Source organism: Suncus etruscus, chromosome 18 (assembly GCF_024139225.1).
Source record: "Suncus etruscus isolate mSunEtr1 chromosome 18, mSunEtr1.pri.cur, whole genome shotgun sequence".
Taxonomy (NCBI): domain Eukaryota; kingdom Metazoa; phylum Chordata; class Mammalia; order Eulipotyphla; family Soricidae; genus Suncus; species Suncus etruscus.
In genome coordinates this window covers 33,918,388-33,988,993 of record NC_064865.1, presented here as the reverse complement: position 1 = coordinate 33,988,993, position 70,606 = coordinate 33,918,388, and the positions used below count along the sequence as shown (strand labels likewise).

The window sequence follows — 70,606 nt, the reverse complement described above, 5'->3', positions numbered from 1 at the left end:
TAGAAAGTATAAAACCCCCAAACACCCTCTGTATGTGACCTAAAGCACAGACATTCAAACAATTAAAGAAAATTACCTAGGAATTACCTGTTTACCTAGGAAATGAGGGAGCATTTGGATTTTCATTTCTTTCTCATTCTTCCTAGTATTTATAATGAACGCATTTTATTTCTATTTAGAAAGTCAAACAAGTATCATTTATGGTAGGAAAATTACTTTTATGGATTTCATTTTAGAATTCCAGCCTCTTTTGGTTTCCCCCAGAATCCTGAACATGGATTCTGCACCTGTGGTTCTGTGTCACCTTGTGAAGATTTGGAGTTCTAGAATCTACTTATCGAGATATATGGAAAATTGACAGTATTCCCCCAAGATTAGGAGCTAATGATCTTCATTCCTCCCAACCCCTCTTTTCTCCCTCCCTGGTTTCACACTGCTGAAACTGGTCATGTGTCCCACCTTATTCCCTGATCACACACTATCCCATCCATTTCAAACATTCCCAGCCATCACTCACCCCCCATTCTTCTCTGCATGCTCTGAACCTCCCAGACCTCTGACTCTCCCTGCCAGCCAACTCAGATCTCCTGCATCTGTTCTGTGTTCCAGAACTTATCTCCATTCAAACAGTGTGTAGTCATCCAGGACCGCCCCTCCCCTCACTTGCCATTCCAACAATTCATCCTCCTGGGGCACAGCTGGTGGGACTGGGCAGCTGAGGTACTAATGCCTCAGACCCTCAGGGGTATAATGAAGTTAGGCAAGGATGACTGAGAGCTGGCAACTTGCAGACCCCTCAGCCCCTGTCCTCTGACTCCAGGGAAGAAAAGTTTTCTAATACTGTCCCCCGTGCAAATGCTGCTGGCAGAAGTCACACCCTACTAGTTCACAGAAGCTCTCTATCTTCATTGTGAGGACTCATCTGAACCTAAGCCCTTCCAAATTGTCCCTGTATTTGGCATCTCCATGCCCTGGATTTAATTACAGAACTATTTCTTTTGATTGGGGGGAAAGGGATGGAATTGGGTCAGCTGTACTCAGGGACTACTCCTAGTTTTGTGTTCAGAGGTCACTCCCAGTGGTGTCCAGAATATGATAAACTGCTGGGAATCAAATCAGGGTCAACTACCTACAAAACTGTACCCACTATACTATTTCTCCAGACCCCAAAACTGTTTCTTAACGAAGTGGAATAATTGGGCAATTTTATTTTATCTTGTAGGATCTGTTTCACTTGTCCAAATTTTCCACCTTCATTTTCTCAGAGTCCTGAGCTGTTTCCAGCTCTCATGCCTCAAGGGGATTGCTGTGAGCATTAAACAAGTCAACATGCAGACAGTGGCCAGCTCAGCACTAATGCTCAATTTGCAGGCTTTGGTGGGGTGGTTTCCTTGCATTACAGAGATCTGTGGAGGTCCATGCTAAGTCCAGGGATTAGTCAATTGGAATGGGAACCCTGACCAGCAGAGACCAGGGCTCACAGAAGAGTCCAGTCTCTCAATCTAAGAGCCCAGTCTGTTTCAGAAGCCCAGTCTCCCTAAAAGCAGTGGCCCCATGGAGCGGCCAAGTGAAGTCACTGAATCCCTTTAGATCACTAAAGAGACCCTTTACCATGCTGGTCTGACATTAATGCCTATGGTCATCTCATGGGGCAGAAGGAGGTAAAAGAAGGCTAATTACCACAGGCACTTTGACTCAGGTATCTGCCATTGCTCCCTCACCCTAGGACAGCCAGCCTATCCAGTGTCTTTATGCCAAAGAGAAGTTGGGTGAAAGCAGACTCAAGAATTATAACTCGGAGTCAGAGAAATAGCATGGAGGTAAGGCTTTTGCCTTGCATGCAAAAGGACAGTGGTTCAAATCCCTGCATCCCAGATGGTCTCCCGAGCCTGCCAGAATGATTTCTGAGCATAGATCCAGGAGTATCTCCTGAGCACTGCCGGATGTGACCCAAAAAAATGAATCATAACTCAGGGGCCAGAGCAGTGGTGCAAGCGGTAGGGCATTTGCCTTGCACTCACTAGCCTAGGGCGAACTGAATCTCGATCCCCCAGCGTTCCATATAGTCCCCCAAGCCAGAAGTGATTTCTGAGCACATAGCCAGGAGTAACCCCTGAGCATCACTGAGTGTGGCTTAAAAACAAACAAACAAAAAAAAAACTATAACTCAACATGCAAAACCTGATTTGGATTTCATCTCCAACATACCCCCTGGGCAGCAAAGTTGTGCAAGATAGCATCAAGATAACCTTCACAGCTCCCTGGACCTGCTTCCTGTCACCTGTTCTTCATTTCTCTCCATCCCAATAAATGCTCACAAAGACCCTCTCTGTCTTATATCCCAGTGTAATGGTGGACCCTTTGCCTCTGAGGACATCTTACCTGCATCCCACAAAGCAAGAAGGAAGAACAAGTAGAACTGGAGCCAGGATGTGGAGGTGCCTCTGTGGACTGTCTGAGCCATGTTAGACTGGAGGCCACTTGTGGCCACAGACTGGGGTCCTCATACTTTATATGGAACCAGGTATGACGTCATGAGGGCTGTGGCCTTCAGGACTAAATTTATACAAATGGAGCAGCCCCACCCCTCAAGGGTGCCTGATAAGGGGAGACTGCAGCTTCTGTGTCAGGAGCTGTGTCAGAAGCCCAGTCTCCCTAAAAGCAGTGGCCCCATGGAGTGGCCAAGTAAAGTCACCGAGCCAGAATCTGAGTGCTTGGGCATGAGGGTGGGATCTGGGGGCAGGAAAATGTGGTAGAGGGTGAATGGGGGGAGAGGAGAGCAGAAGGATGAGGTATTTCCAAAGGAAGGGGAGAATATTCAATGAGGTCCGTCTCCCAGATTTTGTGAGGTGGAGACAGGATGGCCAAATTCTAGAACTGAGTTGAAAGTTGGGCTTTGGGCAGGAAGGCAGTAGGATGATTGGAGGTTCTGGTTCTAGGGGAAAGATTCAAATTCTAGCTCTTCTTCAGCCTCCCTTGTATACTCCCCCCAACCTTTTCTGTAGACTCCCCACACCCCTTACTCACACAGTCACTTTGACCCTGGGCAGATCTGGCTAAGGAGCAGGTGAAAGGGCAGAGGACCCAGCCTTCATATGGTCCGAGTGCTTCTAGCCGTGCAAATATGACACAGGATGTGGAGACTGTGGGAGCAGTGACAGAGGCAAGAGTCAAGCCCTAGAAACTGAGTCATATCCTTCACCAGGGCTCAGGTGCAGCCCCCAAGGGACTGAAGGACTGAGGCTGAGACCTTTGGCAGACATTCAAATCCCCTCCCTCCACCTTGCTTTCCCACCTCCAACTCCACTTTCACTGCCTCTGAGTCCCACCTCCCAGACAGAAAGGTGGCTTTCTCCCAGGAGTCCCTCTCTTCCCTTTCCCCGGATTCCTAGCTAGAAACAAACATTAGCACAGAGGTTGTCAGAACTCATACTCTAGAATCCCAAGTTACAATACCTGGAGTGGGAGCAGGTGAAACACGCACACTTAGCCCTATATAGAGAGACAACCAGAGGACACATCCTGGTCACCACCCCTTTTGCTCACTTCATCTGTTTGGCAAGTCCCATCTCATGAAAAGTGAGTCTTATTTTCTTTTTATCCTTTACTTCAGCTCCATGACATACAAAGTTATTAATAATAGAATTAAGGGATACAATATTGCAACCCCAATTCCACCACGAGTGTCTGCATACAATTTCCTCCTAAACAGACAAGTTTTAAAATTTAATAATTCTAGTTTGGGTCCCATGCTTCCAGTAAGTAGTGTTGGCTCTGGTTTAAATATATACAGCTATTTTGCCTCTAAAATGTAGGCTAAAAGGCCCCAACTCTTGCCTCTGTCTTCCCTTACTTCCCATTTTTCTCCTGGCATTTTTGTCTCTGTAGTCTAGGACTAAGAGTTTTTCCACCTTTAATACCTTTCATTCCCTTTTCATACTATTATATATACCACAAATGTGTGAGAGCAATGCCTTGTTTCTGTCCTGCTTCTTTTTTTTTTTTTTTTGTAAGGCTAGTCAAGTGAAGCAGTGGTAGTGGAGAAGGAACAAAGAAATCGGTAACTGGCTGTGATCAATTAATTGTAAACACCACTGCACTTGAACCAGCCTCTGTCCTGCTTCTGACGTAGAAAGTGGGTCTTTAATTACCACTATGTCCCCAATCCCTGGAACTTCTTCTGGCATCATCAGACTGGCATCATCAGTGTTTACATGGTTAAAACGTAGAAACCAGGAGAAAAACTGCCTGAGGGAGGGTGAGCATGGAGAAGATAGGTAGAGAGCACAATTTAGCGCCTTGGGCTGTGATTCCTAGGGAGGACTGGATAGCCTGTCACGTGAATTTTTCTCTCTTGGTGTGACTTGTCCCTGTGCATTAGGCATGGCTGGAATGTAGGAATTGGACAACAGGCCAACTGCTCAGAAGGACGATTAATGAGAGATTAATGAGGCTCCGTGGAGTCAGGCCAAAGGGTGACAACCCAGAACTAGGCAGCGTCCCTCCAAGGCAGTGTGTTCTGGGAAAACTAAGGTAGAGGTTGTTGCTCTCGTCATTCTGAAACTACCTGGAGTGAAGTCAGGAGGGATTGAAACCTCATCACCTTCTTCTGGTTATCCCTCCCCTACCCCATAGGGAAATAAATTCTCTAGGAAAAATGATCCTCAACAGGAAGGGGCAGTTTTACAATAAAGGGGACATTTTTGATTCCAGGCTCTCACAAGGCTTGTATGTGCTCTACCACTGAACTACACCCCAGGTCCTAGAGATAATCTAAGTACAAATTGGAAGAAGCTGCTACTAGCATCTGGGACCAGTGAGGTTGCTAAGCATTCTGCAACACAGGACTGCCCACCTCAAAGGCTTGTGTAAAGTCTGAAATTTTTGTCTTGTATATATACATCTCCTATTTCAGCCTCATCCTCTCCAGACAACCAGACATTGGGGGGAAGTAGCCAAATGCAATAAGGTGAGGTTTGAACTGATCATTTAGTATAAGAAGAGGGTGCTGTGTCCAAGTAAGAGGCTAAGAGGGCTTGGCTATAAAATTAGCATTGATGGGGCCAGCGAGGTGGCGCTAGACGTGAGGTGTCTGCCTTGCAAGCGCTAGCCAAGGAAGGACCGAGGTTCGATCCCCTGGCGTCCCATATGGTCCCCCCAAGCCAGGGGCGATTTCTGAGCGCTTAGCCAGGAGTAACCCCTGAGCATCAAATGGGTGTGGCCCCAAAAACCAAAAAAAAAAAAAATTAGCATTGATGGGCCAGAGAGATAGCACAGCAGTAGGGCCTTTGCCTTGCACACAGATGGATAGTGGTTCGAATCCCGGCAACCCATATGACCCCCCCCCAAGCCCACCAGGAGCAATTTCTGAGCACAGAGCCAGGAGTAACCCCTGAGCACCACTGGGTGTGACCCCCACAAAAAATAACAAACAACTTTTAAAATTTAAAAAAAAATTAGCATTGATGTTTGAGCATCTTCGTTCATCCAGGAACAAGAAACAACATCAGCTTCGTTTTACAGCTGAGATTAAATCACCTTACATCAGGGAAGTGACTCACTTAACACTACACATCTAGTTAGCTGTGGATACTAGACTTGGCCAGTGCCTGCTTGGAACGAAACCCAGGCAGCTAGGTAAATACAGAGCTTGGCAGACAAGGAGAGGGCAATGTTTTATTTAGCAAGGATTGTATCCACCAAGCACCCAGAGTTGATACAGTGGATATCACAGAGCAGGTTCCTCCCTTCTCTAGAGGTGAAATAATCATAGGGCTTAGGAGAGCCAAGAAAGGGTCTTGGTACCATATGGAGGAGATATAAAGGGGAAAACCTCAGAATCCTAGATTGGAGGATTAAACAGCGTCTTTAGCTAAGAAGCTGATTTGGGGGCGAGCAGATGGAAATGGAGAGAGTGCCAGGGCTTAGCACCCTGACATCAACCTGTGAAGGCTGGGGGACACCTGGACACCATCTACCCAATCCTTTTTCTGTGGGTGAGAAAGTGGCGTCTGACAAGCTAGGGCACAAATGGAGTTTGATATCACCACTTCATTCCACATGACCAAGGTGGATATTCACTACACTAGTGGAAGAGCTTTGGGCATGGTGGCGGAAGTGGTCATGTTGAGTGTGAAGAGCCTAGAAGGAGGGTACACAGGAGAGGGCAGGGTATGTGGCTACCCGGTCCCGCCCTTTCACTTGACAGAGTAGCACTGGCCAGTGGCTTCCTGGTGACAGCAGTACTTGGTCACAGAATCGCAGCTACACCCGACACTCATCTCCTTCCGAAACTGGCAGGCCTATGAAAGAAGAGAGATAGGATGGGTCACTGAGCACATAAAGAGCCTAAGCCCCTGGGAGGGCTGCCTGCCCAGAAAATGCAGGTTCTCAGAGCCCACTCCCTTCTAACCAGAGTTGCAATAACAGTGAATCTAATGGACTCACTGAGCACTTACGATGTGCAAATATTTAGTTCTTTATATGCATGATCCTATTTCACACCCAAGCAGCCCCTGAGATGGAAACTCCATTTTTTATACCCAGGACTTGGGCACTTTGTAGACTGAGAGATAATAGTAGAATTAGGGGTAAGATACTCCCTGACTTCAAGGGGACTTCCAAGTAAAATATATATAGACACACATGAATGTAGTTTAAGGATGGTTACTAGAGATTCTGGACACAGAGGGGTCATGTACCTTGTCCAAAGTCACACAGCTATCATGGCAGAGCCAGGATTTAAATCCCCATTTAATATGCTCCAAAGAACTGATTCTTCATTGTCCAGTGTGGAACTGCTCAGCCTACAGACTCTCTGCCAGTGGCTTCAATTTCCCATTTCTCCCTGGTCAGTATCTCCTCTCAGCCCTTTCTCTTCACCACTCCTGAAGAGGCTGGCAGCCTTCTTCCAAAACCCGCATGCCTTTCAGTCACAGCCCAGGGGACCTTGAGACTGATGGCTTCACTCACCTTCCTGATACCATAAAGTAGGCCAACGATCGCTGCTACCACCGTGAGAGTGATCAACACGATAGCCCAGTCAGGAACAGAGACCTTTTCTGGAGGTTTTGGGCCTGAAGAGCAGAGTGGACAGTGACAAGGCAGCTGAGCCCTCAGTATGTATACATACACACACACACACACACACACACACACACACACACACACACACACTGTCCCGCCACCATTCATAACTTTCCATGTTTATTTCCATGATTGTGTGGCTCTAAGACCCTAGATTTCCCATTAGAGTCTCCTCCAGTGAGTGGGGAACAAAATCTCAATAAAAGGAATTTTAAAGGTCTTCAAAAGCCTTTACAGGAGGGCTAAAGTGATAGAACAGTGGGTAAAGCATTTAACATCTATCTTGTATTGTGACCTTGATACTGCCCTACAAATCTCATTTCTAATATTTTACTGCCTCAGTCCCAACCCTTATTTCCCCCCATCTTCCCATGTAGGTGCAGCTCATGACATGAAGCTGCACATAGAGTGATAAGTGCAGTTAGAGAAATAACTACACTGAAAACTATCATAACAATGTGAATGAATGAGGGAAAAAGAAAGCCTGTCTCGAGTACAGGTGTTTGCCTTACACATGGCCAACCCAGGTTTGAACTCTGGAATCTCTTATGGTCCTCCAAGCACCACCAGGAGTGATTCCTGAACATAGAACCAGGACTAACCACTGGGTATGACCACCCCAAAAATGTGTAGGCACCACAGCCAGATGTGTATACAACCCCGGGTTATTGCAACAACATCAACTATAATATCAAAAGGATGAGGAAGGAAGAGAATTGAAAGAAAAAAAATTTTTGGATTTTTGGGCCACACCCCATGGCACTCAGGGGTTACTCCTGGCTATGCGCTCAGAAATCACTCCTGGCTTGGAAATCCACATGGGATGCCAGGGATATAACCCAAGTCAGTCCTGGGTTAGCCAAGTGCAAGGTAAATGCCCTACCATTGCGCCATTGCTCTGCTCCCCACCCCAATATTTTCAATACAAGCCCCAATAACCTCTTCCTCAATACCTGGGGACACAGATGTCTATTGTCCTAACCTCACTGACCTCTATGTCTTTGAACCTTTCTGACCACTCCTCATACCTCTGGCCCTTTCACCTGTGTCTCTCCTCCTGACCCACCCTACAACCCCCAATCACTAAGGAGAACCTAAGACTGTTGCCTTGACTCTTACGCTACCTTGGCTTCTCTGATAGGAGGGAAGGGAAGGGATTGAGGTGGGAAAGGTCAATTTCCCTGGAGCCAATGATTACTGCCTTTAAAGGACATGTTGCCTGCATGATACCTGAGCACATATGACCTCTTGAGGGGTGACTTTCCTACTTTCATACTGGGATGTGTACCAGTGTTCTTTTTGCTTTTGAAGAAGCCCCCGTTCTTCTACTTCTTTTCTTCTTCTTCTTCTTCTTCTTCTTCTTCTTCTTCTTCTTCTTCTTCTTCTTCTTCTTCTTCTTCTCTTCTTCTTCTTCTTCTTCTTTCTTTTCTTCTTCTTCTTCTCCTTTTTTCTTCTTTTCTCCTTTTCTTCTTCTGCTTCTTCTGCTTTTGCTTCTTCTTATTCCTCTTCATCTTCCTCTTCTTCCTCTACCTCTTCCTCCTCCCTCCTCATCCTTCTTCTTCCTCTTCTTCCTCTTCCTCCTCCTCCTTCTTCTTTCTCCTCTTCCTCCTCCTCCTTCTTCTTTTTCTTCCTCTTCTTCCTCTTCCTCCTCCTCCTGTTCTCTCTATCTCTCTCCTCTCTTTCATCCTCTACCTCACCTTCCTTGATACCTTAAAATAAAATCTTTTTTAGTTTAAAAAAAAAGACAAATCAGGCCTTTAGGGTGGAAGTGGAAAGTCTTTCCCAGAAGCAATCAGAACTTCAAGAGGAAGCACAGCTATGGCAGAAAGCAGTGTTCCACCAGAGGAGGAGATGGGGCTGAAAGGTGGTAAACTGTTATGTATGAAAACTTATCGGCAACAGTACCATAAATCACAGTGCAAAAACTTATTGTCAAAAAAAAATAGTGGAGGAGCCCGAGTGGTGGCACAAGCGGTAAGGCATTTGCCTTGTACACAGCTAACCTAGGAAGGACCACGGTTTGATCCCCTGGTATCCCATATGATCCCCCAATCCAGGAGTGCATAGCCAGGAGTAACCCCTGAGCATCACTGGGTGTGCCCCCCCCAAAAAAAGAATAGTGGGGCAAGAATAATAGTACAGCCACCCAAGCCTACCAGAAGTAATTTCTGAACACAGAGCTGGAAGTAACCCCTAAGTACTACAGAGTGTGGCCCAAAAAGAAAAAGAAAAAAGAAACTTTCTTGTAGGTGAGAAGCAAATAGTATGTTGAGAGGGATATTGGTGCAGGGAAGTGGACACTGGTAAAAAGATTAGTGTTGGGGGCCGGTGAGGTGGCGCTAGAGGTAAGGTGTCTGCCTTGCAAGCGCTAGCCAAGGAAGGACCGCTGTTCGATCCCCTGGAGTCCCATATGGTTCCCCCAAGCCAGGGGCAATTTCTGAGCACTTAGCCAGGAGTAACCCCTGAGCATCAAACAGGTGTGGCCCGAAAAACCAAAAAAAAAAAAAAAGAAAGAAAAGATTAGTGTTGAAACATTATATGCCTGAAACCCACTCATGAGTAACTTTATAATTCCACTATGTCTAAATAAAAATATTTTTAATTGAGGGTTTCTCAGATATATATTCAAAACACAGTTGGAAACTGACACTATGCCCATCCCTGACCAGGGCAGCAGAGAGAAGGGGCCCAAACAGAGCCTTACTGTAAACTGTGCATGTGGAAGCAAATAAGAGAACCTTACTGGAGGGGACACTGAGCTCAGGCGCTGTAGTGACTGTTTCAACCATTGTGGGGATGGAACATTCAGAGACAGCCGCACTGGATGTGGCCACCACAGGCACAGTTACAGTAGCTCCGGGTGTTGTGGTAGACACTGACCCTAGATGGCAGAAGGAGAAAAATGGCTGAGGAGACCAAGTGAGAGCAGAAGCAGAAATTCTATCCATGTGCCTCATGCAAGATCCTAGCCAGAAATTGAGAAACTGATTCTATAAAAATAAAAGAACTAGGGCCGGAGAAATAGCTTGGAGGTAAGGCATTTGTCTTGCATGCAGAAAGGTGGTAGTTCAAATCCCGACATCCCATATGATACCCTGAACCTGCCAGGAGCGATTTCTGAGTGTAGAGCCAGGAGTAACCCCTGAGCATTGCCAGGTGTGACCCAAAAACCAAAAAGAAAGGGAAGGAAGGAAGGAAGGAAGGAAGGAAGGAAGGAAGGAAGGAAGGAAGGAAGGAAGGAAGGAAGGAAGGAAGGAAGGAAAAGGAAGAAAGAAAGAAAGAAAGAAAGAAAGAAAGAAAGAAAGAAAGAAAGAAAGAAAGAAAGAAAGAAAGAAAGAAAGAAAGAAAGAAAGAAAGAAAGAAAGAAAGAAAGAAAGAAAGAAAGAAAGAAAGAAAAAAGAAAGAAAAGAGAGAGAGAAAGAAAGAAAGAAAGAAAGAAAGAAAGAAAGAAAGAAAGAAAGAAAGAAAGAAAGAAAGAAAGAAAGAAAGAAAGAAAGAAAGAAAGAAAGAAAGAAAGAAAGAAAGAAAGAAAGAAAGGAAAGAAAGAAAGAAAGAAAGAAAGAAAGAAAGAAAGAAAGAAAGAAAGAAAGAAAGAAAGAAAGAAAGAAAGAAAGAAAGAAAGAAAGAAAGAAAGAAAGAAAGAAAGAAAGAAAGAAAGAAAGAAAGAAAGAAAGAAAGAAAGAAAGAAAGAAAGAAAGAAAGAAAGAAGGGCCCGGAGAGATAGCACAGCGACGTTTGCCTTGCAAGCAGCCGATCCAGGACCAAAGGTGGTTGGTTCGAATCCTAGTGTCCCATATGGTCCCCCGTGCCTGCCAGGAGCTATTTCTGAGCAGACAGCCAGGAGTGACCCCTGAGCACTGCCAGGTGTGGCCCAAAAACCAAAAACCAAAAAAAAAAAAGAAAGAAAAAAGGAAAGAAGAAAGGAAGAAAGCAAGGAAGGAAAGAAGGAAGAAATGAAGGAAGGAAGGAAGGGAAAGAAGAAAGAAAGAAAGAAAGAAAGAAAGAAAGAAAGAAAGAAAGAAAGAAAGAAAGAAAGAAAGAAAGAAAGAAAGAAAGAAAGAAAGAAAGAAAGAAAGAAAGAAAGAAAGAAAGAAAGAAAGAAAGAAAGAAAGAAAGAAAGAAAGAAAGAAAGAAAGAAAGAAAGAAAGAAAGAAAGAAAGAGGAGAGAAAGAAAGAAAGAGAAAAGAAAGAAGAAAGAACTAAAGAAGAAAAAAGAAAGAAAGAAAACTAAAGAAAAAAGAAAGAACTAAAGAAAAAAGAAGAAAGAAAGAAAGAAAGAAAGAGGAGAGAAAGAAAGAAAAAGAGAAAAGAAAGAAGAAAGAACTAAAGAAGAAAAAAGAAAGAAAGAAAACTAAAGAAAAAAGAAAGAACTAAAGAAAAAAGAAGAAAGAAAGAAAGAAAGAAAGAAAGAAAGAAAGAAAGAAAGAAAGAAAGAAAGAAAGAAAGAAAGAAAGAAAGAAAGAAAGAAAGAAAGAAAGAAAGAAAGAAAGAAAGAAAGAAAGAAAGAAAGAAAAAGAAAGGAAGAAAGATAGAAAGAACAGAGTAGTCAAGCACTACTACACTAACGAAAGTCTGAAAACAATTCATGTCCATGAACAGATGCCCAGATATAGAAACTATGGTACCTACACAATGGGCTGTAAGAAAAGATGAAATCATACGATTTTCTGCTACATGTATGATTCTGAGACACATCATGCTGAAGTTAGTCAGAAGAAGAACAGACACAAAATGACCACTGTCATATACTGGATATTTAAAAACATAGTAGGAGGATAACAAATGCCCAAAGACAACAGAAACTGGCAACTGATCTTTTGAAGGAAGTATATCACTACAGGAGTGATGGTGGGAGAGACTGGGGAAGGAGATACTGGGACAATGGTGGAAGGAAGCACAAACCCTGGTGGAACATGAGGTGCTAGAATATTTTATGGACAAAACACAATCATTTTCAGCATGCAACCCACAATGCCTAAAACAAAATAAAAATTAATTATACAAAAGGAACTGATTATTATAAAAATATTAATAAAATAAGGGTATTGTTTCTGAAAAAGAGAAAAGGAACAAACAAAGGCCAGAAACTAAGGTTTCCATGTAGGAGACCCAGATTTGATCCACAACACTACTCAAGGCACCACCAGAAGCTATTCCCAAGCACAAAACTGAGAGTAGCTCTGAGCACAACTGTGTACAGTTTAAAAGAAGAAAAAGAAAAAAAGTAAAAAGTACACATTTTAAAAAGCACAGAAGTGGGCCAGAGCAATGGCACAGCAGTAGGGCATTTGACTTGCATGCAGCTGACCCAGAATGAACCTCAGTTCGATCCCCAGATTCCCATATGGTCAACCAAGCCACGAGCGATTTCTGAGCGCATAGCCAGGAGTAACCCCTGAGCCTAACCAGGTGTTGTCCAAAATAATAATAAAAAAAAAGCATAGAAGTGAGATTTATCCGTGGGATCTAATTCCAAAACTGAGTCAATAAGTACTATGAATTATCTAGAGACACAGAACAAAATAGTCCAGAAAGAAAACAATGCTCTGTGCCCACTCAATCTTGAATGAACTCACACAATTCAGTGGTGAGCAAGAAAAAGAAGCATTAAAATAAATGGTTTGGGCATAATTGGTTATCTGTAGAGGGGAGGAGATGACCTCAGGCCATGTACAGATATTAACCTGATAAATAATTTCATAAAAGTGAAGACTAAAATAATGAACTTTTCAAAGAACGTGTAAGTTCCATATTTTCATGCTTTTGAAACAGGAGAAAATGTGTATGTTAGATGTATACAAAAGACACTAGGCATGGAGAGGAAGCTGACAAATTGAAGAATAGAAAGAGGGTCCCTATAGCAGCACTGAGACTAGGGTTCTGCTCCCAGCAAAGTCCTGGGAGTTGCCACTGACAGGAGAGAGGCCATGCAGCCACTCCAGCTGCTGAAAAGCTCTTCAGAGGTGAACTGGGAACCATTGGCACCTGCTGGTGGGGAGGCCATTCCTGAAGTGATACCTGATGTAGTCAGCACTGAAGTCTGAGCACTACTCGGAAAGCTCCCAGAGGCTGAAGAAACTGTTGAAAAGCTTGAAGAAACTGTGGGGAAGGTGGCAGAGACCAGGGGAATGCTGGCTGAGACTGTGGGAGTGGATGAGATTGAGGGTAAAGTGGCAGATACGATAGGAGTGGTGACTGAGACAGTGGGGACAACCCCAGGGATAACCCCAGAAAGAGTAGGAAGACCAATGCTACCCCCAGAAATATTGGGGAGACCAATAGAGCTACCCCCAGAAACAACAGGGAGATCAATAGAGCTACCCCCAGAAACACTGGGGAGACCAATAGAGCTACCCCCAGAAACAACAGGAAGATCAATAGAGCTACCCCCAGAAACATTGGGGAGACCAATAGAGCTACCCACAGAATCTACAGGGAGACCAACAGAGCTACCCCCAGAAACATTGGGGAGACCAATAGAGCTACCCACAGAATCTACGGGGAGACCAACAGAGGTACCCCCAGAAACATTGGGGAGACCAATAGAGCTACCCACAGAATCTATGGGGAGACCAACAGAGCTACCCCCAGAAACATTGGGGAGACCAATAGAGCTACCCACAGAATCTACGGGGAGACCACCAGAGCTACCCCCAGAAACATTGGGGAGACCAACAGAGCTACCCCCAGAAATATTGGGGAGACCAACAGAGCTACCCCCAGAAACATTGGGGAGACCAATAGAGCTACCCACAGAATCTATGGGGAGACCAACAGAGCTACCCCCAGAAATATTGGGGAGACCAACAGAGCTACCCCCAGAAACATTGGGGAGACCAATAGAGCTACCCACAGAATCTATGGGGAGACCAACAGAGCTACCCCCAGAAACATTGGGGAGACCAATAGAGCTACTCACAGAATCTACGGGGAGACCAACAGAGCTACCCCCAGAAACATTGGGGAGACCAACAGAGCTACCCCCAGAAATATTGGGGAGACCAACAGAGCTACCCCCAGAAACATTGGGGAGACCAATAGAGCTACCCACAGAATCTATGGGGAGACCAACAGAGCTACCCCCAGAAACATTGGGGAGACCAACAGAGCTACCCCCAGAAATATTGGGGAGACCAACAGAGCTACCCCCAGAAACACTGGGGAGACCAATAGAGCTACCCACAGAATCTACGGGGAAACCAACAGAGCTACCCCCAGAAACATTGGGGAGACCAACAGAGTTACCCCCAGAAATATTGGGGAGTCCAACAGAGCTACCCCCAGAAACATTGGGGAGACCAATAGAGCTACCCACAGAATCTATGGGGAGACCAACAGAGCTACCCCCAGAAACATTGGGGAGACCAACAGAGCTACCCCCAGAAATATTGGGGAGACCAACAGAGCTACCCCCAGAAACATTGGGGAGACCAACAGAGCTACCCACAGAATCTACGGGGAGACCAACAGAGCTACCCCCAGAAACATTGGGGAGACCAATAGAGCTACCCACAGAATCTACGGGGAGACCAACAGAGCTACCCCCAGAAACATTGGGGAGACCAATAGAGCTACCCACAGAATCTATGGGGAGACCAACAGAGCTACCCCCAGAAACATTGGGGAGACCAACAGAGCTACCCCCAGAAATATTGGGGAGACCAACAGAGCTACCCCCAGAAACATTGGGGAGACCAATAGAGCTACCCACAGAATCTATGGGGAGACCAACAGAGCTACCCCCAGAAATATTGGGGAGACCAACAGAGCTACCCCCAGAAACATTGGGGAGACCAATAGAGCTACTCACAGAATCTACGGGGAGACCAACAGAGCTACCCCCAGAAACATTGGGGAGACCAACAGAGCTACCCCCAGAAATATTGGGGAGACCAACAGAGCTACCCCCAGAAACATTGGGGAGACCAATAGAGCTACCCACAGAATCTATGGGGAGACCAACAGAGCTACCCCCAGAAACATTGGGGAGACCAATAGAGCTACCCACAGAATCTACGGGGAGACCAACAGAGCTACCCCCAGAAACATTGGGGAGACCAGCAGAGCTACCCACAGAATCTATGGGGAGACCAACAGAGCTACCCCCAGAAACATTAGGGAGACCAGCAGAGCTACCCACAGAATCTATGGGGAGACCAACAGAGCTACCCCCAGAAACATTGGGGAGACCAACAGAGCTACTCACAGAATCTACGGGGAGACCAACAGAGCTACCCCCAGAAACACTGGGGAGACCAATAGAGCTATCCACAGAATCTATGGGGAGACCAGCAGAGCTACCCCCAGAAACATTGGGGAGACCAGCAGAGCTATCCCCAGAAACAACGGGGAGACCAGCGGAGATAGTTGGTTGATCATTATCAATAGCCCCAGAGACATCGGAGAGAACACCACTAATAACCCCAGAAGCAGTGGAGAGGGTTGCAGACACAGTGGGAATGTCTCCAGGGACTGTATTAGATATCCCTGATGGGATCAGCTGAGCTGTAGAGACAAAAGAGAAAAATGACATAAAAGGATTAGAATTGGCTGTCTCTTTGGACCCTAGTCCATACTTCACCCCCATGTTCCATGCTGGAGTCCCAGTGCTCACCGTATCCAGCCAAGGCCTGCAGACCTAGCAGCAGCACCAGCATTGTGTCCATGGCACTGCAGAAATGTCCTACCAGGCCCTGTTCTCTGGCTCTTTAAAGGCTCCAAGGCCCATTGACTGCCTCAGGAGAGCCAGGTGTGCCTGGCCTCCATCAACACCAGGATCTCCATTCCTAGGGAGAGGCCACCAAGCTGTCCCAGAGGATTAACCTGTCTCATTCTGAACCTTCTGGGCGAGGGGGAGAGTGAGTAAGAAGCTGAAGACTCCCCTACTTGACTCTCAGGCTCTTCTGGACCAGGAATCTAACCCCAAACTCAAGGAGTCTTGGGCCCAGATCCTCTGCAAAGAAAGACCTGGAGCCCTCCTATTCCAGGGTCCTCTTCCTGCTTCTAGAAGTGCAACCATTTTGGGTGAGAAAGTAGGAGTGAGTGACTGGGTAGGGTGGAAACATCATGGCCTGGGGCCCACAGGACCCCTGGGGCAGGGTAGAAAGTGGGCCCATGTAGGTAGTGACGCAGCACCAGCCCAAAACCAGGTTGTGCAGCACTGGGAGTGGCCCATAAGCCCCTGCAAAAAACCTCCACCCCAACCAATAAAATAGGCTCAAACTTAATTTCTAAATCTCTCCATGTTTAGAAAGCAAGCATTTGAATGTATGTTAAAAACAACAGAAAGCCTGAATATCTAAGAGGCCAAGATTAAGGTGAAAAAATGACAGAAAGATGGTCAGAAGGAGGAAAGAAGTTCCCAGGATGTTTGGAATGAGGCTCTGAACTGCATCTCACTGGAGACTGGAAGGGGTGGGGGGGACCAGTCAATGGTAAAGCTGGTAGACCCACAACAAATGGGTAGAGTAGAACCATTCTATCTAGCCACTGACCATGACCAAAGAGAAACTGAAGTTCAAATCATCAAGACCAAGGACACAGACTGCTTATCAAGAAGACTGAGTGTAAGAGTTTAATAGAAGACCTATGGCTCCCCTCTTTTCACCCCTTCTTCTGCTGCTTCCAGAGTCCATGATCCATCCTGTGTTTCTTGTTTGTTTGTTTTTCATTTTAATTATTTTAAACATTGTGGTTTTAATTACTTTAAACATGTAGTTACAAGATTTTTCATATTTCTTCACAAATACAAAGTTGTTTGTGATTGAGTTTTAGTCAAAACCAGCATGATGAACTGGCATGGTGAAGCAAGAAAAAAAAAAAAAGTAATGTATAAAAAAAAAAAAGGCAAGCAACAAGAAAAATATGGAAAAGATAAAACCAGAAGAGGGTGAAAATTAGTCATTGAAAAACAGGCAGAAATCCTGCGGGAGTCTCTCATGCTTATCCCAGACAAAGAGAACAGGTTGAAAGCTGTACATAATGACCATCTGCAGATACCAAAGAGTGAAAAGCATTTAGAAGAAGCTAGGAATATGGTGAAGCATGAAAAGCACTAGATTTAGTGAAAGTAGAAGCATGAAGACTTTCTGAACAGGGTATCTTTATATGTTTAATTCTAGTATCCAATCCATAATTAATTATGTTGACCACTGCTATGTATTCAAGCCCATATAAGAATGTGATCTTTTTACACAGTTTCACATTTTTTGCCTAATTTAATGTCAAATAAGTTAATTTATCTCAAATGTTTATTTTCTTTATTGGCCTTTGACCATCAAATATTAGATATTTTTGGCAGAATAAAGTATATTTGAAGTTTAGATACTTTGTCTCATAACTCAATTGAATTTAAAAACAAGATATTTTGGGGGCCAGAGAGGTGGTGCAGCGGAAGGGCGTTTGCCTTGCACATGGCTGATCTAGGATGGACCTGAGTTCTAACCCCAGCATCCCAGGTGGTACCCTAAGCCAGGAGCAATTTCTGAGCACATAGCCAGGAATAACTTCTGAGCATCACTTAGTGTGGCACCCCCCAAAAAAAAACAAATTTTAAGTAAAACAGATTTTAAGTAAAATCTAAAGTTTGAACAGGTTCTCAATAAAATACAACTTCCTATACAATAAAAGAAAAAAAAATGGCAGAAAGGCCAGGAGGTGGATCAAAGGGCAGGCATATATGTTTTAATTGTGGGAGGCTAGAATTCAGTCTCGCACACACAACCTCAGAGCAATGAGCCAGGAAGTAGTCCAAGGTCCACTGGGTATGGTCAAGACCAAAAAAGAAGAAGAAGAAGAAGAAGAAGAAGAAGAAGAAGAAGAAGAAGAAGAAGAAGAAGAAGAAGAAGAAGAAGAAGAAGAAGAAGAAGAAAGGGGAAGGGAAGGGAAGGGAAGGGAAAGGGAAAGGGAAAGGGAAAGGGAAAGGGAAAGGGAAAGGGAAAGGAAAGGAAAGCATACCACTCTTAGGGATATACCCTAGGAACCCAAAAACAGCACAGAAAAGCATTCTATGTTCATCTCAGCACTATTCACAATAGTCAGAATCTAGAAAAATCCCAGGTGCCCGAGAAGTGGATAAAGAAACTGTGTTGGGGCCAAGATGATAGCACAATAGGTAGGGCATTTGCCTTGCACATAGCTGACCCAGGTTCAATCTCTGACATCCCATATGGTCCCCCAAGTCTGCTAGGAGTGATTTCTGAGAGAGAAATAACCCCTGAACACTGCCAGGTGTAGCCCAAAAGCAGAAAAAGAAAAGGAAGGAAGGAAGGAAGGAAGGAAGGAAGGAAGGAAGGAAGGAAGGAAGGAAGGAAGGAAGGAAGGAAGGAAGGAAGGAAGGAAGGAAGGAAGGAAGGAAGGAAGGAAGGAAGGAGAAGAAAAAGAAGAAGAAGAAGAAGAAGAAGAAGAAGGAGAGAGAGAAAGAAAAAAGAAAGAAAGAAGAGAGAGAGAGAAAGAAAAAAGAAAGAAAGAAGAGAGAAAACGAAAAAAGAAAGAAAGAAGAAAGAAAGAAGAGAGAGAAAGAAAAGAAAGAAAGGAGAGAAAGAAAAAAGAAAAGAAAGAAAGAAAGAAAGAAGAAAGAAAGAAAGAAAGAAAGAAAGAAAGAAAGAAAGAAAGAAAGAAAGAAAGAAAGAAAGAAAGAAAGAAAGAAAGAAAGAAAGAAAGAAAGAAAGAAAGAAAGAAAGAAAAGAATATAGAGACATCTACACCATGGACTATTACGCAGCTGTTAGGAAAAATAAAGTCATGAAATTTATTTATACATGCGTGGATATGAAAAGTATAATGCTGAGTGAAATGAAGGAGAGGGATAGACATAGAATATTCTCACTCATTTGTGGGATATAAGAACAAAAATACAGATGGTAGAGAAGAGCGCCAAGGGGACCAATCCATGGTAGAAGACTTGCCACTAAGTGTGGAGCAGTGCATTTAGGGTAGAGAAGCATCCACTATGACAATGATACTTGGAAATTATCGCTCTGGACAAGAACTATGTGGTGAGAGGAGATAAAAATGATATACATGATACCACTTCATTAACTATAATGCAAATCACATTATCTTAAAGGAAAAAAAAAGAAAGAGGACAGAAGTTAAATGTCTGCTCCAGAGACAGGTGGCATGGGGGTGAATGTTAGAAGAGAATCTGGGGATATTGGTGATGGGAAATGTGTGTACGGGTGAAGGGTGGTGTACATTGTAAGCTGAAACTCAATCATGAACATCTTTGTAATCATGGTGTTTGAATAAAGTAATTATAAAAAAATTCTATGTAGGAATTTCCTGTGGCTTGAGTTGAAGGTGGATTCCAGAAATGACTTGTTAAAAAAAAAAATGACAGGTGGGGTTAAGCTCTATGAATAAAAATGAATGAGGGCAAAAGACTCGAGAGAGAGAAAAAAGAAATGATCTGTTCTTTCTCTCCGTTATGAACAGACATCCTGTCAGCTTGAAATCGCTAGACTCAGAGCAGTGTAGTTTTACAGACCAAAGAAGGGAGGATGACTTTGCCATGAAATGGAACTGAAGGCCAGAATAAAGTTAGGAACTTGGTATTTCTCCTGTTCCCACTCAGAGCCAAGAAGGAAGCCAATGAGTTCTAGCTTCTCTTTCAAAGTGCCTTTGTGCCTTTTCTGGGCACAGTTTTGCAGAAGTTGCTGATTAGAGCTTCCCCTTTGATAGGCCCTGAGTCTTCAAAATCAACTTTAAGTTCACTTCGTTGGCAGATATTCACAAGATGAAAGTCATTTCAGTGTTTTTCTCTTTCCTTTCCTTTGTTTCTTCCTCTCTGGAGGTAAAATAGCTTTATTTCAAGAAATGCGAGGATAGAATAGAAGAGAGAAAGATTATGTTGTGTTCAGAGAGAACATGGATTTCTCCAGAGGAGATACTATCTTGGGGCTTTGGGGTTTTTTTGGTTTTTTGTTTGTTTGTTTGTTTGTTTGTTTGGGGGTTGTGGGTTTTTTTGTTGTTTTGTTTTGTTTTGTTTTTGAGATCTCTTCTGGAGCACAGAAGCTTCTCTTAGCTCAGTGCACAACTCCTGACAGTGCTTTAAGGACCATTCAAAGTTTCTTGATCTACCCCATCAGCCCATTTCCTTTATTTTTGGCTTGGGTGTTGTTTCTTTTCTTGCTAGCTTATTATGTATTATAAGTTATTTATTTGTTCGTTTTATGGGCCACACCTGACTGCACTCAGGGCCTACTCCTGACTCTGTGCTTAGGGGATTATTCCTGTTGGTGTTCAAAGGACCATATCTGGTACTGGGATCAAAACTGGATCAGGTACATGTAAAGCAAATGCCTTACCCACTGTGCTAGCCTTATGAATTGGTTCTTTAGCTGAAATTTTGCTCTGGAAAACCCAGTCTATCATCCTGAAGGAATCTAGATCTCTCCTTTCTATCAAACCAAGCATTTTGTTTTTCTACCAAACCAAGCACCCAGTGGTGCTTGTGGGACATGTGATTTAGGGATCAAATCAAGGCCTTCCCCATACAGGCTTTTTCTATGAAGGGAGTTTATTAGATGGGACTCCTTACCCTCATTACTGAGAGCAATCTTATTTAATCAGTCTACTGCAATGGTTTTTATGTTTGTTGTAGTTTTGTGACATTGGGGACAAAATCCAGATTTCATGAATGCAAGATATGTGCTTTGCCTCTGAGCCACACCTCTGGCCCACTTCAGCATTAATGTGGACAGAAGCATCTAGAATAATACTTGACTGGCGAAGTACCATAGCCTACTCAAGCTGACAAAATTAACCATCACAGGAACTAATATATCACCTATTACATTTGACATTTTGAACCTTATTATTACTCTGTAGAAATAGGAAAAAGTTATGTAAATTCATAGAAAAATCAGCAACCAGCAAAAATTGTAAAGCAAGTGAGAGAACCAGAGGGATAGATAATTCAAGGGGCTAGAGCACATGCTTAGCATGTCCAGAATCCATTCCCAGACTGTGTGATTCCTCAAGCACTGCCAGGAGCAATCCCTAAACTCTAAGCCAGAGTAGCCCTTGACCACTGCTGGTTTTGGTACACTCACACACACACACACACAATATATATATATATATACACACATACATATGTATATATATAGATAATATATATACACATACATATGTATATATAGATAATATATACACATACATATATAATATATAATATGTAAGTGAAATGTAATCATAGGGGTTCCCAAATATATTTGCTCTACAGCAGCACTTCTTCAAAAAAATTAGCACTTCTCTGGAAATCTATGTTCTTTAAACAAACAGAAAGAACTTTAGGAGTCGGAGTGATGGCACAAGCGGTAGGGCATTTGCCTTGCTACGCACTAACCTAGGACAGACGATGGTTCGATCCCCCAGCATTCCATATGGTTCTCCAAGTCAGGAGAGATTTCTGAGCGCATATCCAGGAGTAACCCCTGAGCGTCACCGGGTGTGGCCCAAAATCAAACAAACAAACAAAAAATCTGGTGTATCCTGTGGGAGTCATCTATGAGGAATATATGATTCTAGATACCCACCTCCCTCCCCCCCAGATGTCCACACTTGAATCCTTTTTGTTTTGTTTTGTTTTGTTTTGTTTTGTTTGTTTGTTTTGTTTTTGGGCCACACCCGGCGTTGCTCAGGGTTACTCCTGGCTGTCTGCTCAGAAATAGCTCCTGGCAGGCACGGGGGACCATATGGGACACTGGGATCCGAACCAACCACCTTTGGTCCTGGATCGGCTGCTTGCAAGGCAAACACCGCTGTGCTATCTCTCCGGGCCCCACACTTGAATCCTCTTAACCTGTGAATGTGTTGACTAACTTGGCCAAGGTACTTGAGATATAAGAAGCTCTTGAGAGGGGACCCATTGCCTCAATATAATCTCAAGGAGTTTTTGAGAAAGAGAACCAAGGGGGCTGGTGCCACCTTGGGCACTATGCAACCTTAGAAGAAACCTGGAATCTACCTGCTGGCTTAAAAAATAAGGGTGGAGTCATGTGGCAAGAGAGCTGCTTTCTCTCAGAGCTGGACATCACAAGGACACAAATTCTACCTTACAATTCATTTATGAATTCCTTTAGGTAGCACTGGAGAGATAGTAGTGGGGAGGGCTTGACTTGCAAGTGGTCAATCCAGGTTACATCTCTGACACCCACATGGTACCTCCAAGCCCCTAAAATACTGCTAACAAGTTAAGAAAACAACTCAAGGGCCTGAGCAATAGCACAGCCTGTAGGGCATTTATTTGCCTTGTAGGAAACCTAGATTTGAACGCCAGCATTCCATATGGTCCCCTGTTACCCATCCCCCAACTTTTTGTTTATTTCACCTGTATGGTCAGACCCACCCACACTTGGAAGGGGTCTGAGGGGGAGGGCAAACACTGTAAGGATGGATGGAGGGCAGCTGAAGGAGGCAGCTTTAAAAAAGCTTAGCATATGAGTGAAATAAGTCAGAGAAAGAGAGGCGCAAATAGTCTCACTCATCTATGGGTTTTAAGAAAAATAAAAGACATTTTTGCAATAATTCTCATATAAAAGATAGGAGGGCTGGAAGGTCCACCTCACGACATAAAGCTCACCACAAAGAGTGATGAGTGCAGTTAGAGAAATAATTACATTGAGAACTATCATAACAATGTGAATGAATGAGGGAAGTGGAAAGCCTGTCTAGAGTAAAGGCGGGGTGGGGTGGAGAGGAGGGAGATTTGGGACATTGGTGGTGGGAATGTTGCACGGGTGAAGGGGGGTGTTCTTTACATAACTGAAACACAACTACAATCATATTTGTAACCAAGATGTTTAAATAAAGATATTAATTTTAAAAAATGGGAAAAAAAGAAAAAGCTTAGCATAGAAGCCATGTGGAGAAATGTACATGGCAGTTAGGGCCATGAAATAAAACTGGCTGACTCTTAAAACTTCAACTGAATGTTTGTGAATCTCTCTGCTATTATCATGCACCTACAGACCCGATGGCCAAAGGGGCTACAGGTACCGTGCTATGCAGAGAAAGGCTCACTCCAACACTAAGACTATATTTTATATTATACTATAGTCCTCCAAGCCTGCCAGGAGTGATTTCTGAGTGCAGAGCCAAGAGTAACCCCTGAGCACCAATGGGTGTGACCCCAAAACAAACAAAACTCAAATGAGAAGAGTAGGGTGCAAGGGATAGTTCTTCATTATATGGGTAGTCACAATATGACATAGTCATAATTAACAAAAGTTAAGTAGAGGCCGATAGCACAGCAGTAGGGCATTAGCCTTGCATGCTGCCTACCCGGGACAGACCCAAATTCAATCCCTGGCATCTTATATGGTTCCCCCTCTAGGTGTGGCCCAAAACAACAACAAAAAAAAAGTGTTATTAAACTTTTCAATGTCTGAAGAGAAAATACAGAGGGCAGGGCACTTGCCTTGTATGTGTTGAAGCCAGGCTCAATCCTTAGCATCCATAAGGTCCCTCAAGTACTGGCAGGAATAATTTAGTAGTAATCCCTAAGCACAGAACCCAGAGTAAATCCTGAGCATTGCCAGGTGTGGCCCAACCTCAGCCCAATCATTTATCACTACCTTGACTTTGGTAGAATTCAGGGCATATTCACAAATAACTGTTAAATAGTCCAAATCAGTCACATCATTTCTTTTTTGTGTGTGTATTTTGTTTGTTGGTTTGTTTTTGGGTTAAACCTGATGATGCCCAGGGGTTACTCCTGGCTTGTGCTCAGAAATTGCTGCTGGCAGGCTCAGGGGACCATATGGGATGCAAGGAATCAAACCCAGGTCCGTCCGGCCCAATCACATCATTTCTTTCACCGTTTTGCAAACACGTTTTTGGCCTAAAAGAAATTTAAATTAATATTAGTTGTCACATTTTCTTGAATTATACTCAAAATATTATGCATGGAAAACATCACTACATATTAAAAATTTAATCTGTATCTTAAGATTCTGCACCACTAACGTCGATTTCACTTTCTTTTTTTCTTCTTTTTTTTTTTTTTTTTTTTTGGTTTTTGAGAGCCGCACCCGGTGACACTCAGAGGTTACTCCTGGCTATATGCTCAGAAATCGCTCCTGGCTTAAAGCTTCTGACATGACAACTATTTTATGTGATATGACTGCCATATTTAAAAGGATGTGACAATTACACAGTGAAGTAAGTATTAAAAAGATTCCTCCTCCAAAATAAAAGAGGTTGCAATGTCATATTCTGGGAGAACATTAGTGATACACTCAAAGTACAAACAAATCAGGAGAGTGGTATAAGAGGCAATGCAAGCAAAAGGACTAAAGAAGCCTGAATAACTTGAGCTGTAGAAAGTGTTCAGGACAGATATCAGTCTCTGATGTGATCTCAGCCTAGACAATAGTGAAGGGAGGAGGAGCCAGAAAGTCTGTTAGGTTATTCCTGGACACCTGTTCAGGGTCCCAGCAAGTGGGATCCAGTGAGGTGCAATTTAAAAGAGACCCCAGGCTTCCTTGTTCCTGCATGGGGCTGGGAGGAGTCTGCTGAACTTTCAACTTCCAGCAATTAGGAAGCAAAAGCCTCTCAGGGAGTCGGAAGCTTCAGCAGGCAACAAGGGGAGGACATGGCTCCATGCTCTCTTCGCTTGTCCAATCACAGACCAAAGTGGTATCTCGGAAACACCTCCTCCCTCTTGACTATTTCTAAAACATAAAAGGGTCACGTGTATCTCCTTTGTATATCTCAGATGTATTCCCTTAACATCTATAACTCTTGTCGAATATCCTCATATAGTGACAATTTTGCCCACTGGATTTGTTATTTGATTGTTTGATTTTCCCCCTGTAAAGGAAAAATTTCCCCTGAGTTCCCTGACTGCCCTGATCACCTACTCACCTTCACAATTGTGGGAACTTGTAGACCCAGTTACAGTTCAACTTTCTTTCTGTTCTGACATGGTTCTAACCTGGTCATGTTAACCCTGTAAGCTTGCACCTGCACCTTGCAAAAATGTGATTGAGCAAATGCCAGATATCATGTACTTCCTAAAGCAAATCAATCTACTGTAACTTTCTATTGTTTGAAATGCTATATACAGCTTATAAGCTCATGGCTCGGGGCTGGCAGTTTCTGGCTTATGCTGGATTCTAGCACAGCCCCTGCATATGCTTGTAAGAAAATAAACCCCCTGCTTTTGCATGAGACTGTGGTCTTGGTGTCTTTGAACGGCGCATCATTCTCCTGAACTTAACATTGGAGGTTCCACCGTGATATTCACGCCTGTTCAGGGACATCAATGCCTCACCTCGGGGTTCTGAGAACACCGGCGCCTAGGAGGTAAAATTTGCACTTGGTGTGGGCAGTGTGACTGCCGTAAGGGCCCGTGAGGGTTCTCAGTGGCGGCTGACAGACGTGTCTAGAGGGACGCAGGTCACTGATCTGAGGGACGCCTCAGTGAGGTTTGGGGATTCCAAGGACGCTCGGAAGCCTCTTCTGTAAGTATACCCTTCTGTAAGTAAGTGTGGTATACATCTGTAAACTGCCCAAGAATTAGGACCTAGGTCAGACTTTGTCTGTCTGTCTGTTACTGTTTTGTGTGAGTTGTTTCTCCTTGTCTTGTGTGACTTGCTTTTATTGAGGAGCCCTAGGAAGAAGTGGCCAGAGGGGCCCTTCTCATCAGGGAGGAGGTCGGGCAAGGCCTCCTCAGCAGGGAACAGGAATCTTGACTCCAAAGAAGGAGACTCCACTGAGCTCCAAGGATCAATGCAAGTCCCGGCTGGGCTTTCCAAATTGGGCATGAGCCCTTCGCAGAGCCTTTCAGGTTGGTTTGATTTCATTTTGATCTCATTTTTTAGTTTTGGTTTTATTTTTTGGCTTTCCACTTCTCTGGTTCATTTTCTCCTGTCTCTTTCTCTTCAAACTGGAAATTACTCAGTGAGGGAAAAATCCCTCCCAGTCCTGGAGAGGTGTGGAGTTCATTGGGCATGGCCCAAAGAGCAAAAGAAATTTGTAAAAGTTTAAAGTGAGAGTGAAGACCGGTCAGTGTGAGTGGTAAAGTGCTTGGCAGAATGTGTGGGGAATTTGTGTGATAACTGATTTCTTGACTGTTATTATCTATTGCCTTTTCTCAGTCAACCATGGAGCAGGCTCAGACTGCTCAGTCCAAGGTCTCTTGCTGGCGAACTTCCCAGAGGTGCAAAAATTGGTGTTGAGTGGCAATTTCTATACTTCCTTGTTATTTTCTGTTTCATTGTGTTTTTGTATTTCAAGGCAGGCTCCTTTAGGGACAGGGAAAGGTGGTGGTCGCAAACTCCGCCTCTTTGCTGGCCAGCGGGACTTAAATTTGTCCTGGAGGGGCTGGACTTTGTGACTAAACACCTCAGCCAAAAGGTAAAAAAAATCAGAAAAATCTTGAGAGCTGCCGTCTTTTTGCTTCTGGTTGGGAAGCTAAGAAATTAGTCAGTTAAAAAATTCTTTTTTTTTTTTTTTTTTTTTTTTAGATTCAAAACCATATTTTATTTAAAGTTCCACCTTTGCATTTTACCTGTGTAATTCCACCTGTGTATGTTATCTCCATCTCAGTGTTGATTCATCCAAGCAACCAATCATGTCTCACTTGTCAGGCACAGCTGAAAAGTCCTACCCTTTCAATGCAGGTAGGCAACTATAATACAGCATCTGTCTTTGAAATGGAACAAATATCCTATACCAATGCAAATGATTCAAAATGAAAAATAATATATTATAGCAAACTGTGGCGGTTGTCAGTGCAGATGTTTATGTAGAAACCACTCATTCAAATCACAAAGAACAGCTGCAGTCTTCTATCATGTAAATTACAAATGCCTTTTCCAATAAATTAGTCTTTACAAACTAAGGAAACTTTCAGACTTTGAATTATTTTTTTTTTAATCTTTTTTTTTTTAATTTTTTTTTTATTTAAACACCTTGATTACATACATGATTGTGTTTGGGTTTCAGTCATAAAAGGAACACCACCCATCACCAGTGCAACATTCCCATCACCCAAGTCCCAAATCTCCCTCCTCCCCCCCAACCCCCGCCTGTACCCTAAACAGGCTCTACATTTCCCTCATACATTCTCAATATTAGGACAGTTCAAAATGTAGTTATTTCTCTAACTAAACTCATCACTCTTTGTGGTGAGCTTCCTGAGGTGAGCTGGAACTTCCAGCTCTTTTCTCTTTTGTGTCTGAAAATTATTATTACAAGGGTGTCTTTCATTTTTCTTAAAACCCATAGATGAGTGAGACCATTCTGCGTTTTTCTCTCTCTCTCTGACTTATTTCACTCAGCATAATAGATTCCATGTACATCCATGTATAGGAAAATTTCATGACTTCATCTCTCCTGACAGCTGCATAATATTCCATTGTGTATATGTACCACAGTTTCTTTAGCCATTCGTCTGTTGAAGGGCATCTTGGTTGTTTCCAGAGTCTTGCTATGGTAAATAGAGCTGCAATGAATATAGGTGTAAGGAAGGGGTTTTTGTATTGTATTTTTGTGTTCCTAGGGTATATTCCTAGGAGTGGTATAGCTGGATCGTATGGGAGCTCGATTTCCAGTTTTTGGAGGAATCTCCATATCGCTTTCCATAAAGGTTGAACTAGACAGCATTCCCACCAGCAGTGGATAAGAGTTCCTTTCTCTCCACATCCCCGCCAACACTGTTTATTCTCATTCTTTGTGATGTGTGCCATTCTCTGGGGTGTGAGGTGGTATCTCATCGTTGTTTTGATTTGCATCTCCCTGATGATTAGTGATGTGGAACATTTTTTCATGTGTCTTTTGGCCATGCGTATTTCTTCTTTGTCAAAGTGTCTGTTCATTTCTTCTCCCCATTTTTTGATGGGGTTAGATGTTTTTTTCTTGTAAAGTTCTGTCAGTGCCTTGTATATTTTGGAGATTAGCCCCTTATCTGATGGGTATTGGGTGAATAGTTTCTCCCACTCAGTGGGTGGCTCTTGTATCCTGGGCACTATTTCCTTTGAGGTGCAGAAGCTTCTCAGCTTAATATATTCCCATCTGTTAATCTCTGCTTTCACTTGCTTGGAGAGTGCAGTTTCCTCCTTGAAGATGCCTGTAATGTCCTGGAGTGTTTTGCCTATGTGCTGTTCTATATATCTTATGGTTTTGGGGCTGATATCGAGGTCTTTAATCCATTTGGATTTTACCTTTGTACATGATGTTAGCTGGGGGTCTAAGTTTAATTTTTTGCAAGTGGCTATCCAATTGTGCCAACACCACTTGTTGAAGAGGCTTTCCCTGCTCCATTTAGGATTTCCTGCTCCTTTATCAAAAATTAGATGGTTGTATCTCTGGGGAACATTTTCTGAGTATTCAAGCCTATTCCACTGATCTGAGGACCTATCCTTATTCCAATACCATGCTGTTTTGATAATTGTTGCTTTGTAGTACAGTTTAAAGTTGGGGAAAGTAATTCCTCCCATATTCTTTTTCCCAATGATTGCTTTAGCTATTCGAGGGTGTTTATTGTTCCAAATGAATTTCAAAAGTGTCTGATCCACTTCTTTGAAGAATGTCATGGGTATCTTTAGAGGGATGGCATTAAATCTGTATAATGCCTTGGGGAGTATTGACATTTTGATGATGTTAATCCTGCCAATCCATGAGCAGGGTATGTGTTTCCATTTCCGTGTGTCCTCTCTTATTTCTTGGAGCAGAGTTTTATAGTTTTCTTTGTATAGGTCCTTCACATATTTAGTCAAGTTGATTCCAAGATATTTGAGTTTGTGTGGTACTATTGTGAATGGGGTTGTTTTCTTAATGTCCATTTCATCCTTATTACTATTGGTATATAGAAAGGCCATTGATTTTTGTGTGTTAATTTTGTAGCCTGCCACCTTGCTATATGAGTCTATTGTTTCTAGAAGCTTTTTGATAGAGTCTTTAGGGTTTTCTAAGTAGAGTATCATGTCATCTGCAAACAGTGAGAGCTTGACTTCTTCCTTTCCTATCTGGATTCCCTTGATATCCTTTTCTTGCCTAATCGCTATAGCAAGTACTTCCAGTGCTATGTTGAATAGGAGTGGTGAGAGAGGACAGCCTTGTCTTGTGCCAGAATTTAGAGGGAAGGCTTTCAGTTTTTCTCCATTGAGGATAATATTTGCCACTGGCTTGTGGTAGATGGCCTTCACTATATTGAGAAAGGTTCCCTCCATTCCCATCTTGCTGAGAGTTTTGATCAAGAATGGGTGTTGGACCTTATCAAATGCTTTCTCTGCATCTATTGATATGATCATGTGGTTTTTATTTTTCTTGTTATTGATGTTGTGTATTATGTTGATAGATTTACGGATGTTAAACCAGCCTTGCATTCCTGGGATGAAACCTACTTGATCGTAGTGGATGATCTTCTTAACGAGGCATTGAATCCTATTTGCCAGGATTTTGTTGAGGATCTTTGCATCTGCATTCATCAGTGATATTGGTCTGTAATTTTCTTTTTTGGTAGTGTCTCTGTCTGGTTTAGGTATCAAGGTGATGTTGGCTTCATAAAAGCTATTTGGAAGTGTTTCTGTTTGTTCAATTTCATGAAAGAGTCTTGCCAAGATTGGCAGTAGTTCCTCTTGGAAAGTTTGATAGAATTCATTAGTAAATCCATCTGGACCTGGGCTTTTGTTTTTTGGCAGACATTTGATTACTGTTTTAATTTCATCAATGGTGATGGGGGTGTTTAGATATGCTACATCCTCTTCCTTCAACCGTGGAAGATTATAAGAGTCCAAGAATTTATCCATTTCTTCCAGGTTCTCATTTTTAGTGGCGTAGAGTTTTTCAAAGTAGTTTCTGATTACCCTTTGAATCTCTGTCATATCAGTAGTGATCTCTCCTTTTTCATTCCTGATACGAGTTATCAAGTTTCTCTCTCTCTCTTTCTTTGTTAGGTTTGCCAGTGGTCTATCAATCTTGTTTATTTTTTCAAAGAACCAACTTCTGCTTTCGTTGATCTTTCGGATTGTTTTTTGAGTTTCCACTTCGTTGATTTCTGCTCTCAGCTTTGTTATTTCCTTCTGTCTTCCTATTCTTGGGTCCTTTTGTTGAGCATTTTCTAGTTCTATTAGCTGTGTCATTAAGCTACTCAGGTAAGCTCCTTCTTCCTTCCTGATGTGTGCTTGCAAAGCTATAAATTTTCCTCTCAGTACTGCTTTTGCTGTGTCCCATAAGTTCTGAGAGTTTGTGTCTTTATTGTCATTTGTTTCCAGGAACCTTTTTATTTCCTCCTTGATTTCATCTCGGACCCACTGGTTATTGAGCATGAGGCTGTTTAACTTCCAGGTGTTAAAGTGTTTCTTCTGAGTCCCTTTGGAGTTCACAAATAATTTCAGAGCCTTGTGGTCAGCGAAGGTAGTCTGCAAAATTTCTATCCTCTTGATCTTATGGAGGTATGTTTTATGTGCCAGCATGTAGTCTATCCTGGAGAATGTCCCATGTACATTGGAGAAGAATGTGTATCCAGGTTTCTGGGGATGGAGTGTCCTATATATATCCACTAGGCCTCTTTCTTCCATTTCTCTCCTCAGGTCTAGTATATTCTTGTTGGGTTTCAGTCTGGTTGACCTGTCCAGTGTTGACAAAGCCGTGTTAAGGTCCCCCACAATTATTGTGTTGTTGTTGATATTATTTTTCAGATTTGTCAACAGTTGTATTAAATATTTTGCTGGCCCCTCATTCGGTGCATATATGTTTAGGAGAGTGAATTCTTCCTGCTCTACGTACCCCTTGATTAATATAAAATGTCCGTCTTTGTCCCTTACAACCTTCCTGAGTATAAAGTTTGCATTATCTGATATTAGTATGGCCACTCCAGCTTTTTTATGGGTGTTGTTTGCTTGGATAACTTTTCTCCAGCCTTTTATTTTGAGTCTATGTTTGTTCTGACTATTCAGGTGCGTTTCTTGTAGGCAGCAGAAGGTTGGATTGAGTTTTTTGATCCATTTAGCCACTCTGTGTCTCTTAACTGGTGCATTTAGTCCATTGACGTTGAGAGAAAGAATTGTCCTGGGATTTAACGCCATCTTTATTTCAAAATTTGGTGTGTCTTTTGGGTAGTCTTGTCTTAGATTAGGTCTTTCAGTTTTTCTCTTAAGACTGGTTTTGTGTCTGTGAAGTTTCTGAGCTGTTTTTTGTCTGTGAAACCATGTATTCTTCCATCAAACCGGAAAGTGAGTTTTGCTGGGTATAGTATTCTGGGTGAAGCATTCATTTCATTCAGTCTTGTCACAATATCCCACCACTGCTTTCTGGCATTGAGCGTTTCTGGTGACAGGTCTGCTGTAAATCTCAGGGAAGCTTGCTTGAACATGATTTCCCCTTTTGATCTTGCTGTTTTCAGAATTCTGTCTCTATCTGTGGGATTTGTCATTGTGACTAGGATGTGTCTTGGGGTGGTTTTTCTGGGGTCTCTTTTGGTTGGTACTCTTCGGGCATGCAGGATTTGATCACATATATTCTTTAGCTCTGGAAGTTTCTCTTTAATGATGTTCTTGACCATTGATTCTTCCTGGAAATTTTCTTCCTGGGTCTCTGGGACTCCAATGATTCTTAAGTTGTTTCTGTTGATCTTATCATAGACTTCTATTTTCGTCTGTTCCCATTCTTTGACTAATTTTTCCATTGTCTGCTCATTTGCTTTAAGTTTTTTGTCCAATCTCTCCTGCTGTATGGAATTGTTATGTATCTCATCTTCCACAGCACCAAGTCTATTCTCAGCTTCTGATACCCTGTCCCAGAGCTTATCCATTTTGTCATTCACTTCTTTTACTGACTTTTTCAGTCCTGTTAGTTGACATGTTATTTCAGTTTGGAGTTTTGTCATTTCTGCCTTCATATTTTCTTGGTTCTTATTAGTGTTCTGTTCAACTCGATCCATGGTTTCTTGGAGTCTGTTGAGCACCTTCCATATTGCTAGTCTAAAGTCCTTATCTGAGAGGTTGATTAGTTGTTCAGTCATTATCTGGTCCTCAGAATTGTCATCTTCATTCTCTATGTCTGATGCTGGCCTGCGTTGTTTCCCCATTGTCACACTTGTATTGTGGGTTTTTCTACGTGTTGTAGTGGTATTCATTGTCTATATGATGTAGGCAGCACACTCCTCTGGCTCCTCCCTTTCTGGATGGGCTGACTTGCCTCTAAGGGAGGGGAGTCCTCCGTGGATGAAGCCTCACACTGGGACAAATCTTAGGCCCGAGCATGCAACAGAGAAGACAGTCCAGAGAGAAATGTTTGCTTCTGTGATATAGCACCGTTCTTAGTGTGATTTTTCCTTCTTGTTGCAATGGAGTTCTTTCCTTAGAAAGAGTGCACGGCTGCGTAGCGAAGCGGAGCGGCCGTGCTCCTCTGAGCCTCTTTTTGCCCCACTCGCAAGAGTTTCACGCAAGAGGACAGTAGACAGACATAGACAGGTCACACTCACAGTCTTTCACAGCTGAGCCCCACTGGGCCGGTGTACTTTTGCGGATTTTCCCCGCCTGGTGTCACACACAGGGAGCCAGCTTTTGCCAGTTAAAAAATTCTTCACTGGAGCTTATCCAAGAAAGGGAACCTTACCAAACTCCCTCCCCCCCCCCCCTGGTTTACATATCAAAGAAGAAATTGAAAGTGGCTGGGAGTCCAGAAGGAAAAATTGGGTCTTTAAATCTCTTTGAGAAATTCCTCTGATTTAAAGGTTTCTTAGAATGAATAATTTGGTGGGAAATGTTGCAAATTATTGTAATTAACTTTTCTGATGAAACTGAGTTCTAAAACAGACTGAAAAATGCCACCTGCCATAAGGAATTTCACCAACTCTAAGAAATTATCAATCAGTTCAGAGACAGGTTCCAACAGCATTGTAATGTGGGAATAATACAAATTTTTATATTTCTATTTCTGTTAAAAATAATATTAATTTTAAGAGGCCAAAACTGTGTGAAAAATGTTGTGGTTAGCATTTTGATAATATTGTTAATCTTGTGAACGCTTAAATATTGTTGAGATAACTAAATCTAGATAACAGTATGAAATTTAATGTGATTTTAAGGTCTTAATGTAAAAATGCCTAGATTGTCTTTACTAAGTGTAATAGAGAAAAACTTGGTCCTGTCAGATAAAAGTAATTCTAGCAATTTGTTTTCTAATTGGGAAAAATAAAAGAAATAAAAGTTTTAGGTATTTGTATAAAGTGCAGACCTTTTAAAATTGAAGTAAAATTATTCATATTTAATATCTCTAAGGTTTTTACAACTTAAGTTATACTGTAGTGCTTGGATGGTTACAATACCTACCTCTCATTTGCTGAAGTTGCATCTTGTAAAGCTTAAGTAACTTGGTAACTGGAATTTAAGATATAACATGTCTGGACACTCATAAATTTGGCATTTTGATCAATAAACAGGGTATATTTGTAGTAATATACTACAATGAGTAATGAGTAAACTCATTTGGACCTATAAAGCAGTTATAAAGCAGAAAAAGAAAGATCAGACTTTAAGAACTATAACTCCTCTAGATTGTAAATTTAAAATATTTTTAAGAAAATTTATGTTTTGCTTTGGTCTAAAAATTTTGTCAAATCTGGCATATAGGAATTTTAACATGAAATACATATGAAAGCATAGCTTTTAAAAATTTGTTTAATGTTTTAATTAAAAGTCTTATCAAATATTATTTATGTAGGAGAATATGTGGTTATGCAAAATAAAAAGTTATGAATTTAATACTGAAAAAAAAAAAAACCTCTGAAAAAGAGCAGCCAGTTAGAAAACTGAAGAAAACTTGTAGAGTGAATTTAGAAAGGAAAAATTTAAGAATGTGTAAAAGGAACTAAGGAGATGTACTAAGAAAGAAGCTATCCGATTAAGTTGGATTATTATTATTATTATTATTAAAATGCCTCTAACTCAGAAATTAGCCAATGTTTCATGTAAAAGAAGTTTGAATGTTTTAAACCATGTTATAGTGTTCATATGTTGTTGGGTGAAAATGAAATAATGAGGTATTATAAACACCTAAAAAATATATAAAGGTTTTAAAAGAAAATAATCAAGAATTTAAAATATTGAGGTTCAGTTTAAAGGTGTTTAAAAATATAGTAATTGTTAATTGTAAATTTTTTTAAAAGTCTAACATCTGCCAGAAAATTTTGTAAAATATAAATTGCTGGTGTCTAATATGTTTTCTGCTTTAAACGGGGTCCAGAAGAATAAGCAAACTTCTACTCTGTATGTAAAATTATTTGTTGCCAGGCCCGGAGAGATAGCACAGCGGCATTTGCCTTGCAAGCAGCCGATCCAGGACCAGAGGTAGTTGGTCCTTCGTGCCTGCCATGAGCTATTTCTGAGCAGACAGCCAGGAGTAACCCCTGAGCAACGCCGGGTGTGTCCCAAAAACCAAAAAAAAAAAAATATATTTGTTGCCAAGAATATTAATACATGTATCACAAGGAGCTTTGTGAATATAGCCATGGTTTAAAGAATTAATAATATGAAAAATCTTATTGTAAAAGCCTCCAGATAATAATCAGGTTTAGAATTTTCTGTGCAAAATTAAGTAACATTTGCTTTTTCTCTCTTCCTAGCACCTTTTAATATCATTTTTATGTCATGGCATCAGTTTGCTTTGCATGAAATACAAACAGGTAAATTTCCTCTCTGCATGAGGAGTAATCCCCGTGCAAACAGGGAATCTTAAAATTAGTAAGGGTACCCCAAAGCCCTCTTTTGGGGAAATAATCAGGCTTGAGGTGGTGTGACGAGCAGGCACCTTTAGGCATCTGGCTAACAAAACCAGGAAGACATCAAGATGAATGGCCTGAAAAAGGAAATGGGAGATTTCCTAGGAGTTTTTGGACCTGCACTAACTGGCCATGGCCACTCTCACCCTCCACCCTCAGTCTCAAGAAAAGAGGACTTGAGGTCAGAGTCTCTTCCAACCCTGAAGAGGAGTGGAACAGGCTACCTCTAGGAAAATCCTGCAGTGGCTGAGAAGACAACAGCAATCCGCGAACCAACTCGTTCTTACATCAGCCTCGCCTAAGTGACTGTGACATGACAAACCTGCTGTGGCCCCACCCTACCCTCAAAAATTCTCTGTGAGTATTGGGGGTGCCCCCAAATGGAGATTTCTCCAGTAGTATTGTGTTTATGCAAAGGAAGGAGCCAAAATTTTTTCAAATATCTGGTAAGGTACAGGGTGGAGGTGGAGAGAAAAATAATTTGTATAATTAAAGTAAAGTAACCTATGTGTGAAAGCATTCTCATTAATTGTACTGGAACAGATTATAAATTATAAATGCAAGCATTAGTCTAACTAAAAATAATTCAGAGCTACTTGCTAATAATGCTATGATGCTTTGATTTCTGTTGTTTAACTTGTGTTATCATTAATTGTTACACACCAGGTGTAAGAGACGGTTCTCTTAGATACAGAACAAGTAAGAACCCCCCCCCCCCCCCCGGAACCTCTTTATAAGTCTTTTTCAGATACTTTTCAGAAGCCCACAGCCCGGGTGGTCAGTGGCCTGGATGGACTATCTGGGACCTCAAAGGACCCCCCCCTGCATATCCATCTGACTCAACTTCCTGGACCGGGCAAAATGAAGATCACCTAATGTACCAGATGACAGCATGGGACTGTGAAACCACTGGTCAGGCATACTGGAAGCTCCCTTCCAGTTGGGACTGGATCGTGATAACCAGATCTGTAGTGAATCACACTTTTTGAAGAGCAGCTGGGGAAGGGGGCATAAAAAGAAACACCTTGCACTGCCCTTGAAGTTTTAATCTGGCCTCCCATTATTGTGTGCTAATTCAGAAGCTGCCCAGAGTGCTATATTATAATTCTGATTCCTTTAAGGCAAAGTTTAGTAGCTGCTCCACCCAGTACCCTCGAGAACTGGTTTCCCTCACCCTGGCAGTCATCCTAGGGATGGGGTTAGCTGCTGAAATTAAAACAGGAACAACTGCGCTCTTAAGGGGGCCGATCAAATCAGTCAGCTTGAAACAGCCGTCAGGCAAGACCTAAGAGAAATAAAAACCTCAGTTCAAGCTCTCAAAGACTCGCTAACTTCCCTGTCAGAAGTTGTGCTCCGGGGTTAAATCTCCTCTTTGAACAGGAAAGTGGGCTATGCGTGGCCCTCAAAGACACTGGGGTCATACAGGCATCCATGGACATACTTAAAGAAAGGCTAGACAAAAGGGAACAGAAATCCCGGGTTCAAGACAATTGGTTTCAGTCCTGGTTCAAGCAGTCCCCCTGGCTAACAACTCTAATGTCTGCCATTACAGGCCCGCTTGTGCTCCTGCTGCTATTACTGACTATAGGACCTTGCATCATTAATCGTTTAGTTGCTTTCATTCAAGAACAAGTGGAAGCAGTAAAATTAATGATTATTAGGCAGCAATATGAGGCACTTAATCAAATAACCCAAGATCAAACAGAAGGAAAGGGGGGGATGTAAAGGGAAAATTTCCCCTGAGTTCCCTGACTGCCCTGATCACCTACCCACCTTCACAATTGTGGGAACTTGTAGACCCAGTTACAGTTCAACTTTCTTTCTGTTCTGACATGGTTCTAACCTAGTCATGTTAACCCTGTAAGCTTGCACCTGCACCTTGCAAAAATGTGATTGAGCAAATGCCAGATATAATGTACTTCCTAAAGCAAATCAATCTACTGTAACTTTCTATTGTTTGAAATGCTATGTACAGCTTGTAAGCTCATGGTTCGAGGCTGGCAGTTTCTGGCATTCTAGCATATGCTTGTAAGAAAATAAACCCCCTGCTTTTGCATGAGACTGTGGTCTTGGTGTCTTTGAATGGCACATCATTCTCCTGGACTTAACACCCCTTTGAGATCTGTTTTATAAGCAATACCGGTAGAAGAGTATCTCTGTATAGATTTCATGTTTGTACCAAGTTATGGGGAATGTTGGATTTTATTCGTCGGCCCCCAGATGCACCAACAATATCTTGTGGCATTGCTTCTCTTTTGCATAGGCACATTAAAATGGGAAAATAATACATATGCAAACAAGTTCTTATCTAATAGAGATGGGAACACAAATTTGGTAATGTAATTAGGCCTTTTACCCTGAACATTGGCATAATGATTTGGCTCAGGCCTCAGAAGAATGGGCATCACCCACACACACCTGAACAATGGATACCATCTATGGAAACAACCACAATTGTCTTTAACATTACCAGGATCCAAGCCTCTACCAGGGAAGACTGACCACTGCTTTGGCATTGACTTACTCCAAAGAGTGCTCCCAACACCCAGACGACTCAGCAACAGTCTGCATGCAGGGCAGATCGCTCCGCATTAAATGGTATGCTGAAACTAGAGGATGCTCCACATCAGCCTGACATCGATGAAAGAAATGCACAGAATCCAGAGTCTTTAAATATAAGAATCTGATACCAACAATAGCTAAAGTATGAAAAAGTTTCACCAGGACCTTGGAATGACTGGAGTTGGACAAACTGGTATGCCTGGAGCCGAGTCTATCTTTTGCCAATAAACTTCTAGGATGAGGCCTTTTTGTAATCAGGTCAAGTTTTTCTCCATTTTCCCATTTTTCTGGACCTATGCAAACAACAGCGATTGCCACTATCACACCTTTACTATATTTTTTTACTCTTATCCTTTAAGGAAAAAAAATACAACTTACTGAACTTAAAAACAAATAACTGTAGTAGAATGCCTGTCTCGAATACAGGCAGGGATGGGAAGGGGGAGGGGGTAATGTTACACTGGTGAAGGGGGGTGTTCTGACTGTAACCCAAATATGATCATGTTACTTAAATTAAAAATATATTAAAAAATAAAAAGATTCTTGGGGTGGGAGTGAGTTCTGGGTACTAATGGTTAAATGAAAATTAAGGGGCAATAGAACACTGTCCCGTGAAGAACACCCCCATCTTGGAAACAGGAGCTGCCAGCCTCAGCTGCAGACAGAAAGTTATCTCAACAAATGGGGGCCTGCAAGGTAAGGCATTTGCCTTGCATACATAAGGACGGTGGTTCGAATCCCAGCATCCCATGTGGTCCCCTGAGCCTGCCAGGAGTCATTTCTGAGCATAGAGCCAGGAATAACCCCTGAGCGCTGCTGGATGTGACCCAAAACCCAAAAAAATAAATGAATAAATAAATAAACAAATGACTGTCATGCTATCCATGGGAGTGATCTGTTTCTGTGGAGCAGTCTGTTGCCTTGGGCAATTGCAGTACAGAAATAACACCCAGCTCTGGGGCCAGACTGCCCTGCACCATTTAAAGTTAGACAAGCCACATTAGCCATCTAATTCAGAGGGCCCTTTAGTCATTAAAGTAACGTTTCAGGGGGAGTGATATACAGTGGTTAGGATGCTTACCTTAATTATGACCAACCCAGGTTCGATTCCCAGCATCGCATTAAGAGCCCCATGCCTGCTAGGAATAATTCCTGAGTGCAGAGCCAAGAGTAACCCCTGAGCACAATTGGGTGTGATCCAAAAGCCAAAAAAATAAAGCAACATTTCAAATGTACCCAGCACACAGCCACAGTCAGAAGATGGAAACAACCAACGTGCTCCCCATTCTCTGCATATCACTCACATGTCTGACTCCGTGTTCCGCCTTGCTGTTTGGACCTTCTGTTTCTGCTTCTGTTCATTTACTCTCCCATTACCTTCGCCTTATTCCATTTGTGATGTAAATACTCTCTTCTTCCCTGGCTTAGCATTTGACTTCTCACCCTGACTGCCCAGAGCTCTCTACTGTCAGAGCCTAATGCACTTATATTGGAGGTGAAGAAAGAGAAGCAGTTAGAAGATGGACACTGTTTTTGTATGTACCCTGGTAGTGGCATGACTGTGCACTGCTTTGCTGAACCCAACAGATCCTGTGTCTAGCATATATTTAGGCCTAGATGCCAAACTCTTTGCTACCAACTTGCTGTGTAGCCTTAGTTCTCTGAGCTCTTGTTTGCTAATCTTGTTTTGTTTTCGCTTCATCATCTTCCCCTTCCTTCACTGCTGTTAAGGCAATGACCCAAGGCCGCACCTTATGGCGGAGGTGCTCAGTAAGGTGTGCTCTACTTCATTGAGGCACATAAGTTATGGTTATGTTTACCATGGGTCATACAGTGCTCACCAGCAGTCATGACCCTGCCACAATCCTTGCTCACGTGTCATTTTTCAGCTGTAGTGTCCACCAAGGGTCACAGCCTTTGTGGTAATTTGCTTTGATAGGGACAAGGGTGATAGCATAGCAGATAGGGTGTTTGCCATACACACAGTCCACCCAGATTTGATCCCTGGCATCCCATATGATCCCCCAAGCCCTGCCAGGAATAATTTCTGAACACAGAGTCAGAGGTAACTCCTGAGCACTGCCAAGTGTGGTTCCCTTTTAAAAAAATTTTTGCTGATAGAGCCAGAGTGAAAACACAATAGATAGGGCATTTGCTTTACATGTAGCCAACTCAGGTTCAATCCCCAAAAATCCCATATGGTCCCTGACCCCACCCAAAATTCCTTAGCACCACTCAGTGTGGCCCAAGAACCAAGAAGGGGAAGGATTGCTGTGATGCCAGGGATCACATTCAGCAGAGTTGCCAGGCTCTTGCTTAGTGCATTGGTGACACCAGGAATTTGAACTTGGGACCAAACCCTTAGACAGCAGGCAATGTAAGCCTCTGCACTATGCTCCAGTCTTTAGAGACCATTACCATCTTGACAAGTAAGTCTGCCAACATTTGCACATTGGTTGGAATATGAGGGGATCTTTTGATACATATGTGCCAGGCAGAGGGTGGGAGGAACAGTGATAAGACTTTTGTGCCCACCTGAGTGTCTAGGATGTTTGTATGCAACTAAAACAAAACATTCAGGGGGCTTGAGCGATAGCACAGCAGTAGGGCATTTGTCTTGCATGAGGCCAACCCAAGATGAACCCATGTTCCATTCGCAACATCCCATAGGGTCCCGAGCCTACCAGGAGCAACTTCTGAGTGCGAGCCAGGAGTAACCTCTGACTGCTACCAGGTGTGACCCCAAACAAAAACAAACAAAAAATAAATAAAACAAAACACTCAAAGGGAGACATTTCCATGACCAGTTTTCTCACCTAGAAAGCCATTGTAGGTGGAGCAAAACATCTAAGTTTGAGAAGAAACTTAGCTTAATCCACCACTCCTCCCTTTTGGACCCACATTCCTGAGCACTTGGGTGGCATGAATGATGGCCATTAACTGTAGTTAATAATTAATCCCTAAAGAGCAAATGAGAAGTTCAGGAATGGGTGGAACCTAGACATCTTGGGAGGAATGCCTCCCTGGTCCCTACTTCCTTCTTAACCTCCCTCTCAGTAGGCCCAGGCATCCACCTCCTGAAAACAAGGGGGTGAGGCCCAGGACTGAGAAAAGGGGACAACCCAGTAAATGGCCCTCTCCTGGGTCCTAGGAGCCTATGAAGAGAACCAGAAAATCCAGTTACCCTTTTCCCTCCCCACCCACTCTCCCCCCCCCCAAAACACACCCTCATCTGTGTTGAGCTGAGTGGGGAAAGGAAACTAGCCCTGGAAACCAGGGCCAGTAGAGGTTCAAACACCTTTTCTGTCCCTCAGAGAAGTAGCCAGGATGAGAGACCAGCTGTGCTTCTTCCTTCTCTTGATCCTCCTTGGAATTTCTAAGGGAACAGGTGAGGATACAGGGGTCTCATGGCAAGAGGTAAGAGGGGAGCCAGTGATAAGAGGAACTTCGGGGGACAAAGTGATTCCCCCCACCCCCAGATCTCAGGAAGTCAGGCCTTGATGGCCAGGTTCTAAGCTCTACTTTTGAATCCTCAGGACCAGGAATAATTTTGCAACTGAAAATGAAAAACTCCCTTCTGGAAAATGTTTCCAACTCTCTGCAGTTACTTGAGAAGGTAAGCTTAAGAAGTGGGGAGGGAAAGCAGGGCTGTGTGCTTCTGGAGACCATGTGAGAGCCTTCTTACACTGTCCCCTAAATTTTCTCCCCTAGCTCTGCCACCTCCTTCACCTTCCATCCAGGGCCAACATCACCCTCCATCACTCGGGATCCCTGAAGGTAGTCTGTGGAATCTGAGAGCAATAAAAGACTGAACCCTGAAACCATATTGGTGGGGCAAAGTACAGAGGGGTGCCTGAGGCACAAGGCAGGTCTCACTATGAGTGACAATAAACTTGCTGAATCCAATAACATGAAATTGTGCTTTCATGAGCATATCACCAGAAGAAAAAGGAATTAGAGACCCTAACTCCCTGTTGTTAAGGCAAAGTCAGTCACAAACCAGAACAGTAGTGCAGAGGGTAGGGTATTTGCCTTGCATATCACAAATATACACTCAAATTGAGATCATCAGAACTAAAAAATGTGTTATCGCTTTCTTTGTTCCAGGCACTATGCTGACTCTGCCTGGAATATTTGAGATATTGCATCTCAAATATAAGATAATAAAAATCTAATGTGACAGATGAGGAAATGAAGCTGAAAACTAGGTCATTAACAGTAGAAGCAGACACCAGGTCAATGGTCTGATTTACAGGAAAGATTTTTTTTTTTACCACACCCAGTGATACTCAGGGATTACCCCTAGCTATGTGTTTAGAAATCACTCCTGGCTTGGGGGACTATATGTGACACCGGGGATAAAACCCAGATCAGTCCTGGGTCAACCACATGCAAGGTAAATGCTCTACCACTGCGCTATTGCGCTGGCCCCAAGATTGTAACTCCATCTCTCTGCTTCAGTTTTGAGACTGGGCTTCAGGCACTCCAGATAGGGATGCACCCGAAGATGGGCCCTAACAGATCAGGGGAAGTGATAGGTTGAGAGGCAGCTCAAGTGAGTAGAGGTTCTCATAGTGCCTAAAAGGAAAAAAAAAAAGACAGACAGAGTGAGACAAAGAGAAGAAAAATATCTGCCATAAAGGCAGAGAATGGGAGATAGGAGATGGGGGACATTAGTGGCTGGAAATGTGCAGTGAAGGGATGGTGTTGGAACATTGTATGACTGAAATTCAATCATTTTGGACACCTGGTAACTGTAGTAGCTCTGGCGCTGCTCCTTGAATGGTACTCAAGATACCATATGATGCCAAGAATTGAATCCATGGCTCCTATAAAGAATGTACTCTGGCACTTTCTGCTATATCCCCAACCCAGGAATGATTACAAGACTAGATTCTATCCAGAGGAAAACAAATAGAAAGAGGGTATACAACCCCCTGGTAAAAACCTTGAGGAGCTTCCTATCTGAAAGCCAACAAGGAACTTCTACAAAGTTCCACACTAGCACTTTTTAATACTACCCTCCATGACAACACTCATATTTGATTATCAGCCCTGACCAACCTGGTGGCCACATTTGAAATTCAAGGAACATATTACTTGAGGCAATTTGGCTCACAGCACCATATGGATCCCAGAGCATCAACATATACAGTCCTAGAGGCCCCCATCACCACCATGGGCCAAGCACTTCAATGAGGCCCAAGCCACAATTAGGCCAAATATCCCTAGGAGACCTTGGGCCTCCTGTGCACAGAAGTTTCACACACACACACAGCTCCTATCACTGAGGAACTGAATAGTTTCTTTCTTTACTGTAAAACTAGGATCAAATCCAGGCCTCTATTCTACCACTGGAGTTATATCCCCAGCCCAGTAACTGAGTGTTTACTTAACTTCTGTTATTTTAATGACAGCACAGTGTGTTGGGTGCTTACCTTATACCTGGCCAACACTGGTTCAATCCCCAGCAACCTATATAGCACCCCCCCCCCAAAGTCCCGCCAGGAGTAATCCAAGTGCAAAGCCAGGAGTAAGTCCTAAACACTGCCCGGTGTGGTCCCAAAACAAAAACAAAAACAAAAAATAAAGTCTGTTACTTTAAATGGCCATGAGGCTGCCATGCTAGCCAACATAGCCTGGGAGGCTGAGACTTCATCCCAACCAACAGCACCAGCCTGACTGCACCTTTCCCGTCTCCCTACACTCAATCCACTTTGGCTTTGCTCTGGCTCTTCCCTCTACCTGGGACATTTCCTAAATGCCCACATGGCTACTTCCTCTACCTCCTAAAATTTGTTTAAATTTCACTTTAACAATTTGTATTCAGACTCCTAACCAACACAATCTGTCTACACAAAAACACCTAGTTCCTTTACCTTCCCTCCCACCCCAAACCTGGCCCAGCATAGGTGACCTTGGATATAGTTCCTGACTTATAGTTCCTGACACCCCCTGCTGATATGAAAGTGCAAGGGCAGAGATATGCTTAATTCTTAGGTAAAGAGCCAAGTATCCAGAAAGATACCAGCACCTGCTGAACTGGGCGGGGATAAGGGGGCTCTCAGGGGAGGAAAAACATTTACCCCAGTCTCCTCCCTCATTGTGGGATGTAAATATGGTGCAGATCTTCAACCAGAGCTGGAATGAACATAGGAATGGCAGGAAGCCAAGATGTAAACAGGCGTGTCCCCAATTCTCGTGTTCTGTACCACTCTGCCCACATAAGGACATGTCCTTTCTATGTGAAGCCTAGTCACAGGAGCCAAAAAGAACCTTCCTCTAATTTATTGGTTTGAGTTCAAGATCACACTTTGGACCAATTCTTTTATTGTTTCTTTTACTCAAACTGAAGTACACCCACCTCATAACATTTTTCAAATGGTACCAGCCAGTGGCTGGTTCTTCTGCTGAGGGAAACAGGTCTCAACGAACAGCTGGTTGTTGAGTAGGTACCTCCCTCAGCTGGGCAGTGTGGCCCTAAATCTGCTCTCATATGTATATTGGGTTAAAGTCTCAATCCTCAGCACATCCCATACCCCACAGGCCTAAAGGAAGTCCTTTTTCCTCTTGATAGCCCTGGGTACAAGAGATATGACACAAAGAACTTGCAGAGACAGTCTCTGAAGTAGTGTGGGAATTCTTCACACAGTTCTTGAGTTCTGGCCATGGTGTCTGGCAGGGCCCTGCTCAACTCCTGTCCTTAATGGGCAGGCTCCCCACCCCAAAGCCCGCACTCCCTGTGGCCCAGAGCCACATGCCAAGAGGTAGCTAAAAGGCAGACCTCCCCCAGATCTAGTCTTGGGGAACAGCAATAAGGTAAAAGAATCACCCAAGGAAAAAGGAAGAAAAGGTTATTGTGCTGATGTGCCATCTGGTCTCCTCCTCCTTCCAAAACCTGCAGGAGGGAGGCTAAGGCAGGAATGCCTGCACTCAGAAACACCCAAGGGCGTCAGTCCTCAAGGGCACAATGACACAGCCAGTCTGTCTCATTTACAAAATGAGGAAGGAAGGACGCTGAAGCATCCTAGAATCTGGCAGCTGCCAGTTTGAGTCTGCAAAGCCCTGGGAGGAAGGATCACACCAGGGAAAAACAGGCAGCTGAAACTCAGGGCTCCTGGGAGTTGGGACATACAGCCAGCAGCTGCTGTAGGTGCAAGGCCGCCTGGTCCAGCTTCAACAGCTCCAACTGCAGGGAAAAAAGCTAGGTACAAAGAGAAGCAGGTGAGGCTCATGGCATGGGTCCCTACCACCCAAGTTCACTCCCGCAGAAAGGGTCTCCCAGCCTCACCCTCTGCTGCCTCTGAATCTCTGCCTCTTTCCCAGCTGGGTTTCGGGCTAGGAGCCCATCAAGCTGCTTCTGCAATTTGTGTCTCCGGGCAGCCAGCAGAGGGAGATGGGTCTGGGGATCTACCAGGCCCTGAGAAACAGAAGACATCTGATGCCCCCCACCCCAAATAGGGACCCCTCCTCACCTTAACACCCTTCCCCTCCTCCTGACATCTTTTCTCTATAGGGCCAATCAGCAGTACTCTGGAGCCATGTGGTATTGAAGATCAAACTAAGTCTTGTGCATGCTCAGCATGTGCTACAACATCCCTATCCCCAACCCCCAACCACCTTTATCCCCCTCCTACTATCGCCTGCTCACCTGCAGCTCCATGTACGCCTGAGCAGTAGCACTGAGTGGGGTCTGGGCCCAGCCAGAAGGAGGTGCTATGCCAGGGTCTAAGAACCCCACAGCCCCACAGTGCCCCAGTGTAGCCATGGGCTCCAGGAAGGTCTCGAAGAGGTGTTGCTCTCCAGGCTCAGAGCTCTGCAGCAGCACTGGGAAGGAAGGGGACAATGGCAGGGGTCAGGAATGGGAGGTGGCCGGAGGGAGGGCCTTCCCATCTGGCCCAGAGGGGCCTCCCTGCCCCCAATAGCCTGCCTGAACTCAGATCCACATCTCACCTCGGGGTCGGGCTTTGGTGAGCTGATAGGTGGCTCGCAGGGCCCTCAGTGCCTGCACAGCCTCCTGAACCCGGGAGAAGTGTCCTTCCAGCTTGGGCTGGTGCAAGTGCTCCTGAGAGGGGATGCAGAGCTGACAGTGGCTCCTAGAAGACCATCCTGCTACCAACTCACCTGGCACCCATCTATCCTGTCTCCTCAGGGCCACAAGTTGTGTCTCATTCACTTCACTCCCTCCACCACCTGCATGGTACATGACAAACACTAGGGCGCCATCTAAGATCTTAGATGATGAGCTGTTGGTGCCTGTGCATCTAGATCCTCTGACCAAAGATGACAAACAATTTAAAACTCACAAAGCCAAGTAAATAAAGAAATATAAGGGTCAGACACATGGTGCAAAGGGCTGAGCATGAGCTTTGTATGCAGGAAACCCACATGGTTCCCCAGAAGTGACACCAAACACAGAAACAGCTCCTAAGCACGACTGTGTGGTGTGTGATTCAGAAGCAAAAAGGGACCAAAATTAAATAGTTTTTTTAAAATAGTTTTAAATGACTTCTGGAGGAGTTTGGACATGTGTCCTTTAAAATTATTAAAACTTCAAAATAGGCCAGGCTGTGTCAAGCCGGCGCTCAATTCCAGCCCCGCTCCCCGGCCCTCCCCCACCTCACACTTTCATTACCTTCCCACCCCCCTCCACAGCTTCCTCTCCCTCCCAAAAAATAAAATAAAATAAAATAAAATAAAATAGGGCCAGAGAGATAGTATGGAGGTAGTGCATTTGCCTTGCATGCACAAGAACAGTGGTTCAAATCCCGACATCCCATATGGTCCCCCAAGTCTGCCAGGGGCAATTTCTGAGCATAAAGCCAGTAGTAACCCCTGACCTCTGCTGGGTGACCCAAAAAACAAAAAAAATTAAAATTAAAAATTAAAAATAAATAAATAAAACTTCAAAATACAGAAACTTTTAAGCTTTCCTATTACTAATCTCTAATCTTTACCACAGCCGTTGATATGCACTATTACCATCCCCAACAGTTAAAGATGAGGGAAACTGAGGTCTGGCCTCAAAGCTGCTAAGGTTCCGTCTACAGGTAGTAGTCAGATCAGACCCATGCTAACACCTATCATTGCCAAGCCCTGTAAGAACAATTCACCCCAGAAGCCCCCCAAAGATCCCACAGAAGCTAGGGATATACCACAGGGGTACACAGCATCCCTGCATTAATACCCGGCACCAATTAAAAAGACTCTACAGAGGGCAGAACAATAGTACAGCGGGTAGGAAGTAGTCTTGCATGTGGCTTATTCAGACTCGATCCCCAGTATCCAGTATCCAGTACCCCATATATTCCCCCAAACACCACAGAGCCAGGAGAAAGTTCTAAGCACCAACAAGTGTAGCCCCCAAAAAACCTTCTTTTTTTTTTTCTTTTTGGTTTTTGAGCCACACCCGGCAGTGCTCAAGGGTTACTCCTGGCTGTCTGCTCAGAAATAGCTTCTGGCAGGCATGGGGGACCATATGGGACACTGGGATTCGAACCAACCACCTTTGGTTCTGGATCGGCTGCTTGCAAGGCAAACACCGTTGTGCTATCTCTCCGCGCCACACACACACCCCCCCCCCCGCCAAAAAAAAATTTTACTTCTTAAAGTAAAATTCAAACTGATCCTGTCCACAGCCCCAGAGCATGAGTCCCTCAAGAGACCTCCCCACCCCCCACACATTCCTTACCAAGACTCCACGAACCCATGACTCACCAAACTGGAGGCACTAGGGTAGGGAGCAACACAGATGCTAGGGGCTGGGGAGCCACCAGGTCTGGGGGGCAGCCTTTGCCAGAGCTCTTCAGTCAGGAAGGGCATCAGTGGGGAAAGAAGGCGCAGAGCAATGTCAGCGCAGGAGAACAGGACCTGGGGAGGTTCTGTAGGGCGGGGACGACGCAGCAGCTCTGGCTTCACAGCTTCCTAGGGGGAAAGCCAGCAGGTCATGGCCCTGGTTGTGAGAACACACACTGCCCTATATGGGGGAAGGGGGTAAACACACGCAGGAGCCCCCAGTGTCTCTGATGCCTTCTGCTAACCAGGGGCATATGCTAGAACAGAAAGGAAATCAAGAGCAGGGCCACTCAGAGGTAGGCAAAAAAGAAAATGTCCAGGAAGGATTGTGTAGTTCTGAAAGACACTGAATTTGTTTGTTTTTAAATCAAAAATAACAAAATTACTGAAGAGTTGAGAAGCAGTGATATAAGCCAGCAGTCCTAGGCCAGCAGCAAGAGCACCTGGGCCAAGGAATGAAAACATGTATGTGCGCATTTAACCCACATATACACACACCACACACACACATATTCTCTCCGCCCCCCCCCCCAACCAACTTTACTACCTAGCTCCCAGTCTGCCAAGTTACCAGGGTTTGATTTGGTGGTTACAGGACCTGAAAGAAAAGGCCTCTTCCACCCCAACACCCTTCTACCACTTTCCCTCCAACCCCATGGCAGGGAGATGGGCAGGGAAGTGCCAAGGCTACATCAGAGACCACCCTAGAGACTCCATCTTCCTGCCGCAACAATCAGGAGTGTTTCAGATCCCTGGGCCACTGGACTGAATCAAGGCGCTGGGGGGGTGGGGTGGGGGGAGTCTCCCTCACCAAGTAGACATCACAGAGATTGTGCAGCCAGAAGTGGTGCAAGGCATGGGTAACATGCGACAGCTCCCGGCTGCGGAAGCCTCGCTCACATTCCAGGGCAGTGTGTGCGAGGCGACTCAGGATCCAGGAATCCATGGGGGACGAAGGGGCCAGCTGCAGGCAGAAGGGACTTTATAGAACAGGGCCTGTCTGGCCCACAGTGCTCTGCCTTTCCTCCTAGAGGCGGCCTTCCACCCTTCCAACACTGCCCACCCTCATCTCTCACCTCTTCTAAAGCCTGGGGCACGAATTTCTCCCCTAGGGCATTGAGGATAAAGCGCAGTGCATTCCAGATCTTGTTGCAGAAATGTCTAGAGCTGAGGACCTCAGAGACAGACAGGTGCAAGTCGCCCCCTGGAGGTGCATATTGAAAATGCAAGTTGACAGCAGGGAAGGAGCTTATGGGCATCTGTGCTCCAGCCCCAGCACAAGAGCTCTGTGTCAACACCTCCCTCACCCCAACCTACCAAGGGCTCCATGGGAGCACAGGGCAAATCTCAGGGCATCTGTCCCGCACTCAGGTATCCCTTGAGGAAATTCCTTTCTCTGTAACAGAGGGAGGTCAGAAGAGGCCATGAGGCCCGGGCCTGGTGACAGAGGAAGCCAGGGTCCGAGTGACAGTGGGGCTCACCTGTGCTGTGGCTGCAAGCGCCAATTCCACAGGGTCCAAGTTCCCATCCTGCAGCTTTCCCTGCAGTACCTATTTGGGTGATCAATGGCTCTGTCAAGGGGCTCGTCCCTCCCATCTAGTCCTCTCCTTGGGATCCCCACTCTCCCCAAACCCTAACCCTCACCAGCCTTTCATCTGACCTGTAGCTCCACCCCACTGATGATGTCCCGTGGGTCCAACACATTCCCCAGAGACTTGCTCATCTTCCGGCCCTGCCTATCCCGAACCATGGAGTGAAGAAGCACCTGGAAGTGAAAAGGGAGACAATGGAGAGGGCTTGGAGTCATGATCCTCCACGCCTTAAAAACCAAGGTGGAAAGGGAGTTGGGAAAGAGGAGCCAGGATCAGGGACCCCACTGCACAGGAGTTTAGAGCAGAGGCCAACTTTGGGGCAACTGTTACCTTGTTGAAGGGGAGCTGCCCAGTGAGCTGGGTCCCCAACATGACCATGCGGCCCACCCAGAAGAACAGGAGGTCACTGCCCGTTTCCAAAAGTGACAAGGGGTAGAAACGAGAAAGGTCTTGCGTCTAGAGAAGAGAGAGAAAAAGTGTCCCAGGCCCAAGGCTGGAGACTATTCCTAAAACTCAGGAGGTCCAGACTTTCTCATGCCCCATCTCCCCCTCTTCCTCTCAACCCACCTCACCTCTTGGGGCCAGCCCAAAGCAGAAAAGGGAAAAAGAGCAGAGGAGAACCAGGTGTCCAGGACATCAGGGTCTGGGAAACAGACGAACTGGAAATCAGGAATCTCAGTCCACTGCTGCCCTCCTTTCCAGCCTGCTGCCCCCACCTAGCCCTCACTGGAAAGGTCAGGCCTAACACCCCTTTCCCAGCATTCATGCCCCTTCCTCTTCTGGTCAGCACCTGGGCACCTTCCCTGCTCTCCACTCCTGAGGCACTCACCTCTCTCCAGTGTTAGCTCTGCCGCTGGCCTTCCTGTTAGCTCCGCAGCTACTTCTCTGGCTTCAGCTTCTGTCCTCCCAACCACCCAACACTCCTCCATGTCACCCTGTGGAGGAGAAGAAGGGGTGGGGAGGGAAGACTAAGATGTCCCAAAGTCGTTTTCAGGTTTCATTGGGGTGGGAAGGTGGGCTCTCTGGTGGCTATATGAAGAAATACAGACTCAAGCTGATAAGAATCAAGAATTCTGGAGCTGAGACTGTAGTAGGAAACCCCAAGATTGTGCTCTGGCTCTTCCCCCACATACTCGGTGTCTCTTCATATCCCCTGACCAACCTCCATGGGCTCCTGCACCACCAAGTAGGCTGGAATCTGATGACCCCACCATAACTGCCGGGAGACACACCAATCCCTGTGGAGAGGACATGAGTGACTTCTCATCATCCCTGAGAAGGAGGGCCCCCTCCCCATCACCATGAATGCAACCCACCCCTTACCCAATGTGGGAAAACCAGTGCTGCCAGTTCTTCTGGTGGAAGGGTGGGTTGAGCTCCAGGTCCGCTGACTCCACAGCCTAAAGGAAAGGACTTTGGTAAGTACTTCCCTGTCTGCCTGGGCACCCCCTCCCAGACCTGTTAGTTTTTGACTCTTAGGGCATCCCAAACCTTCTAGGAAGATTCTGAGCCAGAGTGAGGATGCCAGGGGTCTCAGTCTCCTCAGATGCATACTTGAAGGTCCTACAAGACCCTCCATTCTCTCTGTTCTTCATCTCCAATCAGAGTACCCACCCCACAGACCCAACCCTTCCTCCCTACAGCCTCACCTTGGCAGCACGAGCCCCCATTTCCTGGCAGCGCACAAACCACTGGCTCTTCAGTAGGTATTCCACCACGTCCCCTGAACGGCTAAAAGGAAGTAGGGTGAGGCCAGTGCCCTAAGACCAGTGCCTTCACCCAGGGACACAGAACCCTACACTTTGTGCTTGGCCTTCGGCATGGAGAGGACAGCCACAAATCCACACCAAACTGAGGCAGGTAAAGTGGGGGGTGGCAGAGCCCTTCTACCATCATTCCTAAACCTCATCCACTCCCTTCTGGGGAGGACGGTTAAAAAGCAGGTTGGTGGGGGCCGGAGAGATAGCACAGCGGTAGCGCGTTTGCCTTGCAAGCGCTGACCCAGGACCAATGGTGGTTCGAATCCCGGCTCCCATATGGTCCCCCGTGCCTGCCAGGAATGATTTCTGAGCAGAGAGCCAGGAGTAACCCCTGAGCATCGCCAGGTATGGCCCCCCCAAAAATGGGGGGTTGGTTACCTGCAAATGGGCAGTATCATGGGGTGGTTCTGGACACCTCTGTACAAGCCCTGCTCCCTGAGTGCAGATATAATCTTTTCTCGGGCCACAAACCGGTGAAGGCCCTGGGAAAAAAGGCAAGAATGAAGGCTAGAGACCCAGGAAACAAGAATGGAAATGGGGAGAAGACAGAGGGCACCCTTGAAGGAGGGAGAAGTGGCAGCACCTGTAGCCAGTCCCCACAGAGGGAGGTCATGGTTCCATCCTCTGAAATGATGCTCAGAGGGTTCAAGCAGTGGCGGGCTCCCAGCTCTGCATCAGCAGGGCTGTGAGCTGGAGTCACCTTCACAGCCCCTGGGGGGAACAGAATCTTGGTGAGCATTGAACCCCAATCTTGACTTTTTCTGTTCCAGAAACTGCTCACAACCTATACCCCAATGTACCTTCTGATTTCTATATGCTCAACTCAATCTCCTTGGTCCTCAACCACCTTCCCACTTTCTTCTTCCCCTCCTCCAGAACCCCCAGCTTCCTCTCCCTCCCTGATATCCACTCACCCGTGCCCAGGTGGGGCTGAACAGAAGAATCTGTGATGAGGGGGAGAAGCCGTCCAGTCAAAGGGTGACGAAGTTGTCGCCCATGTAGATGCTAAGGGAAGGAAGAAGAATGATTGGCAGGCACGAGAGGCCAGGGGTGGGGGTTGTTGGGCATAAGAACCTGGCAGAGGGGGCTGGAGCCATGGCACAAGCAAGAGGACATCTGCCTTGCACAAGCTAATGTAGGATGGGCTGCAGTTCGATCCCCCACCCCCCGGCATCACATATGGTCCCCCAAACCAGGAGCGATTTTTGAGCACTAGCCAGGAATAACCCCTGAGTGTCACTGGGTGTAGCCCAAAAACCAAAAAAGAAAAATGAACCTGGCAGAAAGGGGGGACTCCGGAAGGGAAAGAGCCAGAGTCAGTGAGCAAACTTGCTCTTAAAGGGTTCAAAGCATAATTTTTTTTTTTTTTTTGGTTTTTGGGCCACACCCGGCGGTGCTCAAGGGTTACTCCTGGCTGTCTGCTCAGAAATAGCTCCTGGCAGGCACGGAGGACCATATGGGACACTGGGATTCGAACCAACCACCTTTGGTCCTGAATCAGCTGCTTGCAAGGCAAATGCCGCTGTACTATCTCTTCGGGCCCAGCATAAATATTTTAAGCTTTGCAGGGCAAAAGGGAAACTGCAGCTTTATATAATGGCTCCACTTCCTTAACACAACCAAGATAATACATCAATGGCTGTGTGGCTTATTTAAAGACACATAATTAAGGGGGGGGTGCATTTGACCCCCAGCCACAGCTCTTCAACCCCAAGCTGAAAAGAAGTGTAATGTGTGAAGGAGTGAATGAAAAACGTAGAGAGCTGAGAGGAAAGAAACCTTAGGAACAAGAAGCAGGCTCGGAAGGGAAGAGCCTGGCACCCTAAAAGGAGAAAGGAGAAATCTTGGGTGCGAAGGGCAAGCAGCAGTGAGGCAGGGTGCTACCGTGTAACGGGTATCAGCAGAATGGACAGCCACAGCCACATCTCCAGGCAATGTCTCTGGTCTTGTGGTTCCTACCACAACCTCTGCGTCTAGAACAAAGTTCAAGCACAAGAAATTAGTTGTTGCCCTGGTTCCTCACTCTCAACATTGCTAAAGCCAAGAGTGCTGAGAGAGAAAATGGGTGACAGTCTGTGGAACAGTTCTCTGGAGAAACTAGAGAAAATTCAGATCGGTATCTATGGTAGCTTGGATTGTCCATATACAAGGTACTGTCCAGTGCTAAGAACTCCTCTCTTACTTGCAATAGCACTAATAGAATTAAGGCTGTGTGTGGGCACTGGGTTCTCTCCTACAAATGCTGTACACCAGGGGTCTCAAACTCAATTTACCTGGGGGCCACAGGAGGCAAAGTCGGGGTGAGGCAGGGCAGCATAAGGGATTTCGCTAACCAAATATTCGCAATAAAAAATCGCATTAGTAAGAAAAAAAAATCACAAAAAATCGCATTAAACATTTGCATACCCCGAATGGAACTGCTTGGGGTATGTGAATGTTTAATGCGATTTTTTTCTTACTAATGTGATTTTTATTGTGATTATTCGGTAAGCGAATAATCGCGAATACTGCGATATTTGAAGGCCAGCCGCGGGCCACAAAATGTTGTGTGGAGGGCCTCGAGTTTGAGACCCCTGCTGTACACATTAGAGGACTTCAGAACACACTCAAGAACTGACCTTCAGAGTAATAGCCTCCTACAGAACTACAGCAAATTCCCAAAGGGCAGCAAGTATGGCACTTTTCTTACATGGCCCAGAGTACACAGGGTAGGTCCCTACAAAATGCCACCACCAACAAACAAGACTCCTGATGTCCCTCCGACAAGCTCCCATGGGAAATAGGAAATGGCTTGTGGGGGAGAGGAGACAATGGGGAAGCCAAAGGACTGGCTGGAGAATAAGGAGAAGCAGAATTATGCAGAAAACTCAAAGACATCCCTCACCAGGCTCTCCATCCACAGGAAAGGCCACGGAAAAAAGGAGGCCAAAAGTCACAGGGCTGGGGCAGCCAGGCACACGGAGCTCTGTGCGGCCTGACAGAGGCCGGTTCTCTACCTGAAAGCAATCAAGAAGTCAAGTCAGAGAACTTTTTGTAAGACTACACCAGGCCCACCTCTCCACTCACTCAGCCACCAGGCCAGGGGCATGAGAGCCATATTCCCCAACCCCCACCTGCACAGTTACAAATCTACAAGCTTTCCAACCACATAAAAACATGACAAGTACCTCCATGAGTTCTCTCAAAACCCTGGTAAATAAATAATTCTATCATTCCCAACTAAGTCAGAATTTTATAGCCTGAGAGTCTGCCAGATCAGCACCTAGCTGCAAACCCAGCTCCAGAGAAAGACCTTTCATTCAGCCCCAACTCATACCCCTCCTCCTCGCTCTCTCCCTTCCTCCTCACCTCAATATCTGAAATGGCTGATCTTAAAGCACATGACCAGTTGACAAGCTGCCGGCTCCGATACAATAACCCTGCCTCATAGAGTCGCACGAAAGCTTCAGTCACTGCTGCTGAGGAGCCCTAGAACAACTTGAGTGTCCATATCCGACAGTTCCTTCTCAGCCCATCACCCCACAGGGACTCACGCATTCCACCTTCATAAATTAAGCCACTTCCCAGCAGGAGTCTCTCAACACCTCCCTGACACCTCAGGGATCAAGGGGCACTTACAGCATCCATAGTGAAACACTCTCGGCCCCAGTCAAGGGAGGCCCCCAGAGCACGGAGTTGCTTGCAGATCTCTCCACCTTTCCTAGACCCAGAGAGCTTTGATCAGCAAACAAGTCCTAAGCATCTATTCCAATCTCAGTGATAGCCCCACAGTAGTGGGTGCTAGAGTGGTGGGTCGTGATCTGGCCTCCAGAATTCTGCTAATAGAAACATACACACCAACCCCGAAAAGTGTTTCCTGTAACACTGAAAAAAGTAAAAAGCTCTAAGTAACAGAGGAGGTGGTGACCAAATGTAGGAAGCTAAAATAAAGATTTACAGAGAAGTTGGTATGTGACTACAGACCTGAAAGACGAGGATAACTTAAAGCAAATGAAAAGAGGGACTAAGTATGAGAGATGATGAAATTTAAGAAAGGGAAACTTGGAGAAGTGGGAAAATATACATGTGTGTATATTCACATACAAGCACACAGATATATGTCCACTTCCTATTGAGCTGTGCTTTAATTGTGCTTTCCAGATACTACATATTTCACAAGATCCTCCATCAGCATAAAGATTATAATTCACTGAAGACTCACATAATGGTGAGTCTAAAAAAGTTTTTTAGCAATACAATATTCTTAGTCAGGTACATTATTCATTTAGAATGTTATTGTACATACAATAGACTACAGTAGAGTACAAACATTATTTTTTTGTTCAGGGCCACACCCAGTGATGCTTAGTTACTCCTGGCTCTGTCTCAGGAACCACTCCTGGTGGACTTAAGGGACCTATGAGATGCCAGGGATTGAAACCATATGTATTCATATGTATGTCTTCTGCCATTTTTACTTTGTACATATGTGTACAACTTGTACATATCTGTACAGTGCTGTGTACAAAGCCAGGCGCTGTACTATCTCTCTCCAGCCCCTAAACAATACTTTGCTATGCACTAGGAAATCAAAATTTTCCTGTGCCTTGCTTTAATATAGTATTTGCTCTATTGTGATCCATTGGAAACAAATGCACAGTAAATCTGAAGGGTGTCTGTATCTATAAATCTATAGACATAAATACACACATGAAACATATAAACACAAAGTCTGGAGACACCACCAAATGTGAAAGGGTTTTAGGAATTACCCCAAGAGCAGTAGGGGCTGGACAGGAAGACCCTCAGCTAAGGTGGGAAGCAAGGTCCAACCCTACCCTCATACTCACTCTTCCTTCCACTTCCACACCTCCTGAAGGAAGTCTTCTCGGCTTAGCTCGTGTCTCCTGACTCCTCTCTCCTTCCACAATTTTTTCTCAACCACTGCCTATTAGAGGGCAAGTGAACAAAGACTCAAGTTGCCCAGACATCTACCCCAAGAGTATGAAAACATGAATTCAAAAGATATGCGCATTCCTATGTTCGTTATCGTGTTTCCAAGGAAAGTCAGGTTTCCAGGATCTGGAAACAAGCCAAGAGCTCAAGAACAGATGAAAGGATAAAGTATATATACTTTACTACTTACTTTAACTCCTTACTCAGCTATAAGATGAAATTCTGCGATTTGCTACCACGTGGATATGACTACAGAGTATTTTGCTAAGCAGAGTGAGGACAAATATCAAACGATCTCACTCATAAGTGAAATACAAAGAAATACAGTAAGGGAATAAACAATGGTCAAAGGTAGGAGCTAGAGCAACAACACAATGGTAGAGCATTTGCCTTGCATGTGCTCAACCCTGGACGGACCTGGTTTGATTCCCAGCATCCCGTATGGTCCCCCAAGCCTATTTCAGAGCACAGAGCCAGGAGTAACCCCTGAGTCACCACCAGATGTGACCCAAAAAACCAAAACCAAAACCCATCTCCCCCCCCAAAAAAAAGGTAGTAGACCCTGAGTTTGAAAAAAGGCTGGATGTTTTGTATGTGGAAAATATGAGTTTGATCCCCAGCACTGCATGGTATCCAGAGAATAGTTCCTAAACATTGCTGAGTATTGGGTCCTCACCCACCAAAGAAGAACCGAGTTTACTAATGAGAAGGGACATATAGGAAGTGGTGGAGAGATAAGATACTGGCACTCTGGTAGTGGTATAGCACTGCATCTCTGAAACATCATCCATCCCTGAAACATCAATCCTTAAAAAAATAATAAAGTAAAAACTGACAAAGAGAAGGAAAGAAACCCCTTTTGGAAAATATCTTTTTCACCCAAAAAAAGGTAAAAAAAAAAAAAATGGCAAAAGACATACTTGGGTAGCAATTCCTGCATGGTCTGAGCCAGGGACCCACAGGACCTGATCCCCACGCATGCGATGCCTGCAAAAGAAATACTTTTAACTTCACCCTCTGAACTTCCAAGTTCTATCCTCCCTCCTTCCCAGACCTCACCATCGCACGAGAGCGTCCTGTATGGCCACTGTGAGTGCATGTCCGATGTGCAGGGAGCCTGTGACATTGGGAGGTGGGATACACATAGAAAAGGTCTCCCCGGTGGCCTGGGGCAATCTGGCCTAAAATAGTGGGAAAAAGTCAAAAGGACAAGCATGAAGTAGGTGTTTCCTTGGAAAACAGCACCCTCTGGTGCCTCCAAAGCAGAAAGGAGTCTGGCAAGCTCTGCCCACCAGCCTCACAGGTTATGTATATTCTACAATGAGAAATGAGGGATTTCAATGAGAAATCCTCGGACCCTGGCCTACCAGGTACTTACCTGATACTCGGGTTTGAAGAAGCCTTCTCGTACCCACCAAGGGTACCAGGCCGCCTCAACATAGCGGGGACTGTATGCAGGAGGTAGAGGCTGGGCGACATCTGTGGAGGCACAGGAGAGTCCTACAGCTCCTCAACTGTTCTCTGGCTGCATTTCAGCAGACCAGATGCTCAGCAAAAATGTAAGGAACAAAACCTTCAAGTTCTGGTTACCTTTCTTTTCACCATATTCTGTGGGAATTTCATACAATACGATCTCCTTGGGAGTCCAGGCCTTATTGGATTCTGCAGGGGGCTGGGGAGAGGAGGAATCAAAAGTGGGGGTGGCAATACCCTGTGTAATCCAAACGAGCTTTTTAGAACCCCCCCCCATCCCTCTACCTTGCTTTCCCTGGACAGCCCAGCTTCCAGTGCCGCCTGTTTCTCTCGCAGGCGCTTCTGCTTGGCTTCCCGGTTCTTCCTGGAGCTGGGGGACCCAGAGGGTTCTGACTTGGTAGACAGGGGCTGCGACCTTTGGAAGTCCCGTGAGGCCCTTAGTCCCCAGAAAGGTGGTCGAAGAGGGGCCAGAGGCAAACGAGGCATCGGGAGTGCTTGGAAGGGGGCCAACATCAGTTCCTGACAGAACACAGAAGCACATGGGGGGAGTGGAGGGTCACACCCCAACCTTTACTTTCAGCCCCACGCATGTCATTCAAAGTCCTATGCAGGCCCATAGAGTGGCCTGCAAGCGTAGGCCCTGGAGCCTGGGAAACCAGCGCTTTTCAGGGGCAGGCAGGCCTCGGGGGTGTCTAGCCCTCAACGTGGAAGTACCTGCGACCTAGGGGCGCCAGCTGGCACACGGAAGGGGAAGTGAGGTTGCAGGGACCAGAAGTGACATGCATGACGGTGAGCCCAAGAGTTGGCAGTCTGGCCGGTTTCCTAGTTCCCACACGGTCCTCGGCCCTGCACCGCCAAACCTTCTCTTCTTTCCGCCCAGCCACTGCGCCTCCCAGACACCGCCCGGCGCGGGCTCACCAGGTGAGCCCGCCGCTGCTACCCCGAGGGGGACCCGCGCGGCGACTGCAGGGCCCGGTGGTGGGACCCGAGAGCAACAACCCGGACCGTGAGCCGCCAGGAAATGCGCATGCGCAGCAGCGGACACGGCTCCGCCCCCCGCCAGAAGGTGTGGCCAGGGAGCAGCGCCTGCGCGGTGCGGGAGGCTACAGGCCGCCGGTTTAGTTTCCACAACTTTATTTAACAAGAGTCCCCAAGTGTCCATTAAAAAAAACAACCCTGAGTTTGGAGGCCGCGCCGGCTGGGCCCGCCCCGCCCGGTCCGTCAGTCCCGAATTCTCCGCATTCCTTCTCAGGAGCTGTGCTTCTGTCTCTTCCAGAAGCGCCTGACGTCGCTGTGTCCCGCGGGGGTCACCACCATGAGGCGCTTGGCCGAGTTCTCGAACACCAGGACGCCCAGCTCCCGCGCGTGGGCCAGCAGCAGCTCGAAGTCCACTTGGGAAAGGAACTGGTAGTACAGGACGCCTGGGGCCCAGCCGCAGGGCAGGAGAAGGCAGAGTGTGAGGTGAGGGGTTCCGGGGTGACTTGCACCCCAACTTAACAACTACTCCTGTGGCCTGTCAGTACCTGGGCTCCTAACAAGCTAACCAGCAGCTGGGAGTGATCTTCCAGACTCATCAAGGAAGGCAAGCGAATAAGGAAAGCAGGCAATGGGCTCCAAAACCAGAGAAATTGCATTTCTAATTTGCACCTATCTCTCCCAAGGCCTCTTTTCTAGCACCAATTTGAGAGAATGAATTTACTGCTAAGGACCCAACTGCAAGTGTCCTGCCAGATCATGTCTCCCAAACATTCAGTGACCCCAACATTTAAAGCATTATCTTTGCTCAGTGACGACCTGCTTGTCTCCCTCTGACCACGAATAAAATCTCCAAAAGTCACCCTACCCTCAGTAAAACGCAGTCTGTCCCTTTCTAGCTCCCAGAGGCGGATCTGGTCTGTGATGGTGGGGGGCAGCACAGGGGTCTGCAAGGCAAGGAGATTTAGGAGGGCTGCCCAAACACCCGGCCCTTCATTCATTCCCCAGATTTGAATGCTACTTTCTCCACATCTCATTGCCAGTCAGTCACTCTCAGCCACTGGCAACTTGGTACCTGTTTGAGCATCACGGGATGGGCCCTTGTCCTTAGGAAATGGATGATCTAGGGAGAGAGAACAGCAATGGGTTCAAATGGTCAGAAAAGCTATACCCTGATGCCACTGGATGATCATCTCAGAAAAAAAGTTGATTCTCATCAACTCAACCCATCCCTGTTCAGCTGTTGTCCAAAACTGCTGTCCCACCGGTCAGTCTGCCATTCCTTATTTCACTCTCTCCATTGCCTTATTTTTGTCTTCCTAACAGCATCGTCTTTTACTTTTTTGAGTACCTACTGTAGGTTCTGTCACTGACCCTTCACAACTAATCTGTGAGGTATTCCCATGTGTTCCCCGTATGCTATACCCAGTATTCCCAGGCTCCAGCTGAGAAAACGGGCTCAGAAAAGTGAAAGAAATGGAGCTACTATCCCTTAGCATCCATGGGTAGGGGAGAAGGGGGAGCTCTTTTATTGTTGACTTTTTCTTCTACTCTATTATCCCTTTCCCTTCTGCTCCATTTGGGATCCCTGGGGGTTTCTGTCATCTCTCCATTTGGTCTCCTGAATTGTCATTGTCTTTGTTGATTCTAACTTGTAAATAAAGAAGATATTAAAAAAAAAAAAGAAAGAAAGAAAGAAATAGGGCTACTAATGATGCATAGAAGAGCTGGTTCTGAGACCAGAGCACCACTTGCTCCCACCATAGTATTCCCTTAAGAGTCTGCTTTACACAGCCAGATCCTGACCCACTCCTTACATGCTTGCTCTGTGCTTGAACAGAGCAGCTCTCTGCCACCTACTATACCAGCCCCATGTTCCCCACCAAATGTCCAAATGCAGTGTGTCTCTACCTCCCCCAAGTGGGGATACCTGCTGGGCTGTGATGCCACTGGCAATGGCCTGCTGCACACTCTCCCGGGTCACCTGCGCCACCACCATGTTGGGGAAGCGATAGAGCATCTCAGAGAAGAGGGCAATGAGGGCGATCTGTAGCTCTGACTCTGGCCCAGAAAAAGGGAGAACAGATGAGAAAGCTGCTCCCAGACCCAGGTCCCTGCCCCCACTTACTCCTCCCCCTGCCTGGAACCTTCCTTCAATTTCAAAAATGGGAGCACTCTGAATGCAAGAATAAGCATCAGCTCCCCACTGCCAGCACCACCAGCCTGCTCCTGAAGGGGCCCTCTGTGCACTCACCCGTGTAGGCATACAAGCGGTAATTGGTTTCCACCACAATGAAGCCTGGCTGGTGAGCAGTGCCCCCAGCTCCAGAAACACCTGATGAGAGATTGATGGCTAGGCGCGTGGGATAGTATCGCCGAGATTTCCTCTGGAAAATGTAAGGAAAAGCAGAGAGCCCTCCTTCAGATGTCACTCTTGTGTATTTTCTGCTAGAGATAGCAGATCCCTCTCAGGGTACAAAGCTTCAACTCCCAACTCCTCTCCCACTAGACTAGGTGGAAGAATTACAACCTGGCAGCTGCTTCCTGATACCACCTCCCAGACCACATATATTTTGTTTTGTTTTGTTTTTCATTGTAACTTTATAATCATTGTACTGTGATTTACAATACTGTTAATCCTTCCCCAAGCCAATACCTTATTAAATGTCAAGGTAACATATTACCCTGATTCTTCCCCAGACACCATATATCTGGCTGGTCATACCTTCCTCTGGAAAACAAGCCCAAACTCACGCAGATGTTGCAGGAAATTCAGCAGAGAATCACTCATACCTTCCACAGAGTAATCCTGGGGGAAAAGAGGTAGCCAGCTGAGGTCCAAAACACATCCTATTCTCCCTACCTCTTCTCTCTTTCTAGTCTTGCTTTGTTCATTCTTTTATTCTGCTGCACCATAAGCTCACCCCATCGCATTCCCCTTTAGTTTGCTCACCTGATCCCAGTGCCAGCCCCACTGCTTACCTTGCCCAGAGTAGAGAAGCTGAGCTGGAAGAGGAAAGAGAGAATCTCCACAAGATCCATGCCCCGACTCTAGGGAGGAAGGGGGAGAAAACAAGGCAAGAGACATGAGAGGAAGAAACTAGGAAAGGAGGAGAGAGAAAATCAGGGAACAGGAGGAATCTCTCAGTGGGTTGCCAAAAAAGTGGATCAGGCAGCTCCTGGGTTCCTCACCTGGGCTGTCTGCAAATACTGCAACATAAAGTACCAGAGCTGGGCCGAGGTGTCGAGCAGCAGGAACTGGAAGCCAGCAGAAGTAATACAGGGTGGCTCTCCAGGCTCAGTACTAGGAACAGGACAAAAGAATAAATAGGCAGAAATATATGCAAAAAACGTTCTTGGTTTTCTTACACAGTCTCAGTTATTTCTCCTCAGCTCTCCTTTTTCAGTCAGCCCTCTGCCATCTTCATCTACCCTAGTTACTCAGGATCTCGAGATGACCAAGCAAGACGTTACTGTACCTCTGGCTGCCTCACCTCTTCATGAGACCAGCTTGGCTGAGGAGCTGAGCCAAGTCCTGACTGACAGCTGCACTGGGAGAGCCCACCATGAAGTGCAGGACCACCTGAGGACAAGAAGAGAACAGAGAAATTACTGCCTCTAAAGGCCAAGGGTACCAGCAGCACAAGCAAAGACACACAGATGCCCAGATCCTCACCTCCCATCGCTCCTCCGCGTACTTGTCAAGTGAGGGAACATCCCGGGCATGCTTGTCTGGTCCTAGTTGACTTGTATCATCAGACCAGGCCTTCCCCCTATGGCCAGGATGGGCCAAGAGTAAGGAACCCTGTCTGAGTTCCTTGACCACCCCCTGCCCACATTTCATAGCCATCCCCATGCACCATGGGGAAATGTTTCCTACACCATGCAGCTAGATCTTATCCTACTTATTCTAAAGCAATTTCTAAAGGTAGAGCCTATAAGGTTCCTGAAAGGCCCTCTCCAGTAGTTTAGTTTACAATTTAATTACAAGTTCCCCTGGTCTGTCTCAGGAAAAGATGGGAGTGACATACCCACCCAGAAGGGCTATGCGGAGGTTCTGTCGGAAGATGGGGTTGAGAATGAGACCCTGAAGACCACCTGGGAGCAGCTGAGTATGCCAGATACGGAGGCCACTCAGCAACCCTGTGCTTTCCTCCTGAGCTCTGTAATAGAAGCAAAATATGAGTGAAATCTCTGATGAAAAAAGGTGCCCCAGGGGCCAGAGAGAGTATGATGGGAAAGACTCTGGCCTTACACAAGACTGACACACCCCAACCCCACTCCACCCCCATTCAATCCCCAGCATCCCATATGGTACCAAGTGGATTCCTGAGTGCAGGGCCAAGAAGAAAAAAGATAGCCCCCAAAGGCCTCCACTCCTGCCTTTTCTGAAGTGGTAGTCTTGGAACACTATTTCACACACTGAGATTTCAAAAGCAATCTTTTTTTTTTTTTTTTTTTTTTTTTTTTTGGTTTTTGGGCCACACCCGGCGGTGCTCAGGGGTTACTCCTGGCCTGTCTGCTCAGAAATAGCTCCTGGCAGGCACGGGGGACCATATGGGACACCGGGATTCGAACCAACCACCTTTGGTCCTGGATGGGCTGCTTGCAAGGCAAACGCCGCTGTGCTATCTCTCCGGGCCCTCAAAATCAATCTTGACCACAGTACCTTCTTGGAGACATGACAATTTTCCAAAAAGGAAAATATAGCATTCGATTTCCCAAACATTTAATTACAAATTGTGTGCTGTGCCCAAAATAGTGCCTAAAAGTATCCCAAAGATTTGGAAATCTAACAGTTGAGAAATTTCTATCTAGCTGGGATACAGCAGAGACTCACTTGCTGAATTCTTTCTTCACCCACAGGGCCACAGCAGCTTGTGGCAAAGGCTGCTCCAGGAAGAGCATTCTCATCACCCAGTTCTTAGCCAGGGAAGGGAGCTCTCTGTAAGGGGGTAAAGGAAAAAATGTCAATAGTAGAACTGCGTCTAATCTGTATCTCTGCCCTCAGTAGCCTCTCAAACATCTCATGTCTCCCTACATAACACATACTCTCTTACCAGTCTCAAGATCCTCAAAAACTCCATCTGTTTTAGCCTGGTACATTTGTTCATTTGTTTAATTCCTGTACTAGCAACCAAACCCAGGGGCTCATATATGCAAGGCAAGTGCTCTATCACTTACTCCTCTCCCCATCCCTAGCCTGACACTTGAATCTTCAAGATACCCTGAGCCAATCATCTACCCATAAATTATACCAGTTCACAGGTACGACTACACTTCTCCCACCTGGTCCCTACCATCAGGGGGCACGCACCTGAAGACTGCTAGACAGGTAGCCGGGTGACCATATAACCGGTCAAGTACCCCAGGGCTCAAACTCCCCAGAAATTCCTGGAGATTCTTGCATTGTAGATGTACTCGGTTCAGCCCACCCCTTGAAGGGGTGCTCTCCATCACCTATAAGGTACAAAGGTTAGAAATGCATACTGATAGTCCATACCACTGTCACCCCTCAGATTTTTCAGTCCAATCCCAGATCCACTGGCTCCAAAGCTAACCCAAGTTTGCTCTGACTTCCTTTTGTCAAATATAAGCCATCTCCCACACACTCTCTCCTTCCAACCCCATTCTGTTCTACTCCCAACTATAGTTTTTCCTCAGTTTGTTTGTTTGTTCGTTTTGGGTTTAGACCCAGCAGTGTTCAGCGCTACCCTGGCTCTATGCTCAGGAATTACTGCTGGTGATGATCAGGAAACCAAGTTTGATGCCAGAAATTGAACCAACTGACTGTGGATAGAAAAGCTCCTTACTGCTGTACTCTCTGGCCCCCTTCCTTCAATTTCTAATTGAAAGCTTCTAAAAAAAATGTTTTTGCACAGGGCCCATGCTAATCTTCTCTGTATCATTCCAATTTTAGTATATGTGCTGCCGAAGTGAGCACAAAAATAAATGTTTTTGGTTTTTGAGTCACACCTGGCAGTGTTCAGGAGTTACTCCTGACTCTGTGCTCAGAAATTATTCCTGGCAGGCTTGGTAACCATATGGGATACCAGAGGTCGAATCCAGGTAGGCCCCGGGTTTGCAAGGCAAACTCCCTACACCACTGTGTTAGTGCTCCAGCCTCAAATGTATCTTATTTTCAAGTGATAGAATTGTTCGTAGCAGGGTGGAGAGATAGTCCAGCAGATAAGGCACTTGCTTTAAATTCAGTGTTTCATCTCCAGCACCTCCAAAAGCAACCCATCAGCACTGAGCACCTCCAGGTAGGGACCCAAACAAAAGCAAAAGCAAAAGCCACTTCTGGAAAATAAGACCTACAGAATTGTTCATGGCTTCACATTTTTCAAAATCAATGACTTTCCTCATCTTTATTTTAAGCATTGACAAATAAACTGTCCCAAGCCAGTCCTCTCTCCCTCCCATCTCTGCAGGCCAGATCAGCCTCCAATGCTGATTGATACTTGGCCCCACATTTCTGGGCACAAAATAATCCACGATTTCGAAATCTAACTCCATCTCTTCCCTCCTAAGGCTACCTCCACAATCACCCCAACCGACAGTGTCAATTCTCTGCACTTCTTTCTCTCCACTGCCCTCCCTTTTCCGCGGCTCACACAGCTCTCATCCTCCGCCACCCCCTCTCCGTGCCCCTTACAACTCTGGGTCGATCCCCGCTCTTGCACCCAGATTCTAAAGCTGGCGTTTGATTGAAGCCAATGTCTCGCTTTGGCTTCCAGGAACAGAGAAAAGAAATGGTGGAAAAATGAAAGGAAAAGACGGGAAGCAGGAAGACAACTAGCAAGTCAGTGGTCCAGACTAGAAGACTCGAAAAAGGAAGGGAGGAGTGGGAAAGTAGGAGCGGGTAAGAATAGGCGCTGCACTCGCCCTCCGCGAAGCACACTGGGCATTAGAGTCTTGTCCTCACCTACCGTGGGTTTGATTGACAGTCTTAGAACTACAACTCCCAAAATGCATCGCGGAAAGCAAAGCGAGGCGGAGCAGGGTTTTTAACTGAGAGCGTCTAATATCGCGGGCCGCGCTACATTCCGCGTGGATTCCCACCTTCGCTGCCCCAGAGTTTTTGTTCACTGCGCCGAATCTAAGGGCCCTGATGGTTGTCCTGGGCTGGGGACACAGTCGACTTTAAGGGATTTAGGTTTAGGAAAGGCCGAAATGGAGTTCCTTGAATTGTTGCTCCTGGTAAAAGCGGAACACTTTTCTAATGCGCCTTGCTTAAATTCACACTATGAACCTTAATCCTGATTCCATTCCATTTTGTTTTAAAATCCTAGTAAATACAGGGTGGGTTTTTTTGTTTTGTTTTGTTTTGTTTTGTCGAATTTGATTTATGAACATATACAGGGAAACTGGAAGGATTAGTGTTCAGCCAAAACTAGAATTAAATTTCCTCAAATTCCTCCAAGGCCAATTTTGATATTCCCTCTTGACAAAGTAGAAGTTCAAAGCTCAGTGAGTTTAAAATTGGTGCCTACTGCTAGACAGCTTGGAAATGCTGTAACTAGCATTTGAAGTACAGTTACCAGGACCAAAGAGCAAAATACAACTGTAAAAAATTGTTATACTTGTAGCTCTTCTGTTTTTGTTTTGTTGTTCTAGTATTTCTGTTTAAAAACAATAGGTAGAGTGTTCAGAGGTTTCCAACTCAGGCTGAACTTGGTGTGGGGATTGGGAGCGAGTATATCACTGTTGCTGGTGTTCAGGAGATCAGAGCCATATGGATCAACTGAGGTTCCCGCATGCACCCAATCCATATTAGCATTCTCTACAGCCCTTGTTTCAATTTCCTTAGAAATTAATGTTTAAAGCCCTCAAAGAGTGGAACAAAATTGACAATATTTTTTGTGTTAAATAAAATTAAAAGACAAATTACAGTCCGGCAAAAAATACTTAATAAAGCAGAGGCTGAAGATAGTACAACAGGTAAAGTTCTTGTCCAACCCAGGTTCAATTCCCATCAGCCTTATGATTCCCAAACACTTTCAGGAGTAACCTTGAGCATTGCTGGTGTGATCCCAAAACTAAATTAAATTAATTTTGATAAAATATACAAGATTTCGGGCCGGAAGGATAGCATGAGGGTAAGGCGTTTGGCTTTCATGCAGAAGGTCAATGGTTTGAATTCCGGCATCCCATATGGTCCCCTGAGCCTGCCAGGAGTGATTTCTGAGCCTGGAGCCAGGTGTAACCCCTGAGTGCTGCTGGGTGTGACCCAAAAAACAAACAAACAAACAAACAAAATACATATACAAGATTTCAAGACATTCTTATAAAGCAATAAGATAAAAATAAAAAGGGGGCTGGAGTGATAGCATGGAGGTAAAGCATTTGCCTTGCATGCAGAAGGACAGTGGTTCGAATCCCGGCATCTCATATGGTCTCCTGTGCCTGCCAGGGTTGATTTCTGAGCGTATAGCCAGGAATAACTCCTAAGTGCTGCCGGATGTGACCCAAAAAAAACAAAAAACAAAAAAATAAAAAAAGTACAGGGGCTGAAGTGGTGGCGCAAACAGTAGGGCGTTTGCCTTGCACGTGCTAACCTAGGATAGACCACGGTTCGATCCCCAGCATCCCATATAGATCCCCAAGCCAAAAGCGATTTCTGAGCACATAGAGAGGAGTAACCCTGAGCATCACTGGGTGTGGTCCAAAAACAAAACAAAACAAAACAAACAAAAAAAAAGTACAATGAGGGAAGTAAGGGGGAATGACAAAAGACATAGTATGCAAAAGTGATACAAATTTCTCATTAACGGGGCCGGGCGGTGGCGCTGGAGGTAAGGTGCCTGCCTTGCCTGCGCTAGCCTAGGACGGACCGCGGTTCCATCCCCCGGTGTCCCATATGGTCCCCCAAGAAGCCAGGAGCAACTTCTGAGCACATAGCCAGGAGTAACCCCTGAGCGTCACAGGGTGTGGCCCAAAAACAAAACAAAACAAAAAAAAAATTTCTCATTAACCAAATGGGGACACTCTCAACTTCGCTATATAATTAAGAAAATGGGGCTGGAGAGATAGCATGCGGTAGGGTGTTTGCCTTGTAATCAGAAAGACAGTGGTTTGATTTGTTTTTGTTTTTGTTTTTTTTTGTTGTTTGTTTTTTGTTTTTCGGGCCACACCCGTTAGATGCTCAGGGATTACTCCTGGCTACGCGCTCAGAAATTGCCCCTGGCTTGGGGGGACCATATGGGACGCCGGGGGATCGAACCGTGGTCCTTTCCTTGGCTAGCACTTGCAAGGCAGACACCTTACCTCTAGCGCCACCTCGCCGGCCCCAAGACAGTGGTTTGAATTCTGGCATCCCATATGGTCTCCTGAGCCTGCCAGGAGCTATATATCTGAGCATAGAGCCAGGAGTAATTCCTGAGCGCTATTGGGTGTGACCCAAAAACAAACAGAAAAAGATGATTAAAGGAACAAAATTCCGGGATGGAGATAATGAGAGATAGTACAGCTTGTAGGGCAATAGCCTTGCATGCAAGCCAGTCTGGGTTCAGTCCCTGACACCCCATGTGGTTCTCCAAGCCCTGTCAGGAATAATACCTGAGTGCAAATTTGGAGTATGCTCTGAGCACCAATGAATGTGGAGAAGGAAGGAATGGAAGGAGGGATATAGGGAGGGATGAAAAGAGGGAGTGAGTGAGAAGGGGGAGAGGGAAGGAAAGAGGAATAAAAGGGCTGAGAGATAGATAGTACAGCTGGAGGTCACTTGGCTCGCTAATGGCAGACCTGGGTTGGATCCCCCACATCTCATATAATCTCCCACCCCTGTTCCTTGTTCCTCCTCTGTGCATAGTTGAAATTAATTCCTGAGTGTAAAGCCAGGAGTAACCCATGAGCATCCCCAGGACCATAAGATTGATGGAAATAGTTCAGACACACACACATTTTCTTAGAAACCGATTATGCTCAGAGGCACAGGGGATAGAGGATGAGATATCTGATGGCACCAGCTGAATTCCTGGAATTGGATTTCAGGAGGAAAACTAGGCTGAGTTTCTGGTAATTGAAGTCATGGCACAAACTCCCCATTCAGCCTGTACTTGCAAATAGAACACTTCTGATGTGGAAAGTACCTGACTCCTCCAGCAGCATTTGGGAGAAGAGGGTCAGGACCCCACAGTCCACATCTATAGGCTATGTTGTTCTGGGAATTCTGGGCAAGTTACTCAACCTGCAGAGGCAGTTTCCTCCTCCTCTGTAAAATGGCAATAATGTTAGAGATTTCGTAACTTGCACTGAGTAAGAGGTAATATACCAAGTAAGGATATCCTAAGACAGAGGTCGGCAACCTTTATTTTCAACTGAGCCAAATCTCGCCAAAACCACGATTGAAATTTATTTTGAGAGCCACATTTTTTGTTTGTTTGTTTGTTTGTTTTGGTTTTTTTTTTTTTTTTGGCAGCGCTCAGGGGTTATTCCTGGCTCTATGCTCAGAAATTGCTCCTGCAGGCTCAGGGGACCATATGGGATGCCAGGGTTCAAACCACCAACCTTCTGCATGAGAGGACTTACCTCCAGGCTATCTCTCCGGCCCTAAAAGCCACATTTTGTTTGTTTGTTTGTTTTTGGGCCACACTCGGCGTTGCTCAGGGGTTACTCCTGGCTGTCTGCTCAGAAATAGCTCCTGGCAGGCATGGGGACCATATGGGATACCGGGATTCGAACCAACCACCTTTGGTCCTGGATCGGCTGCTTGCAAGGCAAATGCCGCTGTGCTATCTCTCCGGGCCTGAGAGCCACATTTTTAAAACCAAAAATACATAGGATGGTACACTGTTTTTAGTTTCAATAAGTTTTTATTAAGAATATTCTGCTTGCAGGTATCCACATAGGTTGGGAGAATACAAATAACACAACTAATTAAACAAAAACTTTAGAACAATATTATTTATCAACAACATTAAATTACATAAAATTTGCCTTACACGTAGAGAAAATTATGTCCTGACAATGACTGACAAAGTCACAAACATTAATGTGAACATTGGCCTTGCATTTTCTTGGATAGTTTGAGTAAGTCAGGTTTGTATGTTGTTTTTAATTTTAGGAACGATTCCAGGTTCTCATCCATGAAACAATTTCTCAATTTACTCTTGATAAAATTCATGCTTGAAAATGATTGTTTGGGCCCGAAGAGATAGCACAGCGGCATTTGCCTTGCAAGCAGCCAATCCAGGACCAAAGGTGGTTGGTTCGAATCCCAGTGTCCCATATGGTCTCCCGTGCCTGCCAGGAGTTATTTCTGAGCAGACAGCCAGGAGTAACCCCTGAGCACCGCCGGGTGTGACCCCCCCCAAAAAAAAAAGATTGTTGCATAAATATGTAGACCCGAACAAGGAAAGAACAGCAAACACTAGCTTTTGTAGTTGATTATATGAGTCAGGAATACTATTCCAGGTGTTAAAAATCAACATATCTTCCTTCTCCAGGTCTTTCAAAGCAGACCACTTGTGTTGTGAACTAAGTTTACATTTGTGTTTCTCTAATCTTTCTAAATTAACACAAAGACATTCAAATTTCGAGCTCCACAGTTCTTTGTTTTTTAAATCCAGCAATTGCATTTCAAAGATGCCAATGTCGATATTAAAGGGAGAAAAATTTAATTCCGTTACAGTGGCACCAGAGGTTTTTAACAAAGGCCAACTTCGCTTTGCTGTTTCTGAAATCCTGAAACCTCTTGAGAAAAGCTTCCCTCATATTTAAAAGTGCTGTTTTAAAATAGGCAATGTCAATATCAGAATTATTTTCTTGGCGATGGTTCAACAGGCTTGGAAGGTGAATCAAAGTTTCTCTGTCAAAATCTTGAGCAAAAATAGATAATTTGTTTTCAAACGAAATAACTTTTTTTTGGGGGGGGGCCACACCCAGCGGTGCTCAGGGGTTACTCCTGGCTATCTGCTCAGAAATAGCTCCTGACAGGCATGGGGGACCATATGGGACACCGGGATTCGAACCAACCACCTTAGGTACTGGATTGGCTGCTTGCAAGGCAAACACCGTTGTGCTATCTTTCCGGGCTCACGAAATAACTTTTAACATCAAAAAATTGTGTTTCCTTTCCCCTGTAGTTTACGATTAAGCTGATTTAGATGTGAAGTAACATCCACCATGAAATACAGTTTTTTAATCCACTGTTAATTCTGGATAGTAAACACCCTTCTTGAGGAAAATGCTTTGATTTCTGATAATAAGAAAGCAAAATGTTTCAAAACATTTCCTCTTGATAACCAAAATGTGCTGAAAATTTGAAACCCTACAATATGGATATGAAACAGGTAAAAGAGAAAAACCCTTTTAACAATTTTTAAAAGCAAGGACAGTGTTCCAGAGAAAAGTAGTGATTTCACTGAAAGGAAAAAAATCTATTGACACTTTAGTGTGTGCTGCAAGAAACCAAACTAAAATACACACAAAAACAAAAACGGCACTTTGTTAAAGGCATATGATATATCATAAAGGAATTATGACAGAGTGCCTGAAACATTTTTAAAGTAATTTTTATTTAAGCATAATTTTGTTACAAAATTATTCATACCTGAGTTTCAATCATAGAATGTACACCACCCTTCACCAGTGCACTTTCCCCACCACCACCCTTGTTTCCTTCCCCTTCACTCTCCTCTGCCTATGTCAGGGGCAGGTATTTTGCTTTTTTTCTCTCTATCTCTCTTTTC

General features: G+C 45.0%; 2 protein-coding genes and 1 non-coding gene across 3 annotated transcripts; all 3 read right to left on the bottom strand.

The window, feature by feature from the left end:
- Positions 1-43,654: 43,654 nt before the first annotated feature.
- Positions 43,655-57,941, bottom strand: VARS2 (valyl-tRNA synthetase 2, mitochondrial). Its single transcript, XM_049765324.1, has 30 exons — positions 57,855-57,941; positions 57,222-57,455; positions 57,054-57,135; positions 56,842-56,942; positions 56,523-56,644; positions 56,384-56,450; positions 55,358-55,455; positions 54,147-54,228; positions 53,877-53,996; positions 53,413-53,524; positions 52,413-52,501; positions 51,443-51,533; positions 51,112-51,239; positions 50,907-51,010; positions 50,418-50,499; positions 50,092-50,168; positions 49,931-50,006; positions 49,598-49,703; positions 49,341-49,411; positions 49,099-49,224; positions 48,837-48,941; positions 48,658-48,726; positions 48,494-48,572; positions 48,253-48,380; positions 47,988-48,140; positions 47,099-47,305; positions 45,335-45,446; positions 45,033-45,208; positions 44,673-44,801; positions 43,655-44,585 (listed from the first exon to the last, which is right to left on the bottom strand). The coding sequence occupies exons 2-30, from the start codon at positions 57,447-57,449 to the stop codon at positions 44,490-44,492; spliced, it is 3,216 nt and encodes a 1,071-aa protein (XP_049621281.1). The 5' UTR covers positions 57,450-57,455; positions 57,855-57,941; the 3' UTR covers positions 43,655-44,489.
- A 112-nt stretch (positions 57,942-58,053) lies between these two features.
- GTF2H4 (general transcription factor IIH subunit 4) lies at positions 58,054-64,730 on the bottom strand. The gene is made up of 14 exons (XM_049765376.1): positions 64,570-64,730; positions 63,229-63,371; positions 62,752-62,856; positions 61,943-62,074; positions 61,588-61,684; positions 61,406-61,494; positions 61,104-61,215; positions 60,894-60,962; positions 60,637-60,720; positions 60,166-60,298; positions 59,842-59,972; positions 58,987-59,034; positions 58,780-58,858; positions 58,054-58,357 (listed from the first exon to the last, which is right to left on the bottom strand). The coding sequence occupies exons 2-14, from the start codon at positions 63,366-63,368 to the stop codon at positions 58,185-58,187; spliced, it is 1,392 nt and encodes a 463-aa protein (XP_049621333.1). The 5' UTR covers positions 63,369-63,371; positions 64,570-64,730; the 3' UTR covers positions 58,054-58,184.
- On the bottom strand, positions 63,754-63,855 carry LOC125996808 (U6 spliceosomal RNA). The gene has a single exon (XR_007491482.1). It is a non-coding gene; the product is annotated as a U6 spliceosomal RNA (small nuclear RNA).
- Positions 64,731-70,606: the final 5,876 nt, after the last annotated feature.

Bases quoted from the DNA above. Each gene is read 5' to 3' on its own strand.
- VARS2 (XM_049765324.1), bottom strand. From the start codon at position 57,449: ATGTTGGCCCCCTTCCAAGCACTCCCGATGCCTCGTTTGCCTCTGGCC. The intron at 50,500-50,906 runs GTAACCAACCCC...ACTTCCTTTTAG, and splicing joins ATGATACTGCCCATTTGCAG to CCGTTCAGGGGACGTGGTGG. The intron at 48,727-48,836 runs GTCAGATGAAAG...TCACCCAAATAG, and splicing joins TCAGTGGGGTGGAGCTACAG to GTACTGCAGGGAAAGCTGCA.
- GTF2H4 (XM_049765376.1), bottom strand. From the start codon at position 63,368: ATGGAGAGCACCCCTTCAAGGGGTGGGCTGAACCGAGTACATCTACAA. The intron at 60,721-60,893 runs GTAAGCAGTGGG...CTTTTCCCCCAG, and splicing joins GCTTCTCTACTCTGGGCAAG to GATTACTCTGTGGAAGGTAT. The intron at 59,973-60,165 runs GTGAGTGCACAG...TTTCTGGGCCAG, and splicing joins CCGCTTGTATGCCTACACGG to AGTCAGAGCTACAGATCGCC.